The sequence below is a fragment of the Tasmannia lanceolata genome, unplaced genomic scaffold, assembly GCF_043159265.1.
Source record: "Tasmannia lanceolata isolate RefF3 unplaced genomic scaffold, GAP_Taslan_0.1 ptg000019l, whole genome shotgun sequence".
Classification (NCBI taxonomy): Eukaryota; Viridiplantae; Streptophyta; class Magnoliopsida; order Canellales; family Winteraceae; genus Tasmannia; species Tasmannia lanceolata.
The window spans coordinates 25,426,854-25,498,942 of record NW_027518696.1 but is presented as its reverse complement, the minus strand read 5'-3'; the positions used below and the strand labels follow the sequence as shown (position 1 = coordinate 25,498,942).

At 40.1% G+C, this 72,089-nt stretch overlaps 1 protein-coding gene across 1 annotated transcript; it reads right to left on the bottom strand.

Moving 5' to 3' along the window:
- Positions 1–13,512: 13,512 nt before the first annotated feature.
- Positions 13,513–71,701, bottom strand: LOC143852446 (uncharacterized). Its single transcript, XM_077361828.1, has 2 exons — positions 69,609–71,701; positions 13,513–14,149 (listed from the first exon to the last, which is right to left on the bottom strand). The coding sequence occupies exons 1-2, from the start codon at positions 71,699–71,701 to the stop codon at positions 13,513–13,515; spliced, it is 2,730 nt and encodes a 909-aa protein (XP_077217943.1).
- Between the last annotated feature and the right edge of the window lie 388 nt (positions 71,702–72,089).

Genomic DNA, 72,089 nt, shown 5'->3' with positions numbered 1-72,089 from the left:
GTAAAATGGCCCATTGGGCTAAAGCCCGCAAAGATGGAACTCATGTGGGTTCACCCATATAGGTCGACCACCATGGTGGGCGCCTCACATGGCTGACCCACATGAGTTGAGCACCCAACCTTGATGATGTCACAATGGTGACATCATATTTGTTAAAAGAAAAATAAAAAGAATAAAAAAAGAAAAGAAGAAAAAGATGGATGATTGCTTAAAAAATGTTTTCTTCCAAAGAAGCAATGTGGAATGAAGAATAGCATGTCTTGATTGGCAAGAAATTAAGATTGGAATCAAATCCAATTTGGAAACAAGAAAGAAAGAAAGCAAGAGGGGGAAATTGAAAACAAGCCAAAAAGGGAGCTCTCACATTGGAAACTACTATTTCTCTCTTAACCCTAGCTTTTTTGTATAAAAATCAAAGCAAATAATCCTATGAAAGATTAAAAAAAAATCCAAATTCGTCCTTTTTCTCTCTCCTCCAAAAAAAAGAAAAAAATCCTCTTCTCTCTTGAAGTGTGTTCATCTCTCTCAAGGGTTCTTCACAAAAGGGATTTTTGAATTCCCTCTTTTTCTTCAAAAAATCACACATCAAGGATCTTTGGGGTGTTCTTTGGGTCTTCTTCATCATATAAAAGGGTGCGACAAAGCGTATACCTCAGATCTACGCACCCTAAAGACAAGGAGCGCGATCAACGGTAGGATCTTTATCTTTGTAATATCAAAAGTAGAAAAGCATGCTAGGATTTTACTTTTGATAGATCAAATCAATGAATTTTTCCTTGAAATTCCAGTATGTTATAATATAGATTATAAGTTTTCAAAATCCAAAATTTCACCAAAAAATTAATTTTCCTCCATTTAATAATGATTTTCTTTCCTTTTTTATTCAATACGGATTTAAATCGGATTATCAAAGCAAGTGTTTGAAAACGTGGGTTTCTTTAAAAAATGATATTTTTTGGGATTTCTATAAAATAAAATACTACTAGAAACTTAATTTCCAATAGCGGTTTAGCCGTTTTAATTTTCATTATATTTTTCGAAAAATAACCCCGAAAGGGGTTATTTCTTGATGAACAAAGCCAAAAGTGTGTCGAACTATGTCCAAAATTTGTGAAATCTTATTTTCAAACCAATTTTTTTATTTCCAAACCACCCAAAAAGGTTCGGCTGTTTTTGAATTTTTTTAATCCGGTTTTAAAGTATTTTAAATTTCGGCCATTTTTAATAAATATCAAAAGGTTTTAAAAATTAATGAAACACTCCAGAATTAATGTTCAATAATAAATTGAATTTTGGATGAAAGTTTTTTTTCGAAAAAAGCTTTTTTTATTTTTTTTCTAATCGTTTATTCGTTTTACATGTCATAATTCTTTTTTATATTAAATTAAGAAAATTTCGAATCTTTTTCTTACAAACCAGTAGTTTAGGCCATTAGAAGGTTAGTAAAAAATTTTCAAAAGATTTTAAAAAGGTTTAATATGATTTCACAATTTTCTTTTAAAAAAACGGGTTTTAATTCCAAGGAAACGAAATCCCCTTTTTATTCAAAAATCAATTTTATGGAAGAGCATTAATTATTAGGTCTTGAAATTTTGACAGTAAATCATATAACCTATTTTATATCTACTGAAATTTGTACATGATTTTAGGATACCATTTAATCTACTTTTTAATTGCTTCATTGATTTTATCCGAATGTTTTATGAATTTTAATTGGCATCAAATCTTGATAAACACCTTTGAAATTTTTACAGTAGTCCAATACCACGATTCTATCTATACTGTAACAGTTTTACTTGATTTGAGATTCGTATGCTATGAGTTGATTTGCTAATTTGAAATCTGATCTAAATCTTCAAATTTTGGAAATTCAAAAATTGATAGCAAAACGTATTCCAAATTCATGACCCTCTTCCAGTAGTCTAAAAGCATTCATATCTTGTTACTGAAAACGTTGCAATGAATTTGGAGTTCGATTGCTTAGGGTTACTGTGTAATCCTAGCAATCTAGTCTTAATGTTAATAAATCACAACTTAATAGCAAATCAACACAAAAGTCAGTGAAAACTTTCAGAAAATCCTAATTTTTCATCATATATTTAACCTTAAAATTGTTTGAAACAGAAACCCTAGAGGTTATAGATTCCCTTTGTAAATTGACTATGCTGTGACGGTTTAACTGCCGAGGTCGCATTCATAATCGTATACTAATTGTGATCGTTCCTGCATAATTTGAGCATGTAAATTATAATATGTTATTGGCTCCGAGGTCCACTGTCCACAAAAATCCTGAGAATCATGCCAGGCAATAATATACTATAATTTATGTGTTAAATTATACAAGGATTAAGAGCACGATGCTCTTCCATGGATGCAACTCAAGGCTGAAATTTGCCAACCATAGAGCCTTTGGTATTCCTTAGATGTTAGGAATCGAAAATCTTTGAAAAATTGAAAATTATTTACTTAATAAATTAAGATCATTTGATCAATGCTTTTAAAACCGTTGAATAACGGTATCTCTTCATAAGGACCTTTAGAACCAATTAGAAACACTTACCTCGGGTTGTGTCCTAGGTTTTAGGGTGTCCTAGAGTTAGGGAGTTCAGCCTCATCACAACCGATTGCTATTATTAGCAATTGAGTCATAGATCTAGTTACACTAATTACCCAATTTTTCCATAAGACGGGCCTAGTTACCTAGTATATAGGTTAACCTACATTAGTCAAATGAACGTCTTTCACCTAGCTAGGAACATGTAGCATCTTAGATGAAGTCCTACGATAATAAAATCTTCAACTTCAACTAAATAATTTCTCTTAAAACTGTTGAAACAGTCAATTCAGCCTAGATCGGTGTCCTAGATGAGTTAGGCATAAGTAGCTTAGTTTAGGTGCACCGAACTACGTCGACTCTGATCCCAGTGAAGCTTGGGTACGTAGGCAGCTTGGATGCTTGATGGCATACCAATCACGAGTCGGCCCCACACACAAATTGTGGGGTTTTGTATATTAGTTTTTTTTTTAAATTCTTAATTAAAATATGTAGGATTTCCCTCAAATTAGCATTTTAGGAGAATATTCACTTAGATTGAATTCAAACAAATTAAGAAAACCAAGATACACATTAGAGAATACATTGAAATTAGATCCTAGGATGCATGTCACGTAGTTCGTACATTAATATAGAGTTAAATGAGCCATTTAAAAGAAATTCAAAAGAGTTAATTTTTAGAATTGAAGACTGATTATCGGGCAGGAATGATGCATGTGGTGGTAACTCCCCATACCTTCCATTCTCGTCACCAGGTAACGAGTCTAGATTTCTGGTCAATTATGGGTCCTAGATCCCTCATCTAGGTGGCGACTCTGTCACTCTCTTTTGCGTGGAATTCGGATTGCCTTAGTGATTCTAAGTTCACGGAAAAGATGAATTAAATCACACCTTGCTAGGCTCGGCGGCTTACCCCTGCCCTTATGGGTACTGGGTTGCGTGTTTGTTTGCACCCTATGGCTTGGTTGTTGCCTGCTTGGTTGGGTAATTAAAATCAGTAATAAAAAGCACACGCCATTCGCGTGGGTACGAGAGACTAAGAGAGAGCGTGGCGGCTCGCGCTCCACCCCTCTCGTGGGATCGGGTCCCACAGCTCCTGACATGGAAACAATAAGTACAAGGTAGAAGATTGAGATTCAGCATGTATTTCTTCTCAATAATTAGAGATGATTGTGGCCTTTGCAAGCAATGGGATGACAGAATGAATCCTGAAATGAGCAAGGTATGACAATTGCGACATGATAGTAAAGGGGAATGCACTAGTCTAAGGACTATGGAAATAAACACTCGGTTATTAAAAGAGAAGATTTGAATAATGCCCCTAGTGCAAAGTAACATAATCCTATACTAGGAATGCAATGAGCTCAAACTCGGGTGTCATGGAATAGACTTTCTTGACTTGAATGAGACCAATGAGTTCTTCTAATACAGCCTTAGGTATGAGAGACGAATTGACAGACAATTGAGAGGAAATGATAACCGTGACAATGATCCGAATAAAGACTGACGAGGTAATGAACCTATGAAATGGGCTTTTTAAACCTCAAGATGATGAATATTAACCAAGGGAAATTTAGAAGATGAAACTAATGAAAGCTATGAGATCAGAGGAATATGGTGGTAGAATCACCCTTCTTGATAGATGGATCATAGATGAACAAGGATACAATCAAGATGAGATCGTGCATGAGGTATAATCTAAGAAGATAACCTACAAGATCTTGGGAGAAGATGAGATTTATATTATAATCTCAAAGGAGAATTTTTTTAATCTTTTTAGATTTTATGCAATGTTACCTGAAGGCATCAGGTCCTAACCCTGATCTAGCGGAATGGAGAGTGGATCTCAACTCATGACTTGTTTGTGTATCTGAAACTGATCGCAATCATTGGAAGATGGACTACGGCCTAATCTAGACACAAATGAGTAGGATATCCTAAACTAGGCTCACACACGTGATGCACGTGTGTTCGTATACCATATGCATGTGTGGGGTAATCTAGGGGTAAGGCCAAGAGTTCCCTTACCGTGAATATGTGCTCAATATACTGTACAAGTGTCCAGCGCATCAGAACGTGAACAAGAGATCCGTTTACGCACTATAAAGGTACTAGGCTAAAAATGGAATGCTTCTCTAGCACATTGGCACCAGGTGATGAAATTCCAGTCAACCATGCTAGATAACACTCCGGGTTCCTAAAATACGACGTGTGTGCATGTGAGAACCAAGGGTTTAGATGCAAGTGATGTAAGTGTGTGAAATAAGTTTGTGCAATCTATGATGCCTTCAAGTTTTGTTAGATTAAATTTGAGCATGATGTGATGAGAAAATAAAAGATACAAACTAATCTATCAAGCATATAAGATATAAGATACAGTTTTCATGAGCCAATTAAAATTAATTCAAATGAGTTATCCTTTAGAATTTCAATGAAGTTAGGTAGTCCCCAGTGGAGTCGCCAGTCTGTGGGACCCGATCCCGCAAGAGGGGTGGCGCGACCCGCCTCCCTCTCTCTTGGTCTCTCATACCCATGCGGTTGGCGCGTGCCTTTTATTATTGATTTAATTCGTCATTTTCGTGAACTTGGGATCACTAAAGCAATCCGAACTTCACGCAAAAGATAATGACAGAGTCGCCACCTAGATGAGAGATCTAGGACCCATAAATGACAAGAAATCTAGATTCGTTACCTGATTACGAGAATGGAAGTATGAGGAGTTACCACCACAAGCACCATTCTTGCCAAATAATCCGGTCTTCAATTCCAAAAGTTAACTCTCTTGAATTTATTTTAAATAGCTCATCTGACTCTTTCTTAATGTGCAAACTATCTGACATGCATTCTAAAATCTAATTTCAATGTATTCCTTAATGTGTATCTTGATTTTCGTAATTTGTTTGGATTCAATTTAAGTTAATGTTCTCCTAAAATTCTAATTTGAGAGAAATCCTATATATTTAGTTAAGAATTTATAAAAAAAACTAATATACAAAACCCCACAAGTTGTGGTGGGCCGACTCGTGCTTGGTATGCCATTCGAAGCATCCAAAGCTGTCTACGTATCCAAGCCTCACTGGAATCAGAGTCGATCGTCGTTCGGTGCCTGAACTAAGTTACATGCCTAAGACATCTAGGACACCAATCTAGACTGGAAGGATTGTTTCAACTGTTTTCAAGAGATTATTTAATTCAAGTTGAGTAGATTTTATTATCCTAGGACTCCATCTAAGATGTTATATGGTCTTATCTAAGTGCAAGACATCCCTTAGACTAATTCAGGTGAACCTACATCCTACGTAACTAGGCTTGTCCTATGCAAAAAAGGGTAACTAGTGTAACTAGATCTATGACTCAATTGCTAATAATAGAAATCGGTCATGATGAGGCTGAACTCCCTAACTCTAAGACTCCTTAAGACCTAAAACGTGCCGTAAGTGTTCCTAAAGGGGGGGCTCTAAAGGTTCCTACGAAGGAGATATCGTTATCCAACGGTTCCAAACGCATTGATCAAATTATCGTAATTTATTAAGTTAATAATTTTTAATTTTTAAAAGATTTTTGATTCCTAACATCTAATGAATATCAATGGCTCTATTATTGGCAAGTTTCAGCCTTGAGTTGCATTCATAGAAGGGAATCATGCTTTCCACCCTTGCATAATTTAACACGTAAGTTATAGTATGTTATTGCCTGTCATATTTCTCAGAATTTTCGTAGACAGTGGACCTCGGAGCCAACAACATACTATAATTAAAATGCTCAAATTATTAAGGATTGATCGCAATTAAAATACGATTATGAACGCAATCTTGGTGATTAAACTATCATAGCATTGCAAATTAGCAAAGGAAATCAATAGCTCCTAAACTTTCTATTTCAATAGTTTAAAGATTGAATACATGATAGAGCATTAGATCTCTTTGAAAATTTTGATAACAATTCGAAATTTATTTTGATTTTCTTAAGTACTTTAAAGAAATTCAATTCAGATTAGAGATTTACACATCAACTTATAGCAAATCTATTTGGATTAAGCTGAAAGTTTTACAGTAGCTTTCTCTTGACCAGAGAATATTACTATAAAATTGTCATGGATTATAAATATGTTTTGCTATTAATTTTCTAATGTTGAAGACTTCTGTCCAGATTATAGATTTACACATCAACTCATAGCAAATCTAATTTAAATAAGTTTAAATTTTAAAAGTTGATTTCTCTTGACCAAAGAGGATTACTGTAAAAGTTTCATGAATTTTAAATATGATTCACTATCGATTTTCGATTTTAAACGTATCTGTCTAGATTATGAATTTACAAAGAAACACATAATAAATCTGATCCAGATCAATCTAAACTTCATGAAAAGATGTAATTCCAGTAGTAACTCCCAATAAAAGATTTTCAGAATTTTGTATTGCAAGTTACTATTGTTTTCCGATTTAATATGGCATCCTTGATTTGGCATAAAAAAATCATAAACAAGTATCTAACAACATCAAAATCTTTAAAAAATCACAGGAAATTAGATTAAGTCTTAATTACTTCTCATCGAAATTTCATCTCTGGAAACTCTATTTATGTTTCAAAATTTGGTTTTTTTCCAAAAATGCCGTTAGAATTAAATAAATTTGTAAACCCTTAAATAAAATCCAAAATTCTTCAAAACATTCTTACTGTTTCAAAACCTTAAAAGTGTGTTATATTTAAATTTTCATTGATTTTTTATCTGTTTTGACTTCTTTTTAAACTCGATCTTTGGAATTTTACCCTTTTAGGGTAAAGTTCAAAATGTCAAATCGTGGTCAAAATGAAGTCAAAATTTCTGAAAATTCCAGATTTCTATGCTCTTTAATACACAAAAGACTCAGAGAATGAAAAATTCAAGAAATTTCAAAGGCTTATTAAAGTTGCTTTGTAAAGTAGATTTAAACCCTCTTAATTTCAAATTTTGGATTTTAATATTAAAAAATAGATTTTCCAAGACAAATTTTAGATTATGAAATAACCTAAACCTAATCTCATCTCCTCAAAATTTCGCATGCAAACAATTTTATCTTCATAGCTTTTCAAAGAAAATCACAAATTCAATCCTAGCATGCTTCTAATTTAAACTACATGAAAGAGGGTTTTGGAAGACCAACCTTGCTAGCTCTCCTTGTCTCTAGGGTAAGTAATCCTTGGATATACGCTTTGACTTACCCTTTTAATCGCAAAAAAAATCTCAAAGAATCATAAACTAGCCTCCAATGTTGAATATATGAAAGCACTTTGTGTAGAACCAAGTGATAGAGATGAACACCAAAGCAACAAAAGAGATGAATGAATTCCAAGGAGAAAGAGATAAATGGATGACTTTTCTAGGGAAAGGCCAAAGGTTGTGCTTGCTTTCTTTTTATAGAAAAATTTAGGGTTAGATTGGATTTGGAAGTTTTCAATGTGAGGACTCCTACCTTTAGTTAGTTTTCAATTTGTGCTTTGAGTTTCTCATTATTTGATTTTCATATTGAACTTATTTCTAAACCTTGTTTCTTACAAGCTAAGCAATGCTAAATTACACAATGGAGATCCTTCAAAATCAATCTAGAAGCATTCTCACATAGGAAACTAGCTTTTATGAATGATTTTCGTCTAAAAAGGGTTGTTCGAAGTTTGAGCTCGTATTTTACCTATTTATAGGCTGATTCAGGAAAAGTCATAAACTAAAAAGTTATAGATCGTTTCGAGACGTTCGAAACAAGTATAATCATAAATTGTTTGGATGCGAAGATAAAACGTTATGGCTATTTTAGTAACCTAATCATACAAGCCATTTCTAATTATAACTCTTCATTTCTTTATTATTTTTTCAAAACAAAAATGATGTCACCAACCACCTCATCCCATGTTGGACGTTTTTCCATGTGGCCTCCTCTTGTGGGGCGCCCACTTATGTAGCTGACTCACATGGGTGGGTCCACATGGAGCCCCACCTTGTGGGCTTTAGCCCAATGGGCCTTATGACATGTATTTTGGATTTTTTTTAATGAAAATTCAATAAAATCCTTTAAATTTAAATTTTTTATTGATGAACCCAACCCATATGACATTTATGGTGCACCATCGACATATGATTGAACCATCTCTTTTAGAAAAAAAAATTCGGACCAAAATACCCCTATTCGACCATTACACATTCAAATGCGACAAAAATACCCTCAAATTGGTTCACCCCTTAAAGGAAAAAGTTAAAAATGGAAAGTCTTTGTGGTCAAACTTCAAAAATAGAAACTTTTAAAATTGAGTCCTTTTGGTGGGCAATATCAAACAGGATCATTTGGTACCCCCTGAAAATACCCAAAATGCCCTTGACACATAAAATTTCCAAGTCAAGCGAAATCCCTGAGAAAATCTAAATTTAGCAGGCTTTCCAAAATTCATGAAATGATCTAAGATTCCTTAAACACACCGTAGAGGTCAAATGAAGCACATTGGAAATGACCAAATTACCCCTGAGGTACAAAATTTGGTGAAACTAGGGAAAACCATAAGAAATTCCAAAAATAGCAGGTTTCCCAAAATTCAAGAAACTACCTGGGATTTCTCAGACATGGTCCAAGGATCAAATAAATCACACAGGAAAAGACCAAAATACCCTTGGAGTGCAAGAATAAGGGAAACCCTGAGAAATCTAAATTTAACTGGTCTTCCAAAACTTATGAAATTACTCATGATTTCTCAGCCATACCCTCAAGATGATTTTGGTTATATAAGAAATTGTCGAAATATCTATAAGATGATGAAAATATGGATGCCCTACGAATTTCTAAAAATAGCAGGTTCCTTAAAATACTTGAAATTTTTGAGGATTTTTCAGTCATACCTTAGAGATAATCTTTAGGCACACCAGAAATGACCAACACAACCTCAAAATATCCAAAAAACTAGGAGAAATTCTTAAAATAGCAGGTTTTTTCACTTTTTGGAAACTTGAACTTTCATCTTCTAAATACTATTGGAACACCCTAGAAACCTTTAAGAATGCGAAAACATCTAAAATGAGATGAAATCTACCCTAGAATGCATAAATGCCTAATCTATTGCAGAATATCGACTCGAAACTAAACAAACCTTTCGCTTTTTAAAGCGTAGCAAAATGGGGTTGTCTACACATTGTTCTAGGTCATGTGATTTCAAAAGAGGGAATTAAAGTTGATAAAGTAAAGGTGAATCTCATTGTCCATCTTCCACTGCCCAAATGTGTGAAGGACATCAGATCATTCTTGAGCCATGCGGGCTTTAACCGGAGATTTATAAAAAAAATTCTAAAATTGTTAGGCCTCTAACCAATCTATTGGCAAAAGATCAAAAATTTGTGTTCTCAAAAGAATGTTTGGACTCGTTTGAGTGTTTGAAAAATGAGTTAACTACGGCTCCTATCATTCAAGCACTCATTTAGACTGAACCATTTGAAATTATGTGTGATGCTTCTGACCTTGCAATAGGAGCAATTTTGGGTCAGAGAATTAATAAATTACCACATGTTATCTATTATGCAAGGTAAGAAACAAGGGTAATTTCATTGCAATGAAAGGAGGGCACATTCTGAGCGTCCCTGATTTATGAAGTTACATTCTTCTAAACATTCTTGTTATGTGCACGAAGTACCGGGTTGGACCTTGATCCTTTGGAATATGAGAGAAATCCGTTGTGTTTTCCTTCAATGTATGATTACCTTTACTGGGTAATAGCTTTGCTGGGAAATGAACCTTTTCTTTTCTGAATTTTCATGTAGGGAAAAAGGGAAGAAGACTCGATTTTACTGAAACAAATGCTTTTGATTTATTTTGGGTAAGTCAAACCTTAGTAGATGAGTTTGAATGTAATTTGTGAACCAGCAGTGTTCCCTGCCTTTGGATTTTCAATAATAGTCCAAAGACCCTTCAGATTGTTTAGAGTGTTAACTCATTTTGTTTTGAACCAAATAATGCTTCGTCTGTTCTTTGTTGAAGGGATGCGGTCCACAACCAAGTCGTTTTTTTGTAAGTTTTCAACTTAGAGGACCGTTTTGCCCTAAATTTTGCTAGAAACGAATCTTCAATTTTTTCGTTTCCATGGGCACGATGACCCTCAATTTTGCCTGAGTCGCCCTTTCAGGTTTTCGACTTAGCGGGTCTTCAGACTTTCTTTTTCTTTTCTTTCCTTTTATCCTACACATACCTCGACTCGGATATAGGCGGGACTTAAGAATAGAGTTTTAAAGATCTTGGGTTGTTTTGCAGAATGTGACCGAACCTGGATTCAACAGGTTGCCTACATTCCCCAAAGAAGACACGAGATAGATCTTCCAAAGAACAAGGCTTTTTTCGAATAAGCCAATTCATTTGGGACCCTGCAGATCCATTCTTTTTCCTATTCAAAGATCAGCCCTTTGTCTCTGTGTTTTCACGTCGAGAATTCTTTGCAGATGAAGAGATGTCAAAAGGGCTTTCGGATCAGGTAGTTCGAGGCTTTCTGTTGAGGAACCAATTGAAAGAAGGGTTTCGTTGGTTTCAGAGAAGGTGACCGAACCTGAATTTGCCAGGTTGCCTACTTACCCCAAAGAAGGGTGGGATCGGGTACGCATAGTTCGAGTCTTTTCTATAGGAAAAGGATCAAAGGGGGTAATACGAAGGGTTTTGTTGGCTTCGCCAAAGGGTGACCGAACCTGAGTTTATCAGGCTGCCTCCGTACCCCAAAGAAGTAGGGATCAGGTCCGCGTAGTTCGAGATTTTGAAGGTAGATTCAAAGGAATTTGAATTTGTAGGTGAGTCATTTTAGGATCTGATCGGCACAAGGAGGCCTTTGATATTTATGAGTAATAACTTTTGATTTTATCGAGGTTGGTAGGCTCTGACATTCTATCTCCGTTTTGGTCAAGAAGTCTAGCGGCTTTTCCGGACATGATTTCATAAACAATGTAGGGAGGGGCCAGACCACTTAGGTCTAAATTTTTCCCTAGGATTGAAGGCAGGAGCTCGGCATTCTCTAAGCACCATATCCCCCTCTTTGACTTCTCTGACTAATACCTTCTTGTTGAAAGCTCTTTCTACTCTGCGCTGATAGCCTTGTACATGGTACGCTGCTTTCAGTTTCTCATCCATCATACATAACTCTTGATGACGAATACGGGCCCATTCAGATTCTAGTAAATTGCTTTCCATCAGGATTCCGAGTGATGGGATTTTTAATTCAATTGGTAAGACAGCTTCCATACCATACATAAGCGAGTACAGAGTGGCTCCGTGGATGTGCGGATAGACGTTCTTTATGCCCATAGTGCGAACGGAAGTTTATTTGACCAATCCCCGAGGATCGGGTCATCTTTTGAAGAATAGTCTTGATATTCTTGTTAGCTGCTTTAACAGTGCCATTAGTATGAGGCCGGTATGGAGACGACTTATGATGCTTGATTATAAATTCTTCACACAATGTGGGACACCATATCTGCAGATAATGTTGGCCCTGATGAACTTAGCATTTGATGCCGATGATATCGAAGCGTATGACTAAGCTTCGATCCATTTGGTGAAGTAATCAATCGCGACAAGTATATACTCGTGTCCGCTGGAGGACTTTGGAGAAATTTTGCCAATAATGTCAATACCCCAAACCGAGAAAGGCCATGGAGGTGTGTGAGAGTGAAGCTCTGAAAGCGGCACGTGTATCAAATTAGCATGAATCTGACATAAGTGACACTTCTTAACAAATGTGAAGCAATCTGCTTCGAGAGTATTCCAGAAGTAACCAAGACGAAGGATCTTCCGAGCTAACATTTTGTCGTTCATATGAGGACCACAGACACCTGGTGAACATCTTCTAAGATTTCTGTAGCTATGTCTTCATCGACACAGGTGAGCTAGACTCCGTCAAATGATCTGTGGTAGAGATCTACTCCACAAATGACATACCTAGATACCAGCTTCTGCAATGCTCTTTTCTCCTTTAAAGAGGCCTTTGGGGGTGACCCCTGCCGGAGATAAGATTTTTGATATCGAAATACTAAGGTTTCTCATCTTGACTTCTGGCTACTATCTAAACCATGTGTACATGTGCTGTGATGACATATCACTTTATTGCCAAGGGACGGACCTTTACTCCTACCAGAATGTCGACCATGGATGCAAGCGTGGCCAAAGCATCAGCGAATCTATTTCTCAATCTAGAGATGTAAGTGAAGTTGATATTGTGGAAACTTTTCATTAGGCTCGTAAGATAAGTGTGATACGGAATCCACCTATCTTCTTTAGTGAGTCATTTCCCTTTTGTTTGACAAATGATCAACAAAGAGTCTCCGTACACATCGAGGTATTCTACCTCTAATGACAGGGCTGCTTCCAGACGGGCTATGCAAGCTTTGTACTCAGCCATGTTGTTGGTGCACTCAAATTCTAATTTGATGGAAATTGGTATGTAGTGTTACTGAGTGCATCTCTGATCGTCATGATCCCTTCATCTGGAAATTCACGGCTAAGCTCTGTATCTTCAGTAGGTGCATTAGCTAACTATTCTGTAATAATTCTACCTTTGACAGACTTCTGGGTGACATATGTGATGTCAAATTCTAATAATAACAGCAACCAACGAGCGGTCCTGCCGATCAGGGCTGGTTTTTCAAATAGATATTTCATTGGATCAATCCGAGATATGAGGAAGATTTTCTGTGATAACAAATAGTGCCTGAGTCTTTGAGTGGCCCATACTAATGCTAGACAGGTTTTCTCCAGTTGAGTGTAATTCAGTTCATAGTCCAACATCTTCTTGGTGAGATAATAAAGTGGCATTTCTCTTCTTATTTCTGGATCTTCTTACGCCATCATGCATCTGAGAGATGTGTACGTGGTTGAAAGATACAAAAGGAAAGGTCGTCTGGCGACTGCAGGTGTTAACACTGGTGTTGATGACAAACAATCTTTTATTTTCTCAAAGGCTTCTTGACATTAAGGGTTCCACTGTTTGGGAGAATTTTTCTTTAGAAGCTTAAAAATGGGTTCGCATGTACTGGTAAGCTGGGTTATGAAACGGCTTAAGTACTGCACTTTTCCGAAGAATCCTCTGATTTCTTTTTCTATTTTTGGAGGTTGCATCTCCTGGATTGCTTTGACTTTAGCAGGGTCTACCTCGATTCCTCTGCGGCTGACCAGAAAGCCTAGTAATTTTCCAGAGGTAACTCCGAAAACACACTTGTTCAGATTACGCAGGAGCATATATTTCGAGATTCTTTCGAAGAATCTCCTTAAAACTTGAACATTATCTACTTGAGTTTTGGCTTTAATAATCATGTCATCAACGTATACCTCTACATCCTTGTGGATCAAGTCATGTAAGAGGGTAGTTGCAGCCCTTTGATAAGTTGCAACAACATTCTTGAGACCGAAAGGCATCACTCTGTAGTAGTAGGTTCCCCACTGTGTAGTGAACGATGTTTTGGTCTTGTCTTCTGGGGCCATCTTTATCTGATTGTATGCAAAAAAATCATCCATGAAGGAGAGTAAGGCATGACCTTCTTTGTTATCGACTAAGATGTCGATGTGATGCAAAGGGAAATCATCCTTTGGACTGGCCTTGTTCAGATCTCTGAAATCAACACAACATTTACTCTTCCATCCCTCTTAGGCACCGGAACGATGTTCGTCAACCACTCGGGATATGTGACAACCTCTAGAAAGCTTGTTTTCAATTGATTAATCACTTCATCTTTGATTTTGAGGACCCATTCAGGTTTCATCCTTCTGAGCTTCTGCTTCTTCAGCTTAGCTTCTAGGAAGAGAGGGATATGGTGCTAAATAATTTCCTCACTTAATCCTGGCATATCTTCATATGACCAGGCGAAGACTTCTTTGAATTCTTTTAACAATTTGATTAAGTCCGGACGCTCTTCAGGGGATAAAGTTTTGCCAATCTTTATCTCCTGAAGCAGGGATTCAATGCCTATGTGTAGACACCCCATTTTGATCGAACCCCAAATAACTCGATTCGATTAGAAATCCTATTAAACTAGTGTTCTAGAGTCCCAAATTTGTTCCTATAGTAGGTTAGGGTCATATTTAGGTTCCCATAAAATTTCATCCGAATCCGTCACGGTTCGCCTAGTAAACGGGTGGGTTTTGCATTGTAGTGCAGTGTAATAGGGGGTGTTTTATCCAACAGGGGTGTGTCAATTTCAATCCATGTGCAGTGAAGAAAAGCTAGAATGCTACCACATCTGTTTTGCCCAAGCCGTCCTCTTGTTGAGTGAAAATAGCCATAAATATACATATAGGGGGCTGTCCAGGTGAGATGGGGGGGGTCAATAATATCATTTTCATATGTATACCATCAATCAAAGGTGAACAAGGGGGGTGAATTAGCCCGCCCGGGTCTTAGCCATTTTGTGCGCTCTTCATATTTGGTGCGCCCATCAAATGCGGGAGTATAAATATCAACAATCACTTTTTTGCGTATAAAAAGTCATGAGCAATGAAGAAAGAGGGGCGAGTCTCCATTTTCGTTAGAAATCTTCAGAGAATGAGAGAAAAAGAGGATTTTGCTGAAACCCTAGCTTGGTTCCCATCTTCTCATATCATTAGATCGGAGCTTCAGCTGACTTTGCCTCTTCATTTTCTTCCCTAATTTCTGTTCAGGATTATCTTTTGTTTTTTTCCATCATAAAAAACTCTAGCTACATCATCTTCTTCAACCTATCTCTTCCCATCGAAACCCGAACCCTCTTTTCATTTTTTTCCGATCAGATCTCCGGTCAATCTCTGGCCTAAAATTGCCATCGCCTCCTTTGATCTCTATACTACTATGATTCTTTGATATTTCTTCTCAAAGAATCTGTGCTCGTTAATCTCCATCTCGAGACTTTAAACCCTAGATCCCCAAATTGCTAACCCTAATCTTCGAGCTCTCATTCTCCGATCGAAATCCTCCTTCTACTGTGAGATTCCGGCCAAAATTTTGACTGAATCGAGTAAGATTTCTGCTAGAATTCGATCTTTTTTCTTTCAAGCTTTACATAATTAGCTTAAAAGAAAGAAAGAGGTGTAGATCTTCATAAGAGCACAATTCGAAGACCCAAAAGTTTCAGCAAGACATTTGAGATTTTTGTTTTTCCTCTCTCAAGGTACGATGATTACTTATCTCGATTAGATCTCTGAATCTCATCGTATGCTTGATTTAACTTGAAAGAAATCTCAGATTTATTTGTCTATAGGCTTGCTGTGTGTTCTTTGTGGATGAGTATCACATAATTTCTGAAAATTTCGTATTTCATCATCATTTTTCTCTAAAAAAAATTTAATCTGCTTGTTCATGAGTATAGTGGAAGAAAATTATAAATCTGGTCGTTTATAAGATTTTTGTTACTTTCTGAGGATGGTGATTGCATAATCCTTGGGTTTTCACATAGCTTTGCCAATTCTGTTTAGAAAATAAGAGCTATGTTCTTTCATAAGCCTAACTGTGGGACCCGATCCCGCGAGAGGGGTGGGGCGCGAGCCGCCATGCCTTCTCTTGGTCTCTCGTACCCACGCGATTGGCGTGTGCATTTTAATTATTGATTTTAATTCATCTTTTATGTGAACTTGGGATCACTAAAGCAATCTGAATTCCACACAAAAAAGACTGACAGAGTCGCCACCTAGAGCCATTTAATCACTTAAATGGCTCATTCAACTCTCTGTTAATGTGCAAACTAAGTGACATGTATCCTAAAATCTAATTTCAATATGAATCCTAAATGTGTATCTTGATTTCTTAATTTGTCGGGATTCAATCTAAGTGAAAGTTTTCCTAAAATTCTAATTTCATGGAAAGTCCTAAGTGATTAAATTTTACAAGAAAATTAATATACAAAACCCCACAATTTGTTGTGGACCCGACTCGCGGTTGGTATGCCATCAGACATCCAAGCTGCCTACGTACCCAAGCCTCACTGGGATCAGAGTCGACATAGTTCGGTGCACCTAAGCTAAGCTACTTATGCCTAACTCAACTAAGACACCGACCTAGACTGGATTGACTGTTTCAACAGTTTTAAGAGGAGTTATTTAATTCAAGTTGAGGATTTTATTATCCTAAGATTTCATCTAAGATGCTATATGATCCTGTCTAAGTGCAAATTGTCCCTTAGACTAATGCAGGTTAACCTACATCCGAGGTAACTAGGCTTGTCCTAAGGGAAAGTTTGGGTGACTAGTGTAACTAGACCTAAGGCACGGTTGCTATCCATAGCAAACGTCCCTGATGAGGCTGTACTCCTAACTCTAGGACTCCCTAAAACCTAGGACTCGACCTAACGTAAGTGTTCCTAAATTGGGCTCTAACGGTTCTTATGACGGAAACCGTGATCCAATGGTTCCGAAAGACACTCGATTTAAGTTCTTGAAGTTAATGAATTTCAGATTTCAAGGATTTTCGGTTTCTGAACATTTAAGGAATACCAAAGGTTCTACGGTTCACAAATTTCGGCCTAGAGTAGCATCCACGGAAGGGAATCGTGCGCTCTTTTCTTGTGCAATTTAATACTTAAGTTATAGCACCTTATTGCCTGGCATATCTCAGGATTTCCGTGGATAGTAAACCTCGGAGCCAATAACATGCTATAGCTTAAATATTCAAATTATCAAAGATCGATTGCAATTGAGATACGATTATGGATGCACTGACTATTTTATCCAGGAAATCTAAGGATCCTAAGATTTCGGTTTCATTGGATTGAAGAGTGAGTATGTGACATAAACCTAAGGTTCTTTTTAAATTTTCATAATGAGTTTTAATTAATTTCAATTTTTATTGGATTTTATCAATTTTAGACCATATGAGTAATTTTACAAGTGAACTTATTGCAAACAAATTCGAAATGAATTAAAATTTCTACAGAAACAAGATGGGAATGTATGTAGCTTAATGAAAGAGTTTTACATATTTTTGTATTAAGCTCCTATTTATTTTTGATTTAACAATAATGAGACCAGATTGTTAAAATAACACAGAAACTACTAGAAATAGAAATCTAAATTCATTGAAATTTCTACAGTAGTACTATATGAGTAAACATAGTATTCTGTGAGATTTTCATGAATTTTAGATACTATTGTAGACACCCCATTTTGGCCGTACCTTGAGCCTCCCATGTTTGAACAAAACCCCAACCAAATCAATCAACTATGGTCCCAAATTTCACCCCGAGCTAGCTTAGGGTTCCGCTAAGGCCCCTGCAAAATTTCATTGAATTCCGAGTGCGTTTGCCCTGCGAACAAGCCGAGAAAAGACCGTTGTGTAAATCAGAAAAGGGGGCGAATTTATCCGAGATGGGGGCGAATTTATTTTGGAAAATGCAGTTTAGGCCGAAAAAGACGCGCAATTTCGCGCGCCTATCAAAAGTCTGCGCGTTTCATCAATTAGTGTTGCCAATATCATTTCCCCAAATTTTCTATAAAAACGAAAAATCAAAGCTTAAAGAAAAAAAATATTTCGCAGAGAAAGATTTCCCCAAATTTTCCGAACCCTAATCCCTTTTCCGTTATCTTCTCCGACGGGATTCCGGTCGGAATCTGTACAAACTCCGACTATTTTTCTTCTTCTCTTTTCTTCTTCCCTTCACTCAAACATCGATTAGTTTCTTCGGTCTCATTATCATTCAAAGAGACTTACAAACCCTAACTTTGTTCATCTTCTCCGATCACCTTCTCCGGTGAGACTGCTGGAGTTTCGGCCGAGAGCTTCTCCTTTTCTTCCTCTTATTGTAAGTTGCATATTTTCTATTGTTGTTCTAAATTCTTCAGATCTGGAACCTTTACTCCCTTCTTCTTCTTCGATTTTCATTTTTTCGATTTTCTTCCTTGAGTCTTGAATAAACCTAGCTTAGGCTTCTAAATTTTTCGATCTAAAGCAAAATCTATGGATAACCTAAGATCTATGTGTTATTTCTTCATAGAAATTAGAGATTCAGCTTGTTAGTAGCTAGAAACTTTCAGATCTAAAAATAATGATATGCCGAGAGAAAGAGAAAGATCGAAAGCTACAGAGAGAAATTTGAGAGGACGAGAAGAATTTTGAGATCTGGAGAGGAGAATGAGTTTGAGAGCATGATTTGTAAAGGAAAGGAGTCAGTTCAAATTTTGAAAATCTCAGTCACAAATTCAATCAGATCATTCTACTCTTCTTGTTAAAATTGAAGCTGTGGAAAGCAAAGATTTGAAATGAAAGATCAGATCCGAACCTTATATACTTACTATTCAAGAAGCGAAAAAAGGAAGGAGTGAAGGTAAGATTCAGAAGCTGTTTTCCAGCCAGGTATATATATATTTTTGTGATCATTATAATTATTTACCTTGAATGTGCTTTGGATTTTTCATGATTTTGGTGTTTGTGTTCGGATAATTGAGTATTTAGTATTAGTGTTTATGTTTAGAACTGATCTTCTCTCTTTTGAATCTCAGTATTATGAATGATATTTTGGCTGAATAATGCAATAATAAGTTAAGGTGCTGATCTTGTTGATGTCGTTTGGATTGTTCAAAATTGTGTTTGCTCATAAAAATAGTGTTAGAATATGATCATTCCTTTTTAGTAGAAAGGTTTTAACTATGTTTAGTGTTAAGAGGTTACTGCCTTGGTAATTTGTGAGTAAGGTTGCTTATTTATAAAACAAATTTTCTGCAAATGAGATTTGTATATTAAATTCCTGTAAAAGATGTTTTATAGAATCCTTAAATATCTCATTCCTATACCTTTGACAAATTTGAAAAGATAGTTGTCTGGTTATGATTTGTTGTTCATATGATCCATTTGGTTTATTTATTTATTTATTTATCGGTAGACTTGCAGTGTTGATAACTTCTTTGAGATTAATAGATGAGATGCTTCAAAGTGATTGTCAAAACATCATATAAAGTTAGAGTCATTGCCTTGTCCAGCTCTATCAGGCCTTGTCGGTTTTATTCTCAGACTTTTCGTTAGTTTAGCTGGCCTATGATTTCTTTGAATAAGTGTAAGAGGTTTTGGGCTGTGTTATAGCTCTCTGTGTTTAATTTCCTATCATGGCAAGGTTCCAATGTGCCTATGAAAATTTAAGAAGAGGAGACCATGTCTCAAATCCAGGGTCATGAACTATCTAGATGATATAGAGATTCCCCATTCGTTCCTTTGGAAAAGTTTCATTGACATAACTGGAAAACCCCACCCATTTAATATTAATAGCCCTCTTCTCACATGGATTTGAGCAACCCTTACACTATGATATTGGCAGCCCTCATTTTATTGTTTGGAATAGAATAGTGACCATAGCAGCCTCATTTGTGGTGATGCAACTGTCCTAAAGTGGTACTATAGGTAGATACTTACACTACTCCCTTGTGAAAAGCATTGTTATATAATTTGGCACTCATCAGTTCTTGTGGACAGCTCATATGCATGCTTATCTCATTAACACAGTCGACATTCTTATGGGACATTCCTAGCTTACCCTTATCACTTCAATGACAGATCCCTTCACCATTGCTGAGAGTGGATGTTTGTGCTTGTATCTCTTTCTACTACTTAATTCATGTTGTTTGGAATCCATTATTTTATTTTATTTTTCGCATTGATTAGATTTTGTTTACAATCAAATGATTATGATGATTGTTGGATGGTGAGAATGAGAATGGGTTAGCTTCAACTTTAAAAGTGGGTCTCGGTTTTCACTACTAGTATATGTGAATGTGCCCAAAATGCCATCAGTATTATCGTTCTCATAATTTGTGTGAAGCTAATTTCTTCCATTCATCGCAAGGGCGATGAAGGCGCTAGCCCAAGCCCATCTTTTAGGGAGACCTGCTTGGTCCGTGTAGTATCTCTCTTCCTTTTGTCTTTTTTAAAGATAGCCTCAAGTCATTAGATCTTTACATTCATCGCCATGGCGATGAAGGCGATAGCCTAAGCCCACCTTTAGAGAGATTTATTAGATTATGATAATACCCTCTTCCCTCTTCTTTCCTCTTATTTAATTTTGAGTTGGATTCTGAAGATAAATGGATTGTTCAGGTGAGATTATATCAAAGTTCATTATACTCATTCCTTTTTATTTAAATAAATTGTTAATAGGAAGAAGGAGATCAGATGACTACTCTATTCGATATTATCGACATGGGTACTGTCTGATCTCAAGGCGGGATTAGAAATATTATCATGTGTATATGATATCAGATGATTACTTTGGCATCATCTGATTTCATTGGAGTCCCCGTATTGGGGTTTGTGGTTGGTTTTGAAGTGTTTTGATATTGTTTTTACTTTATTAGGCTATCCAGCGGCTGGTCTGGACTAATTAATGTTATTTATCATTTTATGATTGCTATTAGATTGTATATTCTTCTTTGCTTAGCACTTGATTTATTCTTAGAATAAAATTTGCGATTATCTGGTAGCCTTTTCTTCTCTTTTTGATAGACTAACACAGTCTTATAGATTTTGTTAAAATTCTTTGATATTAGAATTCCCTCTCGTTGAAAGGGCGATGAAGGCGCTAACCCAAGCCCATCTCTAGGGGACTTGCACAGTCCGAATAGCATTCTATTTTCTCAAAAGACTTGCCTAGTCTTTTAGATCCAAATCTTTGGAGACAGGCATTGTCTCATTAATGAATCAACCTGAGTTAACCTCTAGAAGACTACCTCTAGTCTCATAGGTCTTAAACCCTCCTTTTTGTGCGTCGTTTGGTTTTGGGAGAACACCCTACCCGGCTTGGCAACATACCCCTTACCCTTATGGGTATTGGGTTGCACATTTGTTGCACCCTAGGGCTAGGTAGCTGTCCGGCCCGGCTGGGTGTTTTACCTTTGCCAAATATGCACAAGGTCTCTTTTTCCTTGTTAGTATTTTTCTCTATCCTACCTCTGTGTCTAAGAGACTTACCTAGTCTCATTTTCTTGCTAAACCTCCTCTTTGTGCATCATTTGGTTTTGGGAGAACATCCTACTCAGCTTGGCAACATACCCCTTACCCTTATGGGTATTGGGTTGCACATTTGTTGCACCCTAGGGCTAGGTAGCTGTCCGGCCCGGCTGGATGTTTTACCTTTGCTAAATATGCGCAAGGTCTCTTTTTCCTTGTTACTTGTGAGTTTTATCTTAGCTTGATAGTCTCACTAGCACCCTTCTTTATCTCTTTTTCTTTTAGGAGACAGGCTTTGTCTCATTAGCACCTCCTTCTTAGAATCCTATTTTCAGAGTCAGTCCTTAGCCTAGGAGTCTGTCCTTAGCTAGAGAGTCTGTTTTTCTTTCAGGAGTCAGTCCTATCATCATAGGGGTTAGGATTTTATCCAACCTCTCATCAAATCTTGTGTTTTTCTATCCGCTCTTGTAAGGTATAGGATGCTGTCCAACCCTTGCAGAGTTGTTATTCTGTTCATTTCCCTCCGCAAAGCATAGGATGTTGTCCAACCTTTGCGGGATATTAGGAGTCTGTCTTCCCCTTATGATGATAGGATTTGTCCCCTTTGAGTCAAAAATACTTAAAAACAACAAAAACATCTAAAAACCAAAAATCTCAAAAATCTTGAGTCATTAGGAGTAGTTAGGAAATCTGTTCCGAACTACGTTGGCTTGATCCCTTTCAACAGGGTACGTAGTGCAGCTTGGGATCCACATCCCAAGTCCAGCCAAACCTTTAAAAATAAGCATTTTAAATCTTTCAAAATTACAAAAATCTTTCAAAATATTGTTTTTTCGAAAGGATCTTCCTCTAGAGTTAGGAGGTTGTCCTAGTTAGAGAGTTTTTGAGTCGGGAGTTGCTCCCTCGTTCGTTGTTTGTTTGTTGTGTGTTTTATTTGTTTGTGTTAGAGTTAGGAGTGAGTCCTAGCTAGGAGTTTTACGCCTCCGTCCGGTCAGTTGGCGATCCACATCGCCAATTGATGACTAGGTCTAAGATGCGATAGATCCTACTGTTTTTCTTAGGATATACAGCCTAGCTACACATAGATTATAGGAACCACCTGCATTAGCTTAGGGCTAACCTGCATTTAGTTAGGGCATATAGGGTGTCCTAAAATCTACAATCCATTGGAATTTAAATAATCACACAAGAAGCTTTAAGAACTAGTCCGGTCTTTTAGATCGAGTCTAGGATAGAGGTCTAGATGTCTTAGGCATCATAGCTTAGAATAGGTGCGAAGAACTACGTTGCCTTGATTCTCGTGGAGGCGGGGATACGTAGGCTTCTTTGGATGAACATCAGATCATCTAAAGACTCGAGCCTAGGTATAGATTAGAGTTTTAGGGTTGTATGGTATCGAGTCATTTTCTATGTTTTGCAGTGTTTTCTTACTTTATTGCGCAGACCTTATACTTTTTTGGTGTGTCATGCATGTGTTTGTTCACCAGAACTTAGACACCCATTAGGCATGTCACTTATAACCTAGTTTTGCTTAGGCGACACTTATTTCATTTCTTTTATGTGTGATTGTAATTCATCCCCGAGACATGCATGATTAGATAGACGTCTTCTCGAAGATATTGATTCTCATTTCATATGACTTTTGCTCAAAACTCTTCAAAGTCATTAAATAAATGGCATAAGAGACCAGGTGTTTACACTTGGGCGGATGAGGTGCTCTTTAGACCTTCTAAATTCGTAACCAGGCACGAACCCTCTTTTATAATCTCTGGTTATCCGTTGCAACAGAGCATAGTATGGGATCCAAGGCCCATTTGCCTTTTTCCTTGGATGGCGACTCTTCTTTGTTTAAGGTACGCCTCGAATCTGGGCTAGTCCCCGAATCGAGAGGTATCTCACCTTTGTATCGCCACTCATGCTGTGAGGGGCATTATTCTTTCGAGAGTTCTTTGGTAGAGCTCTCCATTCACGTGGATGATCCGTAGAGACCTGAGCGCGTAGGGCACGTCCCTCGCGGCCGCCCCTCTCTCGGATCGGGGTCCACAACTATTTACTATTAGTTTCGGATTTTTCAATTGTTAGACCGGATTATGAATTTACACTACATCCCTTAGCAACAAAATTCCAAATTAATTAAATATTTTACAGAAACAAGAAATATGGAATATAAGACTACTGTAAAAATTTTGAGAATTTAATTGTGATTTGATGTCAGTAAAAAATCTCACAAAATCTGATTATTTTCAAAGAAAGCATAAAATAATATACCAAATAAAATCCAAAAATCCTTAAAAATTCATGGTAGAATGTATCAGCATCATATTATTTTCTCAGGAAATTTTATTAATTTTGGAATCCATTTAGTATATATTTTATTTTTCTTCGTCAAAAAGATATTTTTAAAGAGTTTTCTATTTTTAAAACATGATTTTTGAGAAAATTACGACTTCGGAAAATGTCTTTTAACCTTGTTTTGATATGATGAACACAAAAAAAATTTAAAATTCCAGAAAATAAATCATCCTGAGATAGCTATTTTTTCAAATTTCGTAATTTCTCAGTCATTATTTTAAATAAAATTCCATTCTTCACTCAAATTTTTGAAATCCTTTGATCCAACGTCCGATCCGATCCGATGGTTATTTTAGTCTATTTAAATAGATCAGTGCATTAAATTTCGAGACAAATCGGATTTGAAACACTCAGGTAGATCATGATTTTGAACACACACATATAATATTGAATTAAATTCAATTAAATGTTAAAATCATGCAAAAATATATTTAAAAAAATACCAAATAATCCTGGAAAAATCTGAGAATAGTGCACCTACCTGTGATAGAGATCCTTGCCGAATCCAAGAGCCGAAAAATCTGAAAAATCCCGCCGACATCCGCTCTGATACCTTTTCTTCTCTTTCTTTCTTTTGTTTTTTTTTTTTGTTTTTCTCACTGTGGACGGAGAGATAGGGAGGGAGAGTGTGAGAGTGAGAGTTATTGAAGGAGAGAGATAGAGAGAGATTAAAACCAAGAGATGGAGATAATGAGAGTGAGATAAAAGGAGAGATAAAGAGACAGAGAACGATAGAGAGGTAGTGAGAGAGAGAAAACGATAACTCTGTTGTTTTTTTTTTCCTGCAGACAGAGAGGGAATGATAGATGAGAATGAGTGAAACAGGGAGTGGAGTGAGGGAGAGTGGATAAAGCGTGAGAGGCTGAGTGAGAAAACGAAGAGAGAAGGATCGAGAGGTGGCTTTATGAAAAAGCCGATACTCTGTTTTAAATCCTTTTTGTCTTTTTTTTGTTTTGTAACAGAACTCTTGTTTGGGAAGGTGTAGAGGGGATGTGAGGTGAGATGGTTGAGAGGGTAGGGAGGAATTAACAGAGGGGTTGAGAGATGGTGAGTGAGAAAACAGAGGAGTTGAGAGACGAGGACTAGAGACAATACGGTACTTTGTTTTCCCTTTATATTTTATTTTTTTTGGTTTTTTTGCTGCAGCTTCGATGGGCTGTAGATGGTGAGAGAGTGGAGAGACCGTGGGATGACAGAGGGAGAGGTGGAGATGGTTGTTATGGAATAGAGAAACAGAGGGAGAGGGAAACACAGAAGGCTGCTGTTGGGAGGAAAAATAGAGGGTGATAAGTTAGGGTGCGTGATAGATAGAAAACCAAGGGTGGTATCAGGGAGTGAGAGGAAAACAGAGTGAGAAAGGGAGAGGGAGATTGGGGATCGAGGAGGCAAAGAGAGATCGAGAGTAAAGCAGAGTCGGGTTCTTCCTCTCTTTCTTTTTTTTCTATCACAGGGTTGTCGGCTTAAAACAAGAATACATTCTTTCTTTCTTTTTCTTTTCGAAGAATCCGAGAAATTCTTGTTAAATGACGTTTTTAAGAGAGAAAATTGCTGAATTTTTTAGAAGCTTCTCTGTTGGGATAAAAAAAATCGATTCAAGATCTGAGACCCGAAAATAGCAGGCCACGGCTTGCTTTTATTCCAAGCTTCTCTTTTGCCTCTTTTTGAAGGGTGGAAAATTGGCATGCCTAAAAAAATCAAATTCTTCTTTTGGGCTCCACCTAGTTTCCATAAGAGTCAAGTTTCTAAAAAGAAAACACCCTTGCTGCCACCTTTCAAAGCATGCACATACACGTTTTTATCATCTTTTTGAATGGGAAACATTTTTATACGAGGTCTTATAAGTTGCATGGGGTTTGCCAATGTAACCATCTTTTGCATGCACGTATGCATGCATATGCCTCAACAGGTGGTGTCATCATGCATGGGTACTGTTTTTCACAATATAGAATATGACATGGTCCAACCGTCCACTTGATGAGTTTGCAAGATAAATGGGCCATGCTCCCCTTAGTTCAATTTCGTGAGTTGATGTAAACTGTTTATTTAGCGGGCCGCGGCACAAGTTGGGCCTGCCCTCATCTGCATCATTTCCAAAGTATGATCTTAACCATCCAATTAGATGCTTCCTATAAAGTGGTGGTTACCTCCTAATGATGATCTTAACTATTAGATTGGTGGGTCACAGCATGAGAATCCATGAGCTCACCACTCTCATTTAATAAAACAATGCAGGGTACACTGACTTGATCCCATTCCAGTTAAAGTGTTCAATGCGGGCCCAGCCAATGGGTCCAAATTCCCCATACCTTCCATTCTTGTAACCAGGTAACGAGTCTAGATTTCTGGTTAATTATGGGTCCTAGATCCCACATCTAGGTGGCGACTCTGTCAGTCTCTTTTGAGTAGAATTCGGATTGCCTTAGTGATCCCAAGTTCACATAAAAGATGAATTAAAATCAATAATTAAAATGCACACGCCAATCGCGTGGGTACGAGAGACCAAGAGAAGGCATGGCGGCTCGCGCCCCACCCCTCTCGCGGATCGGGTCCCACACTAACTTTTTGTGATCTTGTTCTGAGAACATGTCTTTTAGAATACAATAATGATTTGAGGTTTGAAATTTTGATGTTGACAAAGATTTTGTAGCGTCATGGCGAGAATTTGTCATGAATTATGTGGTCATTATCTCATTATGTTCATGAGCGCAAACTGCTTGATGAATGTTTTTAAAGAGTTATGCATAGGCTAAATAATTGACGAAGCACATTGATCTAATGACAAGAAAGGCAAAGTTGTGCTTCAGGATTTTATCTGAAATCTACAACAATCTTCCTTGGATGTGCATTTGTTTGTATGTGGCTATTATTTTGTTGAGAATCAATAGTAGTTCTTCATGTTTTATGGAAATTTCTTTTGAAAATTCATTTAATAGCGTATGATTGTGTTTTCTGTGTGGAACTCGTAGCTATCATTTCAAGATCTGCAGTAATTTTCCTATTTGGGACTCGCTCACGAAGTTATGATTTGCTTGGAATTGGTTATACTTCTCCCTTGATCCGTAAGCAAATGTAGCTTTATTTGGAATTTTTTGTAAAATTGTCATGACATCACAGTGGATTTCCTTCACACACTAATTGATAGCCCATGGTTATGATTTTATTTGAAAAGGGTAGTATTGGTTTGTGTGATCTGTAAGCATATGCATTTGATGAGCAACTGGTCATGTGTAGATACTACAATTCCCTTGTACATTGGTTTTGCATGTTAAGCTTGACATGACGCTCTATGGTTATACAATGTAGTTGTTTGATCACAACGTTTACTAAATTACTGTTGACCATAAATTCTGGAATAGAGTCATGCCAATTGATTTTCCTACATACAATAGAGTGGGCCTACATACAATAAGTGGGCATATATTGAAGATATGAGTTGATTTGTAAAGGTTTACTTCATGAAAATGTTTTTCAGTAGTTCTTTCACACCTCGGGATTCAAGGAAATTTAACAACTCCCTGATGCCCCATTTAGTTGTTTAAAATCAGTATTCAAAAGTGGGTGTAAATACTGTAATAGAGTTGTGTACATTCTTTGTCAAAGGAATTGTTAGCAACGAGAACCCGACCATTTCGTTTGATTCTGAAGATTAAATACTTTTTCTCATTATTTGGATTTCTTATGGGCATTTTAAGGGGATCATGATGGTCTCAGTAAAGGTATGACAATAGAGACAGGGTTTACGGTTATCACAAAAATTATTTCAAAATTCATCTGTTTTGTTGTAGGTTTATACAGTAGCCTTTCAACTTAAGAGTTAATTTTCTAAGGAAAGTTGTTGGGAATGTCTTCTGCATCCTGATTGGAATCCTTGTTTGGAAATCAATTGATTTGGTTGACAGTATTGATTCACACATGTTGAATGATCATTTGATGATGCTCAGTTCATTCATGTATGTTGTACTTGCTATTCTTTACATGTCATTTTTTTAGTAGCTTTCGTGGTTTCAATTGATAATCACATTCAAGTATTCTTTCAATTTATTTTTTAGGAATGATGTCAGTCATATCATGCTTGATAATGATATTGAATAATGCTACCTTTTCTAATCTCACTACAGTTTTATGAAAGATGAAAGATAAGATGCTTTAGGAAAAATGCCAAAATGTCATAATGTTTTAGTTACTTTCTCAACTCGGTTTGTGAACATTCTCTCTTGAAAATTATAAGGAACATTTGATGCCACTTTACATACTAAAAGTAAGGTTGAGTTGGTGCTATTTTGGGGTAAGGCCATGGTGATATCATTCCAATCTTTTGATGTCAATGCTTTAACATGGTTCTTGTGTGGGCACAATTGTTTTTTTTACTTGCAAGAATCTTTCAGTTTAACAATGTGTTCATGTGGTCACCAGATCAGAGTGAATGTTGTGAATGAGGTTATGTCGTACAGTCAAAATGCCCTTAGCACATCTCACCAGGCAAATTATTGACATTCATCTCTAGCACTATGTCTGGTAACTGTATTTTGTTGAATCTCTTCTACTCCCATTAGCTGCTGTTTGGTATTTGATCCAATTTTCTTTTACCTTTTATGGTAACCTCCTATAGGTCCTGGATTGCCCAAATCCTTTCTTACACATCTCATTCTCTGAACTTGAGTCCATTTAGAACACTTGTTCTTCACGGGACAGAATTTGTGAATGTACAATGATCAATTAAGTGATTGTTAAATATGTTTTTGCACACTTGTTGTTCGTATTAAGCCATGTGAAAGATCTCCACGATCACTAGTAGAGTGCATATATGTGTTTGTGTGTATAACATGTGAGTGTTGTATACGTGTGTGTATATGTGAGTTTATGTCTCGGTGTGTGTGTTGTGCACGCATGTGTATGTGTGTGTATACGTGTCTATGCGTAGATGCGTATATGTGTCTGAATATGTTAGTGGTATATTGTTTGTATATAGATGTAAGCATGTGTCTGTCTATTTGTGTGTGTATGACCATGAGTGTGTGCGTCTATATGTGAATGTAGTAAAGAAAATGTTATCAACTATTTATGACATGTAGCACTTATGGAGGACCTTATCCAATTCATTTTATTGACCTTGTGTCTAGGCAAAAACTTGGTTTATGAATACCAAATTGCTCATGATGGTTTAAGCATGCAGGGATTAAGTGTTTCATAGCTACACCCAAGGAGTTTTAGATAATATATCGAGATCATGAGTACTAGTGAAGTTTTTTTAGTAGAATGCACTTCATTTCCCTGTACTAATTCAAATTTGTTGTGACTCTAGTTTGCCTTTGGTCTTGAAATTTGAACCTAGTTATTTGGGATACTAATTCATGTTCAAGTACAGGGTATAGCTATCATTCCTGAAAATTAAACTGAATGTATGTGGGACATAGTCTCAGGAAAAGACAGAATTTGTATGCTGGAAATAGTGGTGTTGAGTTTATTATTGTGAGGGTTTTGAATGTTACATGTACTGAAATTACAAGTAGAAGGCTCTAGTCAAGTGCTGTATGTTTGGCAATGCATGTATGAGTAAAATAATAGGAAAATTTGTTTCCTGTTTAGTTCAGTGTTTTCAAGGCTGAATGGGAAACAAGAGTATGGTCATGATGTAGGGCTGACATGTTTAATTGCTAATTGAAATGCCTCATGATAGGTTCTTTTATTGCCTTTATTTGGAGAGTTTGCCCTGTTTCAGTGATAATTGTTGCCACCTCATTGAATTCTTATACTTTCTTATGTTTATTTATATTTTTGCTTAGGGAGCACTAGTTAATATGCTTGTTTGCTATTTAAATTTCTGAATTTTGGAGCAATTTGTTTTCTTGCCTTAGTCCAGTAGTTGTATGTTTCATAGAGAGGATAAGTTAACTTGGAAATGTCAAACTCTTGACAGTTAGCCTCGGTACTCTCTGAAAATTACAAGTGGATTCTGGAAACATATGTGGTTTGCAAAATTGAATGGTATATGATAGCATTAGTAAATGCCATTGAATTTAGTCATCTCATTGAATTGGTGTGTGTATATATATATATATATATATTATTTTTGTTGAGAGTTTTTGGTCACTATTGATCAATTAGTTTGAGGTTTTAACAGAGCTTGATCATGTTCTTTAGTAAAAAAGGTTCTCAAATTCAAGAGGGGAACCCCAGGTAAGTGGCTATATTTTTTAGTGTAATTATGATAAACCTTTGGATGATCAGTTTGGGTGATTATACTTATCATTAAGTGTATATGTTTGATTTCTTCTTTAATCTTCCACATGTATTATTATAATTGGTAAGATGTGTATTCCTTGTACTAGACATTTTGGGAAGCTTGGTTAGATATATAGATATATATATATATTATATGAGGAAAATGATTGTGAGCTTGAAGCTCATATAGCTTATATGAGCTTGACGGCCCAAACACATGGGTCCCACATTTTTTTTGATGATCCAAACCATTCATTTGCAAGGCCCCATCATAGATAGGGTGTGTGCCAAAAATCAGATCCATTGGATAATCCTAACCCTTCCAAAAGCGGAGGGAAAAAATGGGCAGATTTGTGGCAAACGGTGTCTGTCCATTTTGCCTTCCACATTTGGATGGGTTAGGATGATCCTATGAAGATGATTTTTTGTACACATCCTATCTATGTAAGGGCCTTTCAAATGAATGCTTTGGATCATCCTAACAATGTGGGCCCACATGTGTTTGGGCCCTCAAGCTCATATAAGCTATATGAGCTTCAAGCTCACAATCATTTTCCTCATATTATATATATATATATATATATATATATATATATATATATATATTGTTTACATGCCATAGTTTATGTAGTTTATTGGGTGTAGGTCTTACCAATGAAAGTAGTCATTCTTAGACAAGAATTCATATGATAAAAGAATATATATACGTAGACTTCTGTTCTTGCTTAGCATAATGCAAGCGATGAAGACGTTAGCCCAAGCCCATTCTTAGAAGGACCTACCGGATTATGGTAGCACCCTCTGTTATTATTTTCTCTTCTTTAAGTAGGGATTTTATAGCCTTTTAGGTACCTTTGGATATTAGAAACTTCTTTCATTGCAAGGGCGATGAAAGAGTCATCTAGACCCCCCATTAGGAGACATACATTGTCTCATGAGGCAGTTCTCTTTTGAAAACAAGCTTCGTTGTTTAGAGCCTATCTCTTAGGGAGTTGTGGGACCCGATCCCGCGAGAGGGGGGTGGTGGCGCGAGAGCCGCCACGCACTATCTCTTGGTCTCTCGTACCCACGCGATTGGCGTGTGCCTTTTATTATTAATTTTAATTCATCTTTTATGTGAACTTGGGATCACTAAGGCAATCCGAATTCCACACAAAAGAGACTGACAGAGTCGCCACCTAGATGTGGGATCTAGGACCCATAATTAACCAGAAATCTAGACTCGCTACCTGGTTACAAGAATGGAAGGTATGGGGATTTATCCACCACATGCACCATTCCTGCCCGATAATCGGTCTTCAATTCCAAAAGTTAACTCTTTTAAATTCATTTTTAATGGCTCATTCAACTCTCTGTTAATGTGCTATCTATGTGACATGCATCCTATGATCTAATTTCAATGTGAATCCTAAATGTGTATCTTGATTTCTTAATTGGTTTGGATTCAATCTAAGTGAAAGTTCTCCTAAAATTCTAATTTCATGGAAAATCCTAAGTGATTTGATTGTTTCAACAGTTTTAAAAGTGATTAGCCCGAGTCCTCAGATGATCTGGTATTCATCCAAAGAAGCCTACATATCCCCGCCTCCACGAGAATCAAGGCAACGTAGTTCTTCGCGCCTATTCTAAGCTAGGATGCCTAAGACACCTAGACTTCTATCCTAGACTCGATCTAAAAGACCGAACCGGTTATTAAAGTTTCTTGTACGATTATTTAAATTTCAGTGAATTGTGGATTTTATGACACCCTATATGCCCTAACTAAATGCAGATTAGCCCTAAGCTAATGCAGGTGGTTCTTACAACCTATGTGTGACTAGGCTGTATTTCCTACGGAAAACCAAGGGTGGACTAGCGTATCCTACTCTAGTCATCACTCGGCGATATGGATCGCCGACTGACCGGACGGAGGCGCTCCTATAACTCTAGGACAGACCCCTAACTCTAAAAACAAACACACAACAAACAAACAATCAAACAACCTATCAAAAGAAAAACCCTAACTCTAAAACTCTCTATCTAGGAGAAACTCCTAACTCTAGAGGAAGATCTTTTGAAAATAAGATTTTAAAGGTTTTTGAAGAAAGTTTTAGATATTATTTACAAAAAAGGTTTGGCTGGACTTGGGATATAAATCCCAAGCTGCACTACGTACCTCGGAAGAGGATCAAGCCAACGTAGTTCGAAACGAACTCTCAAACTACGCTTCTAAAAGAAACACTCAACACTTTAGATTTTTTTAAGGTTTTTGATGTTTTCAAATGTTTTTTGAGTTTTAAATTTCTAATGTTTTTGGATTTTAAAGCTTTTCCAATGCTCAGGACCTTAAAATATTTTTAATCTTAAAGGGAACATGCAAGTAATACCACAAACTAGGGCAAAGCCCTAAAGCAAAAGGGGAAACCCCGAATAAGCAATTAGCGTCTCAAAGAGACAAACCACAACAAGAAAGATAGCGTCCCAAGAAGAGAGAAAACGATCCAAGATCCCAAGCAAGCAAAGCTCTAATAAGACTGAGTTAGCCTCTAATCAAAAGCGAAGTAATCAACAACTCTAAAGGAGAAACTCCGAACTAACAACACTAAAGAGGGGAACAAATGAGTCAGAGACTCTCTAATACTACAACTTAGAGGAGGAATGAGTCAAAGACTCCCAAATAACGCCAACAGAAGAACCAATGAGTCAAAGACTTCCTAGTAATACAACAAAAGAACGAATGAGTCAAAGACTCTCTAAAAGAAATGGAAACATGAGTCAAAACTCCAATAACACCAACTAAAGGATAGATGAGTCAAAGACTCTCTAAAAGAAAAGGAAACACGAATTTGCACATTTGGCAGAGGTAAAACACCAAGCCGGGCCGGACAGCTACCTAGCCCTAGGGTGCAACAAATGTGCAACCCAATACCCATAAGGGTAGGGGTATGAAGCCAAGCCGAGTAGGGTATTCTCCCAAAACCAAACGGCGCACAAAGAGGACTAACGAGAGAATGAGACCTGGCGGGTCTCCCAAACACACACAAAGATGGGCTCCAAGTAACCTTATCATTGCCCTTGCAAGGGGGAAGCAAGGCTAAGACAACTAATCGACCAAATTGGTCTCTAATTAACAGAGGCACAAATTGAGGTGCAACCTCAGAGAGGATTCTACAAATGAGGCAAAGCAGACCTTCTTAAGGAATTAAGATGTGACAGAATTTAAGGTCCTTTAAAGATTTTAAGATGATTTTCAATTAATTTCGGATTTTCAATGAATTTTATCAATTTTAATCATATGAGTGATTTTACAAGTGAAGTTGTTGCAAACGAACTCGAAATGAGTTGAAACTTCTCCAGAAACAAGATATGATGAGATGTAACTTACTGGAATATTTTTACAGATTATTACATTAAACTCATATTTAATTTGGATTTAAAAATTAATTGACCAGATTGCAAAAATAACACAGAAACTACTAGATATAGAAATCTAAATTCCATGAAATTTCTACAGTAGTAAGATATAAGTGAAAATAGCATTCTGTGAGATTTCCATGAATTTAGAAAACTATTTACTATCATTTTTGGATTTTTCAAATTTCAAACCAGATTATGAATTAACACCACAGCTCATATGAAATAAGATCAAAATCACTTGAAAATTTTACAGAAGCAAGAAGTATAGAATTTAAGACTACTGTAAAAATTTGGAGAATTGTATCTGTGATTTGACATCAGTAACAATTCTCCCAAAATCTGATAATTTTCAAAGAATGCATAAAATAATATACCAAACAAAATCCAAAAATTCTCACAAATTCATGGTAGAATGTATCATTATCATATTATTTTCCCACGAAATTTCATTATTTTTGGAATCTGTTTAGTATATCTTTTAGTTTTCTTCGTTAAAAATCATGCAAAAATCCGAAAATATACCAAATAATTCTAAAAAATTCTGAAAACAGTGTACCTACCTGTGATGAGTTCCTCGCCGAATCCAAAAGCCGAAAAAAGACTCAAAAATCCCGCTATGTGCGATCGCTTCCGCTTTCTTCCTTGTTTTTTTCTTTTTTCCTCTCTCTCTCTCTTATTTTCACTCCCTCTCTTATTTTCTTTCTCCCCTTCTCTTTTTTTTTTCTCCTTCTCTCCTCCTTATTTTCTTTCTCCCCTTCTCTCCTTTTTTTTCTCCTCCTCTTTTTTTCTTCTCGTCACCTCTCTTTATATAGTGAAAAACTTAGTGGAGAGGTGGAAATAAATAATGAGAATGGTGGGTGTGGTGGAGAATAATGGAATATATAATGGTAATGGTGGGAATGGTGGTGGGAATAATGGAATATATAATGGTAATGGTGGGAATGGTAGTGGGGATAATGGAATATATAATGGTAATGGTGGGAATGGTGGTGGGGATAATGGAATATATAATGGTAATGGTGGGAATGGTGGTGGGGATAATGGAATATATAATGGTAATGGTGGGAATGGTGGTGGGAATAATGGAATATATAATGGTAATGGAGATAATGGTGTTATTTTAAAGGGAAAAATGAAGTTAGTGGAAATGGTAGAGAAAGTTAAGTCATGCTAGTGGTGAGTCCCACTTTGTGGGTTCCGCACAAGCGGGTCCCACATCAGCGGGTCCCACACAAGCGGGTCCCACATCAGCGGGTCCCACACAAACGGGTCCCACACCAGCGGGTCCCATATCAACGGGTCCCACACAAACGGGTCCCACACTAGCGGGTCCCACACAAACGGGTCCCACACCAGCGGGTCCCACATTCTCTTTTGCTCGGATTCTCATGAATAACCCTTCTCAATACTCAACGGAAAAATACGAAACATGACGGAAACGACCAAAAATATTTAGAAATGTAACAAACGGACGCGGGAAGGAAGGACATTGGAAAACCGATGGAAAAACCCTAATTTCTTAAGGCAGAGCAAAATGGGGTGTCTACACGCCCAAGCATAGCGAACTTGGGTCCGGTCAAAATGGGGTGTCTACAGATGCCCCTCTTTGGCAAAGCGTGTGTAACACGCGAATGGCAAAGCTGAACAGACGACACATTTTGACTGACCCGAAAGCAAAGCAAATTTTTGGGTTTTCAGTTTTAAAACGATATTCACAGAGATAAAACTCTACCAACAATAGGGAGATAGCCTCTCACCGACTCTTAACTCGGCAACGACAACTCAAAGAGATAGTCTCTCCCTAATACTCATGACTCAACTGTTTAAATCAATACGCAAAGACTCTATTAAAGCAAACACAAACATACTCTGTTAAAACAAAGCTTTTAAGAAAACGAACCCAATAAAATTACCTCAAAGAAAGCAGACCACTATCGATGCAGACGTAAATCAACCCTTCAAAGAATATCAAATCAAATTACTCAAAGAGTATGTAACACTCATAGAGTCTCAAATCAAACACTCAGAGAGCTTCAAACACATAGAAATCTTTATACTCAAAGAGCCTCAACCACCTGAAGAGTCTGTAACACTCAAAGGGTCTCAACTACTCAAAGAGTCTCAAACACATGCAAAAACCTTTATACTCGAAAGAGTCTCAACTACATAGAGAAACCTTTATACTCAAAGAGCCTCAACTACCCGAAGAGTCTGTAACACTCAAAGGGTCTCAACTACTCAAAGAGTCTCAAACACATCAAAGAAACTTTTATACTCAAAGAGCCTCAACTACCCGAAGAGTCTGTAACACTCAAAGGGTCTCAACTACTCAAAGAGTCTCAAATACATCAAAAACTATTTATACTCAAAGAGTCTCAACTACCCGAAGAGTCTGTAACACTCAAAGGGTCTCAACTACTCAAGGAGTCTCAAATACATCAAAAACTATTTATACTCAAAGAGTCTCAACTACCCGAAGAGTCTGTAACACTCAAAGGGTCCCAACTACTCAAAGAGTCTCAAACCAACACAAAACATTTATACTCAAGGAGTCTCAACTACCCGAAGAGTCTGTAACACTCAAAGGGTCTCAACTACTCAAAGAGTCTCAAATCAACACAAAAACATTTATACTCAAAGAGTCTCAACTACCCGAAGAGTCTGTAACACTCGAAGGGTCTCAACTACTCAAAGAGTCTCAAATCAACACAAAATATTTATACTCAAAGAGTCTCAACTACCCAAAGAGTCTGTAACACTCGAAGGGTCTCAACTACTCAAAGAGTCTCAAATCAACACAAAACATTTATACTCAAAGAGTCTCAACTACCCGAAGAGTCTGTAACACTCGAAGGGTCTCAACTACTCAAAGAGTCTCAAATCAACACAAAACATTTATACTCAAAGAGTCTCAACTACCCGAAGAGTCTGTAACACTCAAAGGGTCTCAACTACTCAAAGAGTCTCAAATCAACACAAAACATTTATACTCAAAGAGTCTCAACTACCCGAAGAGTCTGTAACACTCAAAGGGTCTCAACTACTCAACGAGTCTCAAATCAACACAAAACATTTATACTCAAAGAGTCTCAACTACCCGAAGAGTCTGTAACACTCAAAGGGTCTCAACTACTCAAAGAGTCTCAAATCAACACAAAACATTTATACTCAAAGAGTCTCAACTACCCGAAGAGTCTGTAACACTCAAAGGGTCTCAACTACTCAAAGAGTCTCAAAACAAATCAAAACATTTATACTCAGAGAGTCTCAACTACCCGAAGAGTCTGTAACACTCAAAGGGCCTTAACTACTCAAAGAGTCTCAAATCAACACAAAAATATTTATCGATCTTATATCGAGTATAGCGATCTCCTGCCGAGAATAAATGGGAGTGCATGATCTTTGCTGAAAGCAAAACTCAAGTAGATTGATGAGATTTTTAGGTGCTGACTCTCTTTAACAGATGAAAAGCATTCTAATGAGGTTTGAAGGATGCAGGAGTAGATTATATACCCCGCTGGGAGTTGAAGTTTATGAAACTTTGACTCCAAAAGAAACAACTTGATCAAGGAATTCAACTCAAAGAGTATGTTCAAGCTTCTCTGGTTTCTATTTGCTAAGAATAGATATCCCAGTTATCATTGTGTAATATCTTTTATGACGCAAGTCATAAAAGATGCCCCTAGTATGATGTGCTTCCATGACAAGGTTTTAAGAAAGCAGAATTCTTTGGTATAATGGTAAGACCACCTTCACAAAGGCTGAACGTAAGAGTTCTTCATTTTGCTCAGTGCTTGAGGCTTTGATGTTTCAGGCAGGTCTGAATAACAAATCTCTTGCCCTTCTTTGATTCTTAAACCAGGATCTACTCTAGATTTTTCTTTACATTTCGGAAGGTATACACCCATTCTCTCCAGTGCCAAACACTTTTGATTCTAAAAGAAAACAATGAGAAACAAGGAACAGACTCCTGAGGACTCTTTCAAAGAAGACTTACAATATTCATGGGACTTGACTAAATTTTGATTCACTCTTAAATCAAATGTGTTATTTTTAAATGGTAAGGTCAGCCACTCTTAGAGTAGTCTCAAAAACCATGCCAAAAGGCTCTAGTTTCCTCCATCAGGACATCCGTCATGGTTATACCCCTTCGGATTGCTCTGTTTTAATGCCCCTAGTTTAAAAAGGTGTCAAAGTAAGCCTTGCTGACACTATTCGGATTCCAGGATCCTGCCCTATAGAGGTTGCTTCTCGGTCTCCTTGATTTGTCTTTTCGGAAGAAGTCAAAATTAATGTCTTCCAAGTTTTCAGTCTAAAAGACCACTTATCTCAACTTTTGCTTTCCAAGCTTTCAGTCTAAAAGACTACTTATCTCAATTTTTGCTTGTACTCAAACTTGGGAATTCTACGTAACTGAGGACCTCCTTCTGCTTCTATTCAACTGAACTTTTCATGGGAAGTATTTGCCTCTGACTAGATTGTCTCTTCAAGTTTTCAATCCAGCATACCACTACCCTTACCTTCTGATAAGTCAATCATTTTGCTTGTTGACTTAGCAAGAAAAATGACTTTCACCTTTCTCTAGGCCGCCCTTTCGGGTTTTCAACCTAGCGGGTCTTCAGACTCTCATTCTTTTCTTTCTGTTTTTCTTTTCATTCGCCTCGAACCTTTACTTGTTTCACCAGAAGGACTTTCTAGGTGGGCTTGGGTTCAAAAGGGTTGAATACCTAAGTTTCTAAGGATTTAGACCGAATCTGGTCTAGCCAGACTACCTACGTACCCCAAAAATGGAGGATCAGGTCCGCGTAGTTCGCTTAAGGATTTTTCAAAGAATGGTTTAGCATTTAGCTTCAAAATTTTGAAAAGGGATTTTATCCCAAGGTTTGACCGAACCTGAATTAATCAAGTTGCCTACGTACCCCTGAAGAAATGGGGATCAGGTCCGACGTAGTTCGGGTGCATAAATGCCCCGGGTTTATAATGTGTTTGAAAAGAAACATTGGCTTTAAATTGCTGACCCAAAGGGTTTTCAAAAGGATTTTAAAACGTTGGATTTTGGCTATTAAGGCTCAAACGTCCAATGATGGCCTCCTGATGTATTTGATGTACAAGCTCTTTTGTTTAAGGTTCAAAGCCTTTGAAAATTTTTATTCGAGGAGTCTGGCGGTTTTCTGGCAAAACTTCAACCATTGTGCTTCACTCTCATCTCAAAGATCTTGGATTTATGCTCAAGATTCCACCACTCCTTGTCCGAAAATCTTCTCTCAGTATTTCATCAGCTCCACAGGATGTCTGATGCTTATCTCTTTAAAATTTTACTCTTCAACTGGATGTCTAAAGCAGATGAAGTCTTGCTTTGCTCAACGACAGGGCATTCCCCTGGTTTATCCTTATAGGATCAAGCAAGACTACCTCAAACCCCTCTAAACAGGTTTATCAATTCTTTGCGCTCCTTAGGAGATAAAGTTTTTCCAATCCATTTCTCCCGAGTTTCGAATTTCGATACCACTATCAATGGCTTCGATTTCTTCTTCAAGTAGCTATGCTCGACGCTCTTCCTCTTGTTTGACCATCTTTCAAATCTCGAGGGGAATTTCGTCTGCATTCTCATCCGAGAAGGGGGTCTTGTAGTTGTTTTAAACATTTAATCCAAGAGTGAATCATAAAAAATTGAAGATACAGACTCAAATGCTTTATTGAATTGAAATACTTTGAAGTACATAGATGACTTTGAACGCGCCTCAGTAGGCTCTACATTGAATTTAATCAAAAAGCTAAACACCGACTCTGAACGAGAAAGACTGATTGACATGACACATTTTCTTTTCTTTTTTTAACATCAACATAACTGAACTTTTCCAAGTTCGAGAGAAGAAAGTTGATGTACACTTAATGAAAGACAAATCTAAAGACACAGGACACTTCTTCAAAGGTAGTGAACCGGCACTGAAAGTTTATAGGTGATACACCTTTCTTCATGATAATGATAATTATAAAGTTCGATCCCGAAGTAGGAATCCCAGAAAAGGCAACTCCACAAGGTCTAGGTTAAATGGGGCAACAAAAGGCTTATGCTGACAATGTGGGTAAAGCAATAGACTGATGTATCGAATGAATTCAGAAATGGTCAGTCTTTTGGAAGAAGGGCTTTTTGTTGAACACAGACTTTTGACTTAGAAGCAATCACACTATCTCAATAGTCATGGGATAAAAATTCTAAACAAATAGAGAAAAGAGTAATCTTGAAATACATCAACGGGTATGTTAATTTGGAAAGAATCCTCAATCTATTCCTTAAGATGTTCTTTGGGTATAACCGTTCTTCTTTTGGGAATGAAAGAGTCAGGAACGATAAACATCCCTAATCAGAATAAGTTTCGATCTCAGCAACGATCATGCACTCAAAGAATACAGGTAAGATCAAACTTTTCCATCAATGATTTCGATATGATCCAAAGGTAAAAGATATATGATAGGTAAACATTGATCAATGAAAAATCAATGGCTCAGATAATAGACCATGGCCATAAGAATGACAAAAGTAGAGTCCAGGGCCAGATCTAAAATCTGAATGATGGATATCAACAACTGTAGATCAATATGATTAGATCAAGATGAGATGAGATAGCATAAGATTGCTTTCAACGGATGGATCATGAATGACTAATCCTATGAGATCTTTGGAAATGAATGGGATTTACATCCTAACCCCAAAGGAAAAGTTTTTTTAATCTTCGCACATTTTATCAGTGTTACCTGAAGGCATCAACCCTAACCCTAATCTAGCGGAGTGGAGAGAGGATCTCGACTCATGACTTTGTTTGTGTACCTAGGACCGATCGTAGCCATTGGAAGATGGACTACAGCCTAATCTAGACACAAATGGGTAGGATATCCTAAACTAGGCTCACACATACAATTGGGTAAGATATCCTAAACTAGGCTCACACACGTGATGCACATGTGTTCGTATACTACATGCATGTGTGGGTTAATCTAGGGGTAAGGCCAAGAGTTCCCTTAGCGCGAATCCATGTTCGATATACTGTACCAGTGTCCGGTGTATCAGTACGTGAACAAGAGATCCGTTTACGTACCATAAAGGTACTAGGCTAAGGGTGGAATGCTTCTCTAGCACAGAGGCACCAGGTGATGAAATCCCAGTCAACCATGCTAGATAACACTCCGGGTTCCTAAAATAGGACGTGTGTGCATGTGAGATGCAGGGGTTTAGATGAAAGTGATGTAAGTGTGTGCAATAAGTTCGCGCAATCTATGATGCCTTCAGGTTTTGTTAGATTAAGTTTGAGTAAATGTGATGCGAAAATAAAGCATACAAACTAATCTAACAAGCATAAAAGAGATAGAGTTTTCATGAGCCAGTTGAAATAGATTCAAATGAGTAATCCTTTGGAATTGTAATGAAGTTAGGTGGTCCCCAGCAGAGTCGCCAGTCTGTGGGACCCGATCCCGCGAGAGGGGGGTGGTGGCGCGAGAGCCGCCACGCACTATCTCTTGGTCTCTCGTACCCACGCGATTGGCGTGTGCCTTTTATTATTAATTTTAATTCATCTTTTATGTGAACTTGGGATCACTAAGGCAATCCGAATTCCACACAAAAGAGACTGACAGAGTCGCCACCTAGATGTGGGATCTAGGACCCATAATTAACCAGAAATCTAGACTCGCTACCTGGTTACAAGAATGGAAGGTATGGGGATTTATCCACCACATGCACCATTCCTGCCCGATAATCGGTCTTCAATTCCAAAAGTTAACTCTTTTAAATTCATTTTTAATGGCTCATTCAACTCTCTGTTAATGTGCTATCTATGTGACATGCATCCTATGATCTAATTTCAATGTGAATCCTAAATGTGTATCTTGATTTCTTAATTGGTTTGGATTCAATCTAAGTGAAAGTTCTCCTAAAATTCTAATTTCATGGAAAATCCTAAGTGATTTGATTGTTTCAACAGTTTTAAAAGTGATTAGCCCGAGTCCTCAGATGATCTGGTATTCATCCAAAGAAGCCTACGTATCCCCGCCTCCACGAGAATCAAGGCAACGTAGTTCTTCGCGCCTATTCTAAGCTAGGATGCCTAAGACACCTAGACTTCTATCCTAGACTCGATCTAAAAGACCGAACCGGTTATTAAAGTTTCTTGTACGATTATTTAAATTTCAGTGAATTGTGGATTTTATGACACCCTATATGCCCTAACTAAATGCAGATTAGCCCTAAGCTAATGCAGGTGGTTCTTACAACCTATGTGTGACTAGGCTGTATTTCCTACGGAAAACCAAGGGTGGACTAGCGTATCCTACTCTAGTCATCACTCGGCGATATGGATCGCCGACTGACCGGACGGAGGCGCTCCTATAACTCTAGGACAGACCCCTAACTCTAAAAACAAACACACAACAAACAAACAATCAAACAACCTATCAAAAGAAAAACCCTAACTCTAAAACTCTCTATCTAGGAGAAACTCCTAACTCTAGAGGAAGATCTTTTGAAAATAAGATTTTAAAGGTTTTTGAAGAAAGTTTTAGATATTATTTACAAAAAAGGTTTGGCTGGACTTGGGATATAAATCCCAAGCTGCACTACGTACCTCGGAAGAGGATCAAGCCAACGTAGTTCGAAACGAACTCTCAAACTACGCTTCTAAAAGAAACACTCAACACTTTAGATTTTTTTAAGGTTTTTGATGTTTTCAAATGTTTTTTGAGTTTTAAATTTCTAATGTTTTTGGATTTTAAAGCTTTTCCAATGCTCAGGACCTTAAAATATTTTTAATCTTAAAGGGAACATGCAAGTAATACCACAAACTAGGGCAAAGCCCTAAAGCAAAAGGGGAAACCCCGAATAAGCAATTAGCGTCTCAAAGAGACAAACCACAACAAGAAAGATAGCGTCCCAAGAAGAGAGAAAACGATCCAAGATCCCAAGCAAGCAAAGCTCTAATAAGACTGAGTTAGCCTCTAATCAAAAGCGAAGTAATCAACAACTCTAAAGGAGAAACTCCGAACTAACAACACTAAAGAGGGGAACAAATGAGTCAGAGACTCTCTAATACTACAACTTAGAGGAGGAATGAGTCAAAGACTCCCAAATAACGCCAACAGAAGAACCAATGAGTCAAAGACTTCCTAGTAATACAACAAAAGAACGAATGAGTCAAAGACTCTCTAAAAGAAATGGAAACATGAGTCAAAACTCCAATAACACCAACTAAAGGATAGATGAGTCAAAGACTCTCTAAAAGAAAAGGAAACACGAATTTGCACATTTGGCAGAGGTAAAACACCAAGCCGGGCCGGACAGCTACCTAGCCCTAGGGTGCAACAAATGTGCAACCCAATACCCATAAGGGTAGGGGTATGAAGCCAAGCCGAGTAGGGTATTCTCCCAAAACCAAACGGCGCACAAAGAGGACTAACGAGAGAATGAGACCTGGCGGGTCTCCCAAACACACACAAAGATGGGCTCCAAGTAACCTTATCATTGCCCTTGCAAGGGGGAAGCAAGGCTAAGACAACTAATCGACCAAATTGGTCTCTAATTAACAGAGGCACAAATTGAGGTGCAACCTCAGAGAGGATTCTACAAATGAGGCAAAGCAGACCTTCTTAAGGAATTAAGATGTGACAGAATTTAAGGTCCTTTAAAGATTTTAAGATGATTTTCAATTAATTTCGGATTTTCAATGAATTTTATCAATTTTAATCATATGAGTGATTTTACAAGTGAAGTTGTTGCAAACGAACTCGAAATGAGTTGAAACTTCTCCAGAAACAAGATATGATGAGATGTAACTTACTGGAATATTTTTACAGATTATTACATTAAACTCATATTTAATTTGGATTTAAAAATTAATTGACCAGATTGCAAAAATAACACAGAAACTACTAGATATAGAAATCTAAATTCCATGAAATTTCTACAGTAGTAAGATATAAGTGAAAATAGCATTCTGTGAGATTTCCATGAATTTAGAAAACTATTTACTATCATTTTTGGATTTTTCAAATTTCAAACCAGATTATGAATTAACACCACAGCTCATATGAAATAAGATCAAAATCACTTGAAAATTTTACAGAAGCAAGAAGTATAGAATTTAAGACTACTGTAAAAATTTGGAGAATTGTATCTGTGATTTGACATCAGTAACAATTCTCCCAAAATCTGATAATTTTCAAAGAATGCATAAAATAATATACCAAACAAAATCCAAAAATTCTCACAAATTCATGGTAGAATGTATCATTATCATATTATTTTCCCACGAAATTTCATTATTTTTGGAATCTGTTTAGTATATCTTTTAGTTTTCTTCGTTAAAAATCATGCAAAAATCCGAAAATATACCAAATAATTCTAAAAAATTCTGAAAACAGTGTACCTACCTGTGATGAGTTCCTCGCCGAATCCAAAAGCCGAAAAAAGACTCAAAAATCCCGCTATGTGCGATCGCTTCCGCTTTCTTCCTTGTTTTTTTCTTTTTTCCTCTCTCTCTCTCTTATTTTCACTCCCTCTCTTATTTTCTTTCTCCCCTTCTCTTTTTTTTTTCTCCTTCTCTCCTCCTTATTTTCTTTCTCCCCTTCTCTCCTTTTTTTTCTCCTCCTCTTTTTTTCTTCTCGTCACCTCTCTTTATATAGTGAAAAACTTAGTGGAGAGGTGGAAATAAATAATGAGAATGGTGGGTGTGGTGGAGAATAATGGAATATATAATGGTAATGGTGGGAATGGTGGTGGGAATAATGGAATATATAATGGTAATGGTGGGAATGGTAGTGGGGATAATGGAATATATAATGGTAATGGTGGGAATGGTGGTGGGGATAATGGAATATATAATGGTAATGGTGGGAATGGTGGTGGGGATAATGGAATATATAATGGTAATGGTGGGAATGGTGGTGGGAATAATGGAATATATAATGGTAATGGAGATAATGGTGTTATTTTAAAGGGAAAAATGAAGTTAGTGGAAATGGTAGAGAAAGTTAAGTCATGCTAGTGGTGAGTCCCACTTTGTGGGTTCCGCACAAGCGGGTCCCACATCAGCGGGTCCCACACAAGCGGGTCCCACATCAGCGGGTCCCACACAAACGGGTCCCACACCAGCGGGTCCCATATCAACGGGTCCCACACAAACGGGTCCCACACTAGCGGGTCCCACACAAACGGGTCCCACACCAGCGGGTCCCACATTCTCTTTTGCTCGGATTCTCATGAATAACCCTTCTCAATACTCAACGGAAAAATACGAAACATGACGGAAACGACCAAAAATATTTAGAAATGTAACAAACGGACGCGGGAAGGAAGGACATTGGAAAACCGATGGAAAAACCCTAATTTCTTAAGGCAGAGCAAAATGGGGTGTCTACACGCCCAAGCATAGCGAACTTGGGTCCGGTCAAAATGGGGTGTCTACAGGAGTATACCTTGAATTTAGTATAGAGTTAACCCTTAGGAGGCATGATTTGCCTCCTATATAGAACCCTTTCTAAGTTGTACCTCAATTTGTCCCCTTACTAGTTGAAGACCAATTTAGTCTGTTAGAGAGGTACTCATTGGAGGCATACAGTGCCTCATTTAAAGAACCTCCCCTACTTGTACCCCTACTAGTTGAAGACCAACTTGGTCTGTTAGTAGTCTAACACTCTTGTTTATGTCATCTATGTCTAGAAGACTTGCTCAGTCTCATTAGTGCCCTTATAAGGTTATTAGTCATACCTTGACTTATTTGCACCCCATCTTAGAATGATAGAGAATCTTTTACTCATTTATCGCTTTGGTAGCATTATTAAAGAGTCTTTGACTCATTATTGCTTTGGTAGCATTATTAGAGAGTCTTTGACTCATTTATCGTTTTGGTAGTATTATTAGAGTCTTTGACTTATATGCATCATTTCTTAGTGTTGTTAGTTAGGAGTTTATCTTTTAGAGTTGTTATCACTCTTCTTTATTAGAGACTAGCACAGTCTTATTAGAATCTTATCTACTTGGGATCTTAGATCAGTTTCACTTTCCTTGGGATACTAGTTTACTCGTTTTGAGGTCATTTCACTTTTAGTGAGTTTGTTTGTTTGGGGTTTCCCCTTTGCCTTAAGGTTTGGCCTTAGGGTGTTACTTTATGTGTTCCCTTAGGTCTTTGACCAAGAGGGTGAAAACATCTTGAAATCCAAAAATATTGAAAACATTTTAAAATTCAAAAATACTTGAAAATTTAAAAATCCAAAAACATTGGAAACATTTAAAATTAAAAAAAACACTGAAATATCTGAAAAAGTCAAAAGATTTTATAGTTTTAGGAGTGTAGTTAGGAAGTTTGTTTCCGAACTACGTTGGCTTTATCCTCTTCCACGAGGTACGTAGGCAGCTTGAGATTTTCATCCTAAGTCCAGTCATACCTTTCAAAATAAACATTTCAAATTTTATAAATAAATCATTTAAACTCTTTAAAAAACATAAAAATCTTTCAAAATATTGTTCTAAAAAAGATCTTCTTCTAGAGTTAAGAGTTTGTCCTAGATAGAGAGTTTTAGGGTTAGGAGTTTATCCTTGATTTGTTCTTTGATATGTTGTGTTTGGTTTGTGTTTGTTTTAGAGTTAGGAGTTTGTCCTAGCTAGGAACGCCTTCGTCCGGTCTGTTGGCGATCCACATCGCCGACTGATGACTAGAATAGGATGCGTTAGTCTGCCCACTGTTTTTCTTATGACACACAGCCTAGTTAAACATAGGATATAGGAACCACCTGCATTAGCTTAGGGCTAAAACTTGGATTTAGTTAAGGCATATAGGGTGTCCTACAATCCACAATTCACTTGAATTTAAATAAGCGTTAAAGAAGCTTTAAAAATCAGTCTGGTCTTTTAGGTTGAGTCTAGTTTAGTGGTCTAGATGTCTTAGGCATCATAGTTTAGAATAGGCGCGAAGAACTGCGTTGCTTTGATTCTCGTGGAGGCGGAGATACGTAGGTGGCTTTGGATGAATACCAGACCATCCAAAGAATCGGGCAAAATCGTTTAGAGTCTAGGGTTTGTTGTCTTTTGTCGTGTGTGGTTTCGCGTCGTATTATATGTTTTGTTGTGTTTTCTTACTTTTTGTACAGACCTTATACCTTTAGCTGTAGCATGCATGTGTTTGCCCACCAGAACTTAGACACCCATTAGGCATGACACTCATAATTTAGCTATGATTAGGTGACACTTCTTTTATTTATTTTGTATGTGCTTATTATCCCCGGGTCATGCATGTTTAAGTAGACATTTTTCTCGGGGATATTTGTTCCTATTTCACCTGCTTTTTGCCTAAAACTCTTCAAAGTTAATAATAAATGGCATAAGAGACCAAGTGCTTGCACTCAGACGGATTGATATGCTCTTCGGACCTTCCTCATCCGTAATCAAGCATGGACCCATATATATTTCTGGTTATCCATTACACAGAGAATTTTATTTTTGGGTTCCATGGCCTATCCATGGATGGCGACTCTGGGTTATTTTAGATACGTCTTGGTTTCAAGCCCTAGCTCCGGATCAAGAGGTATCTCATTCATTTTATATTGCCACTCGTGCTATGCTATGAGGGTGGCACCTGTTTCGAGAGTTTCTTAGTAGAGCTCTCCTTCATGTGGTGATCCAAAAGGACCGACGGGAGACCCGTCTCTTGCCGCCTCCTCAGGATTGGGGTCCACAGGTTGGCGACTCTGTTGGGGAGTCTTGAAACATTGCCTAACTCTGTAAATATGCCATTTTTACTAATTTTGAAGAAATTTGGGCCAAAATCAAGTTAAATGGGAACTTAATCGTTTAGAAATTCAGGGGCACCAAATAAGTGTGTAAAATAAGGGATTCACACACTGTACAGCATACATTATCTTATTCTTTAATTCTTTCATTATTTTTTATTATTAGCTCTACGGGATAAATACAGTACGTGCCCGACTGGGAGGTCATTACCCTGATGGCCTACGGGATCTATTTCCAAGCTATGCGTCAGTGCTGCAGTCATAAACACTCGGTGTACCTGTGTTTACAGCAGCTGATGAGCAATGAAGCATACTATGTATAATACTCGGTGTACTTGTGTTATACATATTAAGTATGGATCATATGCATCGTGCCCGATAGATTGAGTCCGGAGCCTTACTTTTATTTCATGTATTATGTATATAAATATATTTGCTGACTTAGTGAAACCCAACTAGGAGGTACACGTATTTATATATATTACATTCATATAGGGACGAACATGTGTTGCTTACACATGCGGAGCTTAGAGTAGGGAGCCTTGTCCCATTTATAGACTAGGGTAGGTCACCTTATGTGGCTACAACACGTCCTAGTACACTCATCAGTCTGTCATGAGTCAAGACTTTCTTGATTCCGCTAGATTAGATTTAGGGCTGGTGCCCCTGGTTAGGATATATGTACATATATATATATATATATATATATATATATATATATATATATATATATATATATATTGATTATTAGATTAGAACCTATTTGTTAGTTAGGATTCTTTATCTAATTCAATCAATCATTTCTGTCATCCAGATTCTTGATCAGATCAATAGTTTTTTAATTATTTTTCTCATAGCCATGATCAATCTCTCGGTCTTTTGGTCATTGGATCCGACCCATTGTCACATGTTATCATATTTTATGGTCAGTTCTTCATTTTATCATTTCCCTCTTCAGTGACCATATTCTGTTTACTGACTATCTGGCTATCTTACCACCATTATTTGAGTGAGAGTATCCTTGATGACCATATTACAGAGTTTTATTCATGTACCCTTATATCGAGCTTTGAGATTCCTTTTGTAGCGCCATCATGCTGCCGGATTTTACCTAGAACATTTTGAGCATGTGGGACCCGATCCCGCGAAAGGGGAATGGCGCGGGAGCCACCTCCCTCTCTCTTGATCTCTCATACCCACGTGATTGGCGCGTGCCCCCTTTTTTTTAATATTATTGGTTACCCAACCAAGCCGGCAACAACTAAGCCATAGGGCGCAAACAAATGTGCAACCCAATACCCATAAGGGCAGGGGTAAGCCGCCGAGGCTAGCAAGGTGTGATTTAATTCATCATTTTCGTGAACTTGAGATCACTAAAAGAATCCGAATTTCACACAAAGGAGAATGACAGAGTCGCCACCTAGATGAGGGATCTAGGACCCGTAGATGACCAGAAATTTGGATTCGCTACCTGATTACGAGAATGGAAGGCATGGGGAGTTACCACCACAAGCACCATTCTTGCCTGATAATCCGGTCTTCAATTCCAAAAGTTAACTCTCTTGACTTTCTTTTAAATGGCTCGTTTAACTCTATATTAATGTGCGAACTATATGACATGCATCCTAAGGTCTAATTTCAATGTATTCCCTAATGTGTATCTTGATTTTCTTAATTTGTTTGAATTCAATCTAGGTGAAAGTTTTCCTAAAATTCTAATTTCATAGAAAGTCTTAAGTGATTTAATTACTTTTAATTTAAGGATTAATATACAAAACCCCACCACTTATGTGTGGAGCCGACTCGCGGTTGGTATGCCATCAAGCATCCAAGCTGGCTATGTACCTAAGCCTCACTGGGATCAGAGTCGACGTAGTTCGGTGCACCTGAACTAAGCTACCTATGCCTAACTCATCTAAGACACCGATCTAGACTTGATTGACTATTTTAACAGTTTAAGAGAAATTATTTAATTCAAGTTAAAGATTTTATTATCGTAGGACTTCATCTAAGATGCTATATGGTCATATCTAAGTGCAAGTCGTCCCTTAGACTAATGCAGGTTAACCTACATCCTAGGTAACTAGGTTTGTCTTAGGAAAAAATTGGGTGAGTAGTGTAACTAGATCTATGGCACGGTTGCTATCCATAGCAAACGGCCGTGATGAGGCTGGACTCCTAACTCTAGGACTCCCTAAAACCTAGGACACAACGTGACGTAAGTGTTCCTAAGGGGCCCTAAAAGTTCCTACGATAGGAGACCGCAATCCAACGGCTCCTAAGACTTTGATTAAGTTAATTCAATTTGTTTATATTGGTGATTTTTAGATTGACTGATTTTTTATTTTCAATGATTTTCGATTCCTAAATATCTAAGGGATACCAAAGGATCTATGGTTTGCCAGTTTCGGCCTCGAATCGCAACCATGGATGGGAATCGTGCTCTCAACCCTTGTATAATTTAGCACGTAAGTTATAATATCTTATTGCCTGGCATGTTTCTTAGGATTTCCGTAGACAGTCGACCTCGGAGCCAATATCATACTATAATTTACGCACTCCAATTATGCAGGATTAATCACAATTAGTATACGATTGTGATTGCAATCTCGGCAGGTAGACTATCGCGGTATAGCAAATTTACATGGGAGATCTATGAACCCTAAGGTTTCTGTTTCAAACAAGTTGGGGATTAAATTCATGATGTAAAGTTAAGATTTGTTGGAGGTTTTTACTGACTTTTGGGTTGATTTGCTATTAAATTATGATTTATTAACATTAAGACCAGATTGCTAGGATTACACAGAAATCCTACGCAATCGAACTCCAAATCAGTTGAAACTATTCCAGTAACAAGATATAGATGATTATGGCTTACTGAAAAAAATTCATGAATTTTCAATAAGATTTGATATCAATCTCCGATTTTTTAAAATTCAAATGAGTTCATAGGTTAACACAGTAACTTATAATATATCAATTTCAAATTAATCTAAACTTTCACAGAATAGAGATATAGATGATTATAGCTTACTGGAAAAATTTCATGAATTGTCATTAAGATTTGATATCAATTTTTGATTTATCAAAATTCAAATCAGTTCATAGATTAACACCGTAACTTTGGAATCAACCAGGAGAGCGAGTGAAGTGAGCCAGGGCCAATGGAATCTACCAGGCGAGAGAGTGAACCTGGGTCGATAACGATTGGTCTGGCGAGTGAGTGAGCCTGTATCGATCAGGGATTAGCTTGGCGAGCGAATGAGCCAGGGCCAATGGAATCGACCAGGTGAGCGAGTGAGCCTGGGTCGATCAGGGATTGGCCTAGCGAGTGAGTGAGCTAAGGCCAATGGAATCTACTAGGCGAGTGAGTGAGCCTGGGTCGATCAGGGATTGGCCTGGCAAGCGAGTGAGCCAGGGCGAATGAAATCGACCAGGTGAGCGAGTGAGCCTAGGTCTGTCAGGGCTTGGCCTGGCGAGCAACTGAACCATGGCCAATGGAATCAACTAGGCGAGTGAGTGAGCCTATGTCGATCAGGGATTGGCTTGGCAAGCAAGTGAGCCAGAGCGAACGGAATTGACCAGGTGAGCAAGTGTCGATCAAGGATTGGCCGGCGAGCAAATGAGCCAGGGCCAATGGAATCGACCAGGCTGGCAAGTGAGCCTGGGTCGATTCAGGATTGGTCTGGCAAGCAAGTGAACCAGAGCCAATCTAGGCTGACAAGATTGAATCTGGACAAGATGCAATAGTCATGCAATCAAGCCAGCAAACGGTTTTTCTTACTTAGATGAAATAGTCATCCATCTAAGGATAAAAATATTGAATCTGATAAGGATCTTGGGTGCTGAGAATTTATTGATTTTAATAGATTCCTCCGAGAATTGAGTGTCTCTTGCTTGGGAAACCATGAGCGCGTATTCTTTGCCGAGAATAAAACGAGGATGACATGCTGAGGATATGGGTAAGAATCCTTGACAAGGGATCCGATTGATTTAGGATGGCTCCGGAGTTGATTGACGAGGTATCTTGGCTGAAGACCCAATTTCAAGAATCAGGCTGCAAACAAAGAGTTCCGAAAGCGGGGGACGGGATCCTGATTTTCTACGTAGGAACGGGAGATATTTAGTTGTCCAACAACTTTTGCAAAGATAGTATGTTGCCTCAACTCCAATAAGAAAGACCGTAGAAGCTGACATAGCTAGAAGGGTCTTTCGGTTGCCCTGATTCTGCTGAGAATCAACCGGAGTCGATTTTGATGGAAAGGGTTGACCCTACTGGGGAGTTGATGTTCTATCGACTGCGCGGGTAGGTAGTTGTCTCTGATAAGGATGATGGACAGCCACGCACTGCATTGATTTTGCTAGGGATAAACCAAGATGATGGGCTTGTCATCCGTGTAATTGCGGAGGCAGGGATCCTTTTGGGGGCGGCTCGGATTGCCTTTACTGAGAATGATTTGGGGGGGCATTTTTATGCCTTGACTCTTCTCGAGAAGGTTTGGCAATCACAAATTGTGTTGGCCTTGTTAAGGACAAACTCGAGTTCGTCACACGATTTAAGGGTGAGAACCCTTTCGAGGGCCTCAGAAAGACTCTATTGGGGTTGAGAACCTTGCACGAGACCCTTGAGGCAACCAAGTAGTCGATTGACTTGGTTCGAGTGATCCGTGGAGGATGGGCGCATGAGAGGTCAAAAATCGACTGACGGGGGCAAACTGGGCCGAAAACGAAATGGGGGGCATGCCCGAAGCGTGGGGCACGACCCCTGAGACTAGTCAGGAGCCTCAGATGTAGGATCTTTCAAATCCTCCAACACTGAGTCCGACAGAGCCATGACTTGTATTTTTTATTTTTCATGTATTTGATCCGACATGTATTCATGAGATATATGGATCGTTATCTTTTATTTGCACTTGTTTGTGTTATTGTTGTCTATTTTGAAATAAAGTGCATTTTGTGTATCCAGATGAGTATTTACACAAAATTCCCCTAGTTTTATTCTTTTGACAACTTTATTTTAGCATTTTGTATTATTATTGACAACCAACAATGCAAAATGCCCCTAGTATGGTTTCCTTAATGATTTGATTGAACATTTTGCATTGTTAGTCATATCTCATTATGACTAACAATGCAAAATGCTATATGACTAACAATGCAAAATGCCTCTAGTGTACATATTCTCATAGATAAGAGAAACTTAACACAATGTAAGGAACAAAAAAGTAATTTCATTGCAACGGCAAGAGGGTTCATTATGAGTGCTCTTGATCATGAGGTTACATTTTTTTTAACCTTCTTCTTCTGTACACAGGGTACTGAGTTGTATTTGGTTCCTTCTAGTGAGGGAGAGATCTAATGTGTTTTTCCTTCAATGCATGATTACCTTTGCTAGGTAACAGCTTACTGGGAGAAAGTGGATATTTTCTCTGACTTTCCCTGAGGGAGAGATCCGATGTGTTTTTCCTTCACCGCATGATTACCTTTGCCGGGTAACAGCTTGCTGGGGGAAAGTTCATCTTTTCTCTGACTTTCTCTGTGAAGTTTAGAAGAAGACTCAACTCTTACTGAAACAAATGCTTTCGATTTATTTTAGGTAGGTCGAACCCTAGAAGATGAGTTTAGATGTATGTGTACATGTGTAGTGTTCCCTGCCCCTGGTTTTTCAATCATGGTCTAAAGACCATTTTGATTGTTTAGAGTTTTAACGCATTTTTTTTTAGACCAAAGAGTGCTTCGCCCGGTCTTTATTGAAGGCATGCCTTGCCAACAACCAAGTCGCCTTTTGCAGGTTTTCGACTTGGCGGACCGTTTTGCCCTGACTTTTGCCAGAAACGCCCTTTCGAGTTTTCATTTCTACAGGCGCAATGACCCTAAATATTGCCTAAGTTGCCTTTTCGGGTTTTCAACCTAGCGAGTCTTTAAATCTTGTTTTGGATATTGGGAAGACTTGCTTGTAAAGTCTTGAGGACTTAAGGTTGTTTTGCAGAACTTGGCCAAACTTAGGCTAACCAGGCTGCCTACGTACCCTAAGGAAGGTTGGGATCAGCTCCGTGTAGTTCGAGGCTTTTCTGTGGAGAAAATGGTCGAATGGGATAATGCGAAGAATTCTGTTGGCTACGCCAAAGGATGACCGAACCTGAGTTTGTCAGGCTGCCTACGTACCATAAAGAGGCTGGGATCAAGTCCACGTAGTTCGAGGGTTTGAAGGCATCTTCAAAAGGGTTTTGAATTTGTAGGTGAGTTATTTTAGGCTCTGATCGGTGCATGGAGGCCTTCAATATTTATGAGTAATATGTTTTGATTTGATCGAGGTTGGTAGGTTCTGACATTTTATCTCCATTCTGGTTAAGAAGTCTGATGGCTTTTCCAGACAGGATTTCATCATTGATGTAGGGGCCAAATCAGTTAGGTCTAAACTTTCCCCTAGGATCGAAGACAGGAGCTCGGGATTCCCTAACCACCATATCCCTCTCTCTGGAAATTCGCGGCTCAGCTCTGTATCTTCAGTAGGTGCATCAGCTAACTGTTCTGCGACAACTTTGCCTTTGACAGACTTTAGAATAATGTTCATGATGTCAAATTCTGACAACAACAGGATCCAAAGGATGGTTCTGCTGACCATGGTTGGTTTCTCGAACAGATATTTCAGTGGGTCTGTTATATGAGAAGGATTTTCTGTGATATCAAAGTGTGGATAAGCCTTTCAGTGGCCCATACTAATGCTAAAAAGGTTTTCTCCATTGGAGTGTAATTCAACTTGTATTCCAATATCTTCTTGCTAAGATAGTATAATGGCATTTCTGTTTTTGTTTTAGGATCTTCCTGTGCCAACATACATCAAAGAGTTGTGTTTGTTGTTGAAAGATATAGGAGGAATGATCGTCCGGCAACTGCAGGTGCTAACATCGGCGGAGATGACAAACAATCCTTGATCTTTTTGAAGGCTTCTTGACATTCAGGGTTCCATTGTTTGGATAGTCATCCTTTGGACTGGTTTTGTTCAGATCCCTAAAATCAACGCAACACCGTATTCTTCCATCCTCCTTAGGAACTGGAATGATGTTTGCTAATCATTTGTGATATGTGACAACCTCTAGAAATCCTACTTCTAGCTGCTTGGTCACTTCATCTTTGATTTTGAGAACCCATTCTGATTTCATTCTTCTGAGCTTCTGCTTCTTCGGCTTAGCTTCTAGAAAGACAGGGATATGATGCTGGACAATTTCCTCACTTAATCCTTGCATATCTTCGTATGATCAAGCGAAGACCTCTTTGAGTTCTTTTAACAATTTTACTAGTTCCTCACACTCTTCAGAGGATAAGGTTTTTCCAATCTTTATCTCCTGAAGTAGGGATTTACTGCCAATGTTAATAGTTTCAATTTCATCTTCTAAAGGTTCTGCTCGACGCTCCTCCTATCATTTGATTAATTCATTAACCTCGAGGGGAGTTTCGTCTGCATCCTCATCCGATGAAGGGTTGTTCATTATATTTTAAAGCATTTACTTCAGAAGAATCGAGAGATAAAGGGGAGTACAGAGAAAGTTCTTTCATTGATTTGCAACATTAGAGGAAGAACTAACTGACGGGTCCTTGTCGGGCTCACTTACATTTGACGTTTGTCAAAGAAGAACCAGAATCGGAGATGTATTCTGATTCAAAAGACGAGAAGTCTGCTTCTGAGGGGATACTTGAAGTGAGCAATGGGACGAAGGTATCGGACTAGTTGGAGAGTTTGGCGTTGCCAGCATTGGTAATCATACTTTCTGGGGAAAATGCAAATGCCTATGCTTTCCCGCTTGCAGCTATGACCTTTAGAGGGTAGTATCTGCCCCTGATGGGATGACGAAGTCGCCCTTATTGATGAGTTTCTGGATGACGTGCTTCAAAGAGACACACTTTTCGGTCGAGTGGCCGTTCTCTTGATGATTCACAGAATTCCCACTCACTGTAGTTTATCAGTAGTGGATTTGGGGAAGGGTGATGTGCACGAGCAATGATCTTGTTATTCTAAATCAGAAACCTCATAACCGTGACCGGGTCAGATGGTAATGTGGAGAATTCCTTGTGGCGCCGCGACGATGGTTTTTCCTCCAGTTTTCCTACTTTGGCTGAAGCGTTTATTTCTATCCGTGATTCAGGATTCTTGGAGTATGCACGCTTTAACTCTGGTACTAATCTTGGTATCCACCGTCTTGCCATGGAATCTTCTATCTTGTTGCCCGTGTCAATGAAATGTTTGAGACTTGAGAAACTCTGGACGGCCATGGGGCACTGAGAGGAAAGGGTTAGGTTCTGTTGCATCATATCGATCTACTCTTCCTCAGACGGTTGTTTGAGCATCTGAGCTGTCTTCTGACGCCAACATTTTACGAAGTTTGAGAAAGACTCCATAGGTTCTTGCCTAGTGGACTGGAGATCCCACTGAGAGGTTTCTGTTCCGTCCTCATGAGAGAATTGCTTGATAAATTCATTCATTATGCGGTTCCAACCCATAGTCGGTAACTCAGGCAAATTCAAAAGTCATTTCCTCATGAGAGAATTTAATCAGATAACTTATCATTTTATCCTTTATTTGGATTATGCTTAATTCCAGAACGTAAATAAAATGAATTTACAAAAGAACGAAAATAAGCTGTAGTTATTCTGATTGAGATCGTATGCTGTGTATGAGTCCCGAAAGATCTCACAACTGACCACAATCAGGTTAACTAAATCAAAGACGATACAGAAAGTAAAGGAAATAATAGTTATCCTTATTCTGATCGTATGCTATAAAATAAGTCTCGAAGGATCTCACAGCTTACCACAATCAGGTTAACTAAATCAAATGGAAAAAAAAATGATACAGAAAGTAAAGGAAATAATAGTTATCCTGATTCTAATTGTATGCTGTAAAATAAGTCTCCAAAGATCTCGCAGCTGGCTGACCACAATCAGGTTAACTACGTTTTAAAGAAAAGGCAAGGGATTTACGTTACATGATCTGAAGGTGAAATAAGCCAGAGACCCTGTAACTACCATGTACCGGGTTTTATAACGAAAGTGCAGAAAGCTGGGAAATAAATGTAATTTTACCAGAATCTGTAGAGAAATTGGCAGCGTAACGGCGCTATTCTGAAAAAGGGGCTTCGATGTTGTCGAGAAATCGGCTGCGTAACAACGCTATTCTGACGAAGGGGCTCCGAAGTTGTCGAGAAATCGGCGGCATAACGGTGCTATTTGAACGAAGATGCTCCACAGTTACCGAGATTTGGGCAGAACAACGACGCTATTATTGAAAAATAGCCCATAGTTCTGCGAAATTCGGCAGAACAACAACACTATTTGAAGGATGTCGCTCCGAGTCTTCAAAAATTTGGCAGAATGCCAACGCCCTATGTGAGCTACCTAGAATTTCTCTACTTTCTCTCTCCTAAAAGCAAAGAAACCATGATTTTTTGGAAATCATAAGGGTTTTTGAACTAAAAACCCAGAGAAGAAAAACCAGAGAAGGTAAATCTGATTTAAACTTACCCACTCCACTCCTTATATAGAATCAGGGCAAAATTTTGCAGTCTACGAAAATATTTCGCAGACTGAGAAATATTTTCGCTGATTGGGAATTTGGCGGGTTTTTTCGGAACTTTGACGGGCCATAACTTCTTCGTTTGGACTTAGAATAGCGCTCTGTTGGATCCATTGGATTCCTTGTTCTGAGTAGCATCCAATGAGTCTAATATTAATGAGTCTAATATTGCAAGCTTTTGGGTGAAGTATTTTTGGATAAAAATGTATATTTTTTACTCAAAGTTAACTTCTGGTTGAAATGCCGTGTGTAAACAGGCTTTTTGACTGTGCCGAAAAAGACAGGTGCCGTGTAATAACGGGCTTTAGTGGTTCCTCTAGGGCAAATTCATTTTTGAGAAATCCTCCTAGTTTCATAACCTAAAGAGATTGAGAGAAAGACAACAGGTGCTCTGGGACTCGTCATGAGACTCTTCATCGCGACAACCTATCTTTAGTTCCTCCTTGATAAAATTAGGTGTCTATATCTTGGTGCAATTTCTCTATCTTGAATTTGGCCGATTAAATAGGGATTGTATGCTTGATATTTGCAATTACTTTAAGATAATCAATCTACCAAGTTTAAGTAACCATGGGTAAAAGTAGTGCTGAATGAATATAGGTGATTATCAATTTATCTTGTTTAGTTAACTAAAAGCAACACTAGGAAACAATTGCATTAGTTTTTAAAAGGTAAATATTTTATAAACCAACCAATTCACCCCCCCCCGCTTGATTTCCAAACCGGGAAGTCAGTGGCCGAATGCGTACTTTCAATACCTTTTACGCCAAAACTGATCATTCCTTATCCTTATCTTGAATTAGAGCCAAACCATTCATCATCTACATATAGGAGCAGAAACCTATTCCTTAACCCCAACCTCAACCGATTAACCACCCTTCGTTCCATCTTGCCAACCAAACATGCCCTGTTTAGTAGGGCTGTAACTCGGGTCGGGTTTTGGAGAACCCAACCCTACCCGAGAAATATCTCGGGTCGGGTCGGGTCGGGTTTTTTTTCGGAAAACCCACGATTCCCAAACCCGGCCCTACCCAGGATAAATCTCGGGTCGGGTTTTTTCACGTTGATGCAATTTTTTAAGGAAAATTCTTGTTTGGCAAGGCAACTCAACTCATAGAAGTAGAAATTACACTCACATTACACTTGAATCAAACAATGATGTAATTACACTCACATCACACTTGAATCAAACAATGTTGTAATTAAACAATGTTGTAATTACAATCAAACAATGCTGAATCAAACACTTGAATCAACTCAACTCATAGAAGCAGAAATTACACTCACATACAGTAACAGTGGGTGCGTGGGTTTTCACTTTTAACTTTTAACTAACAATAGAAAAAAATGTACATACTATAACTTATGTAACTCGGGTCGGGTCGGGTCGGGTCGGGCCCCTTCAAACCCGGCTCGACCCGAGATTCATGCGGGCTTTTGAATGCTCAACCTGGCTCGACCCAAAACCCATGAAACCTGAACCCAACCCAGGCTATTTTCGGGTCAGGTCGATGCGGGTCGGGTAAAACGCGGCTCGAGTTGTAGCCCTACTGTTTAGTTCTTTTGATCGATGTTATTCATTAACAAGGATCTTGATTAGTCAACCCAGTTTTGTTACAGAGACAGAGCGCTAAATTAAATATTTGTCTTAAAATAAAACATTAAGACAAAAAATACTTGCGTGCCATAGTTGACAACATCGACTCAAAATCCCAATATTACAATAAAAATAATCAAGCATTCTATTATTTTAACGGGAGATGATTAATTCGCACCCTTGTAGGATTATTCTCACCCCTTTAATGTGATTTGACGTCAAAAAAACGTTATGTCTATTCACGTTACCCTCTTTTTTACACTTTTTGACGTCAAATCACGTTAAAAGGGTGCCAGTAATCCTACACGGGGTGCGAATTTATCATCTCCTATTTTAAAAAGAATAACGAGTACTGGTTACCAATTATCAAACTACTTGGTTCCTCATAGTTTTATTTAATGCAAAACATTATCATATACACATTTGAATATTGAAGGGCCTACATTATTGCAAATGAACGGAAGAAAACCCTAAATATCTAAATAATTTCTTTCTTCAAACATAGGAATCCCACCTACCATTGTAAGAGAAAGAAATAAAAAAGGCAGCATGGACTTAGAGGATGAGGTTAAGATTACCAGCCACACAAATCGAAGATAAAGAGTAGCGAAATAAAAAAAAGGCAGCACGGTGCTGGCTATTGGATGAAGCTTAAGTGGCGGTGAGAATGCCAACGTCAGAGGCCGGGTCACATACAAAAGAAAAAGAACAAAAAAGTCGCTCTACTTTTAGACGTCCTTACCACATTAGAAAAGTCATTTCTTTCTTTCTTTTTCTTTCTTGTCTTTCGCTATGTTTGATGTTGACATTTTGTCATGTTTGGATAGTAAGAAAAGCATTTCTAATGGCAATTTTTGAGAAGTTTTTCTTTTCGTAATTTAGAGATTATTGCAAGTTTAAAGGGATACATAATCATAAATTGGGGGCCTAAAAATTGAATAGATTTGGTTGTACTTATCCTTTTTTATGGTAAAAAAGGTATGAAAATTTTAAAATGCTATTCCTTCCCGAACTTTTCCTAAAAAACTCCTGCCATCCAAACTGGCTCCCATCCTCTCTGTTTAATGTTCTTCGAAAAAAAAGATCTTAGGACGAAGTTCATAACAGCCACTTCTTGGGCCCACATGTGCCACTTGGATTGATAGGATATCCATTGATTGATGGAAACAAGCACAGCAATGTGACCCCATCTTGGTCAGATGATTATTATCTATTGGTCTATCAATTCTTTGTTTTTTTAGTAGATAAGATGGGATTGAACCTCCAACCTCAAGGTTGAAGAACAAAGAGCTAAAGGTTCAATCCATATATCAACTCTTATGTATACCTTCGCCACAAAATTGTTGACTTTTGTAGGCCTTAATCTTACAAATTGGATAGGGAAATGATAAATGCGCCCCTGGTCATCACTTGGGACACCCAGCTCCGGTGCCCCGAGTGATGATTGCCACGTACAATGCAGCTGGGTGTCCCAAGTGATGAAAAGGGGCGTATTTATCATTTCCCATTGAATATCCGATCGTTTCCTGTTAATTTAGAAGCTTCAAATTGAAGAGGAATTCTATGATTTCTTGTGACGTCCACCTATTTTTCTTCAAAAATGTCTGATGTTTCTAACAACCTTTGTTTTGTTCACATGTGCCATGTGCATAAAGGATCCGCTCATTTGACCGACAGAAACAATTTCCAATATGACCCCATCTTGATCAGATGAATATAGTCAATTGATCTATTAACTTTCAATTAAGCCTCCAGCCAAAATTGTTGATTAAAGAAACACCATGTGGGTCGCCTGCTCTACAAGAAAATGGTCTCCATTGCATACTCATGTCACTGTGCAAGGCCTAAAAGTTGATGGTTAAGATTGTTCGTGACTATTATAGAACATCTAGATCTGACGGTTGGATTGTGGGTGGTAGATCAAATATTTTGGATAGGCTAGCTAAGGATGATTAGGATTAGGATGATCTTCTCCAGATCTTATCTATCTTCCAATGTTTATCTTTATCTCTAAGACGTGCTTATTTTAAGCACAAGTTACTGATTAATGAAATCATCCAAGAGTAATCAAATTCCAAAACTTATGAAGGTACCAACCGTGTAGCCATATTCTCTTTTTACTTCGTACCTTTTCCAATAGAGATAGTCTCTCGTACCCAAAAAATCTATCTGAATTACTCCACCATGTGGTCAGGGGCACAACAATTGGGTTGGGTCGGGTCGGGTAAAGTTTTTTTCTAAAAAAATGAATTAGAATCAACACGAACCCTACCTGATTTTATGGTAAAAGCCCAAACCGAGTTTCCAAAATTCGACCTGGAGTTGCACCGGGACTTGTGGTTTGTAAACAGGACAGCTTAAAAAGTAGTAAGACACAACAGTGCAAAAATCTACTCATATTGGATGGTTAGTAATTTCCCATGGGGAGGATTTTCTTTAATTTGGATACACTTTTAAAATACCGTACCTTTAGTGGCCGTTTGGATGTATGGAAATTTTTCAAATTTTTTCCGTTGGAAATGAATTTTCCGTGTTTGATAAACTAATTTTCCAGGGATAATTTTCCAAAATTGATAAATTTTCCTTATTCAAGGAAAACCTTGAAGCTCCTATACCTTAGAATTTTAACTCCACAAAATATTTTCATAAAAAATATTCTCTATTTCTTTTCTTTTTTTGAAATGGCAAAATATTCTCTAGTTTATATACGGAAAACTACTAAAAACCCCATAGATAAAAACTTATCTACAAGAATCCCCCCAAAATTTTCTTAATTACCAATAGCACAACAACGCCTTTTAATTTTTTTTCTTTTATCTATTTTACCCCTAGTTCTAGATACTTAGAAATCCCTAAAATCTCTCACTTCACAGCCTAAAAATCTCTCTTACGAATGCAACATCTCTTGTATGATTTGATATGGTGTAAGCCCGTATAGTCCATTATTTTTCAAAAAGTATTGTAAGTGTGACGGGATGATGCGAACCGTCCATTTGATGAGCCCACCGTAGTATGATCCAACCATTCATTTGATGGGCACACCGTTCTATGATCCAACCAGCCATTTGATGGGCCACGATGTAAATAGGATGTGGCCCAAAAATCATTTCCATAAGAAAATCCGAACCCTCTGATCTACTGAGGAACTGCATATTATGGAAACTGCTATAGATCTGACGGTTGGGATCATCCTATGGAAGTGATTTTTGGGCCACAGTCTATTTACGTTGTGGCTCATCAAATGGATGATTTGGATCATACAGCGGTGTGCCCATCAAATGGACAGTTAGATCATACTATGGTGTGCCCATCAAATGGACGGTTTGGATCATCCAACTGTAGTAGTACGTACTATACTTTTTGAATAATAATGGTCTGTTCGAGCTTACACCATCTTGCCTTTATGAGAGAGAGAGAGAGAGAGAGAGAGAGAGAGAGAAAGAGAAAGAGAGAGAGAGAAATTTTCAAAGGATTTAATTTTGCTTTAGTGATGGAGAGATTTTTGGGATTTCTAAGCGTAATATAATGAAGGGTATAATGAGTAAAATAAAAAATAAAAAGCTATTTTAGGCTCAAAATTGTATCACTGGTAATTATGAAAAATTTGAGGGGATTCTGGTAGATATGTTTTAATCTAGGGGGCTTTTAGTAGTTTTATATATAGATCCAAGCACTCCCACTAAAATATGACAATCCATTGGGCCATCAAATCTAGCAATATGTTGCCAGATATATCCTGATATTTTAAAGACTTCACGTGATCCATATATTGTTAGTAATAAGGGGGCGACCCTACCCCCATATAGATCCTTGGAATTGAATCTGGGATATTGGCGTTTACTTTTGGAGGAATACAAAGATAGGGCCCAATCTCAGTGTAATACAAGAGGATGTAAGCCCATACATGGGCCTCTCCTTTTTCTTGTTTAATATGAACACCCTTTGGCCCTGTTCGTTTAAGATTATGATAACCGATTGTGAATGCCAAACCTATTAATAATGCACTCAAATTTAACCATAATTTTCTCTCCATTAATAGGTTTGTCACTCACAATCGTTTGTCATTGTCTTAAACGAACAGGGCCTTTATAGTAGTTCAATTCTTGGATTTCCATTAGCTAAAAGATCATTCCAATTACACCATATAAGTGTTCTCATAATTAGGTTCTTGATCAGATAATTAGGATCATTCACCGAGCATGCATGTTTTAGCCATTGGAATCTAAGGTGGGTCCTGTTAGGCCTAAAATCGGTAACAGGTTATGGTAGGACTGGGTGGTCCGGGCTAACGAGCCACGGCTGAATAGCTGGCTGAGTCCTGCGCTGCACAGAGTACAGACAAGAAAGAAAAGGGTCAGAGGACCAACCCGGAGTGATACTCCGGACGGGTGCTTCGACACTCAAGTCAGTATGAGCAGGAGTGTAGAGCAATGTCAGAGCAAAAAGCTTAGAGTTTTGGTTCTCAGATTTTCAGGACCCTCACCTTAGAACAAGTGAAGGCTATTTATAGTGATTCTGAGCCACCTGTCTAAGACAGGTGGTAGTTGTGAGCCAGGTGGTGGCCTCTGTATGGACCAGGTTTCATACCTAAGGAGGGCAGGTGGAGGTCCCTGATTGGTCCAGGTGTCACACCTAGGGGAGACAGGTGTTGGCCTTCCAACGGTCCTTGTGAGGGCCACGCGCCAGAAGCTAATTGGATGCTGAGTTCGGACCCCTCAGTGCTGAGTCCGGATTGCTGAGTCCGGATTCCCTCAGTGCTGAGTCCGGACCCTATCAGTTGCCCCCTGGTTCTTCAAGCCATGAAAGTGGCTAGAAGAAGCAAAGAGAAGGTAAAGACAGCGTCGGGCCGGCCTTAAGACCTCCAGGCAGCTGAGGCCGGGCTCAGACTCAGCTAGGAGAAATAGTGGCTGGACGGGAGACTCCTGGCGCCCTGGCCTGGCCTTGGCGTTTAGCCTGAAGGAGTACGGCCGGGCAGAAGGCATTCGACTATCCAGCATGGCTGAATTTTTGACCAGGGGCCTGGGCGGCCAGGGGTCCTGGACGTCCTTGGTTCAGGAAGTCATGGGGTCCTGCTCGGCTAAGGCTGTGAACGGCCAGCCGGGCAGGTCTTTGCTGGTGAAACTTTTTGTCGCCTAGCGCTTTTGTCGTCTAGCGAACGCGCCATATCCTGTCCGGACAGCCGGACAGGTCTCTTGTCTTTTGAATTATCCTGTCCGGACAGCCGGACAGGTCTTTTATCCTCTTGAATCATCCTGTCCGGACAGCCGGACAGGTCTTTTGTCGCCTAGCGCTTTTGTCGCCTAGCGAACGCGTCATATCCTGTCCGGACAGACGGACAGGTCTTTTGTCGTCTAGCGCTTTTGTCGTCTAGCGAACGCGCCGTATCCAGTCCGGACAGCCGGACAGGTCTTTTGTCGCCTAGCGCTTTTGTCGCCTAGCGAACGCGTCATATCCTGTCCGGACAGCCGGACAGGTCTTTTGTCGTCCAGCGCTTTTGTCGTCTAGCGAACGCGCCGTATCCAGTCCGGACAGCCGGACAGGTCTTTTATCTTTTGAATTATCCTGTCCGGACAGCCGGACAGGTCTTTGTCCTCTTGAATCATCCTGTCCGGACAGCCGGACAGGTCTTTTGTCGCCTAGCGCTTTTGTCGTCTAGCGAACGCGCCATATCCTGTCCGGACAGCCGGACAGGTCTTTTGTCGTCTAGCGCTTTTGTCGTCTAGCGAACGCGCCATATCCAGTCCGGACAGCCGGACAGGTCTTTTGTCGTCTAGCGCTTTTGTCGTCTAGCGAACGCGCCATATCCAGTCCGGACAGCCGGACAGGTCTTTTGTCGTCTAGCGCTTTTGTCGTCTAGCGAACGCGCCATATCCAGTCCGGACAGCCGGACAGGTCTTTTGTCTTCTGGCGCTTTGGGACCTGTGCCTTGTATTTAATGCAGGCGGCGCATTTAATGCGAGCGGCGCATTTAATGCGGAAGGCGACGTGGCGCACTCCGGCTGGCGGAAATGGGCGGGATTTTTCCCGCTCTTCCCAGCTTCTCTATAAATACAGGAGTTTACTCTTCATTTCTTACTTTTCATCTTTTACTCTCCTCCTCTTCTGTTCGGCTGCTCAAGTTTTCTGCCCGCTTCGGATCAGTGAGCCCGGAGGTCCTCGTCCAACACTCCAGTTCGGTAATCTTTTTTAGCTTTTAGCCTTTCTTTCTCTCTTTTTTTTTTTTTATGTCTAGCACTAGTTCGGAGACGGACTCCAGTTCAAGGGAGTCCGGTTCGACCAGTACCGCATCGGGGTCCGAGGCATCAGAGAGGGCGGTTCCGGCCTCACCTATAGTGGAGGCCGGTGTTGAGGGCGAAGAGCTAGTGATCATAATAGACGAGGAGAGCGGTGAGGAAATGAGTGTGGACTTAGACACAATCCCGGCCTGTGGGGACGGACCGGACCGGGTAGAAACCAGCGACGATGATGAGGACGTCGAAGCGGCAGTCCCTCAATCGTCGCGCATGCCAGTCGAGGTGATAGCGGAGGCACAGATGGAAGCCAACCCGCAGTATAACATCGGGGCCCTATACGAGGTGAACCATCTGTGGCCGAACAGGCTTCAGATCGTCAGGGACAAATACTGTATTCCTAGCCGGTACATTCTGAGGGCGGCTGTCGAAGGGGATCGGGCCAGCAACGATAGCGCAGACCTCTGCGTGTATGAGGAGGCCTTCCGGGCCGGGCTTAGGCTCCCCTTCCACCCCTTCTTTGCGGATGCACTGAATTACTACGGGCTGGCAGTTACACAGGTCGTCCCGAACTCTTGGAGGACACTGATCGGCTTCTTGTACCTTCTTGAAGTCCGGCTCCGTAGGAACCCCACCGTGCCCGTCTTCAGGATGTGTGCGCACCTGAAGAGGCATAAGGACGGCGGCTGGATCTACATTAGCCAGAGGCCTGAAATGAAAATGATCACTGGGATACCTTCTTCCATTCACACATGGAAGAACAGGTTCTTCTATGTAAAGGACACCGCGCCGGGCTCGCAGTGGCCGTTCTCATTACAATGGAGAACGCCAGACACTCGCCGCCTTAGTAAAAAACCAGCTCTCGAAGACTATGACCATATGACCTTCGCTCTGATCAAAGAAGAGCTCAAGCGAGGTCCAGTTCACTGCTCAGAGTTCGAAGAGGAGGCCGAGCTGGTCGCACTCGGGGTCAGCCGTGCGACGCCGGCACGTACGTAGACACTATAGGATAGCATTTATTTTTCTGAAGTATTTTTCAACTTTCATATTGCTGACTGCGCTCCGTTCTCTTTTGCAGAAATGGTGAAGCAGATGTCCCTCTTGGACAGAATCAAGCAGTCTTCGGGCGCGTCCCCAGCGCAGGAGCAGCCCCAACCAAAGGGCAAGAAGAGGAAGGTGCCGGAGTCGACCCCGCCGATGGTCGCGCTGGCTAAGCCTCTTAAAAGCAGCCGGGCGACGCATAAGCTTGCCCTATCTAGCCGGGCGGACACCACGGGTCAGAGCTCCAAGTCCGGAGCGGCGACGGGGTCAAAGCACGGCGGGGCAGTACTGGGTATGCCGGCTACGGCAACGGTTGGAGGCGACAACGTCTTCCGCCCGAACTGGGCCGTGCAGAAAACGGACACCGGCCTGGGGGATACCCGGGTGGCCGCAGAGTTGATGTACAAGGGTGTCCTCGCCCGCGACCGGCTAGCAGTCGAAAAAGAGGTGCCGGAGACCTGCGAAGCGGCAATCAGCTCCGCCCTCTATCAACTCCAGGTGTACTCAAGGGATATGGCCAAGAAGCGATATCTCTTCTCTGAGACGATCACAAGGATCGAGTCCGAAAAGGCCCAGCTCCAGAAGGAGAACGGCGAGCTCAATGAAGCCGTCCAGATCAAAGAGGCCGAGCTCAACAGCTTACAGGACGAGCTGCAGAGGGTCAAAAACCAGGCCGTGCAGGATCTCCTGAGTGCGGCTGAGAGGGCCGGAAGGAAGGAAAAGGCGGCCGTGGAGGCGGCCGTGAAGGAAACTGAGGAGAGGAAGGAGGCCCAGCACTTCGACTTAGGCCTCCAGGCCTACAGGGCGGGTTTCCTTCTCTGCTCCGAGCAGGTGAAGAGGATTCACCCCGGCATCTCCTTGGACGCGCTAACCGTCCCGTATGCACCTCCAGAGGACGAGGAAGATGAGGAGGAAGACGAACCGGACTCCTCCCGGCCTATTGAGGTGGATGCGGAGGTGACTGTGGCCGCCGTCTCCTCGGCGGAGGGTGGCGAGCTCGCAGCCCTCACTCCCGAAGGGGTCGTCACCGAGGTGGTGGCCGACGAGGAGGCCTGAGCAGCAGCCTTCTTTCTTTTTTGTTTGCACAGTCGGTAACGCCTATTCTTTGTAAGCCAGCTCGGCGAAGAGAGCAATTTTGTAATGCGAATATGAATACTGAATACAAATACATTTTTTGTTAAACTGTCTGTACAGCATTCTTATTTTTTTGTACGTATTATTTCTGTGCTTCATCGAGAACCGAGCTGGGAATATTTGAAGTTGGTTTCCACCACGGGCATCCTGGCTGGAACTGATCTCCAAGCCACTAGGACGAGCCGGAGTGCACCACTGCTGCTCGCCCTAAGTCTGAGAGAACCGAGCTGGAAGCTTGGTACTCAAACACTTAGGAAATATTTGGAGGTGGTTTCCACTGCGGGCGTCCTGGCTGGAACTGATCTCCAAGCCACTAGGATGAGCCGGAGTGCACCACTGCTGCTCGTCCTAAGTCTGCGAGAGCCGAGCTGGAAGCTTGGTACTCAAACACTTAGGAAATATTTGGAGGTGGTTTCCACTGCGGGCGTCCTGGCTGGAACTGATCTCCAAGCCACTAGGATGAGCCGGAGTGCACCACTGCTGCTCGTCCTAAGTCTGCGAGAACCGAGCTGGAAGCTTGGTACTCAAACACTTAGGAAATATTTGAAGGTGGTTTCCACTGCGGGCGTCCTGGCTGGAACTGATCTCCAAGCCACTAGGATGAACCGGAGTGCACCACTGCTGCTCGTCCTAAGTCTGCGAGAGCCGAGCTGGAAGCTTGGTACTCAAACACTTAGGAAATATTTGAAGGTGGTTTCCACTGCGGGCGTCCTGGCTGGAACTGATCTCCAAGCCACTAGGATGAGCCGGAGTGCACCACTGCTGCTCGTCCTAAGTCTGCGAGAGCCGAGCTGGAAGCTTGGTACTCAAACACTTAGGAAATATTTGGAGGTGGTTTCCACTGCGGGCGTCCTGGCTGGAACTGATCTCCAAGCCACTAGGATGAGCCGGAGTGCACCACTGCTGCTCGTCCTAAGTCTGCGAGAGCCGAGCTGGAAGCTTGGTACTCAAACACTTAGGAAATATTTGAAGGTGGTTTCCACTGCGGGCGTCCTGGCTGGAACTGATCTCCAAGCCACTAGGATGAGCCGGAGTGCACCACTGCTGCTATATACTGATGGCTAAATGAGTTACTCAAAGAGGGACAATTATTTGGGAAACTTATTTTATTCATTACAGAATTTGGATGATTACAGCAGTTCTTTACAAGCCTATGAAGGCAAACAAAATTACTGATAGTAGATCCGAAGATTTCTAGAATTCCAAGCATGTGGCAGCATCTGTTCGTCGAGGGACTCTAACCGATAGCTTCCTGGGCGGATGACTTCCTTGACTCGGTATGGTCCTTCCCAGGTCGGAGAGAGCTTGCCCACGCTTCTTGGCTGGGAAACGGAGGCTTTCCTCAGGACTAGGTGGCCAGCGCGGAATTCTCTTGGTCGGATCTTGACGTCATGATATCTGGATACTTTCTGCTTATAGGCCGCCGACCTGATCTGAGATTCCTCACGGACTTCTTCAAGCAAGTCAAGGTTGGCACGGAGTCCGTCCCCGTTGAGCTGCTCACTGAAATGGACGATCCTTGGGGAGGGGACGCCGATGTCAACCGGGATCACTGCTTCTGTTCCGAAGGAGAGATTAAAAGGCGACTCGCCTGTGGCCGTACGCGGAGTAGTCCGATACGCCCAGAGCACATGATACAGTTCGTCTGCCCAACGCCCGGCCTTGCCATCCAGTCTCTTCTTTATCCCCTGCAAGAGGGTCCTGTTCGTCACCTCTGTTTGCCCATTCGTCTGAGGATGTGCCACAGATGTGAATCTTTGCTCTATGTGCAGGTCAGAACAAAACTTTCGGAAGTTCCTCGAGTCGAACTGCTTGCCATTGTCCGTTATGAGGACCCGGGGGATTCCGAACCTGCACACCACCGATTTCCAGAAGAAGTTCTGTACATTCTGCTCTGTGATCTTGGCCAGAGGCTCTGCTTCCACCCACTTGGTGAAGTAATCGATAGCGACAACAACGAACTCACGGCCTCCCGAGGCCGGCGGAAAGGGGCCCAGAATATCCATTCCCCATACTGCGAAGGGAAGAGGACTGATGATCGGGGCCATCGGAACGGGTGGCTGGTGGACGGTCGGAGAGAACTTCTGGCACTTCTCACACTTTTTTACAAGGCTCAGCGCGTCCTTCCTCAATGTAGGCCAGTACAGACCTCTCAGGAGGATTTTAATGGCGAGGGCCTTGCCCCCGAGGTGCTCTCCGCAGATTCCTTCATGGGTTTCCTGCAGGGCTAACAAGGCATCACTGGGGCGAAGACACTTCAGATACGGGAGGGTATATGACCTCTTGTATAGAGTCTCGCCATCCAGTGAAAACCTCGCTGCCCTCTGCGTGACCTTACGGGCCTCCTTTCTCTCTCCCGGGAGCTTTCCGCTGCGCAGATACCTGATTATCTCATCCATCCAGCACGGCTCATCGTCAATCTGCATTACCACGACGGACTGGGCATCGATACTGGACCTCTTCAGAAACTCCATGCGAATTTCTCTGAGGGCGGTGTAACCTGAGGCTGCAAGCTTTGATAGCACATCTGCCTTTACATTCTCTGCTCGGGGGATTCTGACGACCTCAAAGCTCTTGAAATGAACGGCCAGACCGCGAACCCTCCCCAGGTACTTGATCATTCGCTCTTCACGGGCTTCATATACTCCCTGGATCTGACAGACGACCAGCTGTGAATCGCAGTACGCCTTTAGCCTCTGAGCACGGGTCTGCGCAGCAAGATTCATCCCGGCTATGAGTGCTTCATATTCTGCTTCATTGTTGGACGCACGGAAACCAAACCTCAGGGCGTAGTTCAGGACGAAGTCCTCTGGTCCGGTGAGAACTAGTCCTGCACCACACCCTGTCTTGTTCGATGACCCGTCCACATAAACTTCCCAGAGCGGCTCTTCATCAAAAACTGGGTGCGCGATGACGTACTCAGTCCCGGGGGGCGGTGATGCTCTGGAAACGACTCGAGGCTCTGGTACGGCCAGCTCTGCTTCTGGAGATGGAACTGCTACCAGCCCGGGGTCTGGGTCCGGAACTGTGCACTCGGCTATGAAGTCAGCGAGAATCTGAGCTTTGATCGCCGGCCTGGGTAAATATTTGATATCAAACTCACTGAGCTCCACGGCCCACTTGACAAGTCGGCCCGAAGTGTCTGGCCGGTGGAGGATCTGTCTGAGAGGCTGTCCTGTCAAGACCTTGATTGTGTGCGCCTGGAAGTACGGCCTTAGCTTCCGGGCCGCCGTAATGAGGGCGCACACGAGCTTCTCTACTCTCTGATATCTGGTCTCTGCATCATGGAGGACCTTACTAACATAGTAGATCGGCTTTTGCTGATTAGATTCTTCTTTGACCAGTACTGCTGCAACCGCCAAGGGTCCCGCTGAGAGGTACAGAATCAGCTCTTCTCCTGGCTCCGGCGTGGACAACAAGGGAGGGGAGGACAAATACTGCTTCAGCTCCTCGAACGCTGCTTGACATTCCGGAGTCCAGGGCGCGGTTTTTATACCTCTGATCGCATTGAAGAAAGGGAGGCATCTCTCGGCGGATTTTGAGATAAACCGCCCCAGAGCTGCCACCAGCCCGGTCAGCCGCTGTACTTCTCTGATAGTGCTGGGAGGAGTCAGCTCCATTACCGCTTTGATCTTCTCCGGGTTCGCCTCTATTCCTCTCTGGCTTACCATGAAGCCCAGGAACTTGCCCGCTCCGACGCCAAACGTACATTTGGTCGGATTAAGCTTCATGTTGTGTTCCCTCAAGACTTGGAAGGCCTCTTCGAGGTCGGAGACGTGGTTGGAAGCACTTCTGCTCTTCACTAGCATATCATCAACGTAGACCTCCATGTTCCGGCCAATCTGATTTCTGAACAGCTTGTTGACGAGACGCTGGTAAGTGGCTCCCGCATTCTTCAGTCCGAAAGGCATCACCCGATAGCAATACGTCCCCTGGTCGGTAACGAATGATGTCTTCGGGATGTCAGACTCGTACATTCTGATTTGATTGTATCCCGAGAAAGCATCCATGAAACTGAGCAGCTCGTGACCTGCTGTAGCGTCAATGAGCTGGTCTATTTTTGGAAGTGGGTAGCTGTCTTTTGGGCAGGCCTTGTTCAGGTCTGTGAAGTCTATACAGGTCCTCCACTTCCCGTTGGACTTTTTTACCATTACCACATTTGCGAGCCAGTCCGGATACTGGATCTCACGAATGAAATCGGCCTTCAAAAGCCTCTCCACCTCTTCTCTGATGGCTCTCCGTCTCTCCGGTGCAAAGTGTCTACGCTTCTGCTTCACGGGCTTGCAGGTCTGATCGACACCGAGCTCGTGGGTGCTAATCGACGGGTCAATGCCGGGCATGTCTGAAGGAGTCCAGGCAAAGACATCTGCATTGGCCCTGAGGAACTGAACGAGATCCTGCTGCGCGGCTTCTGGCAGGGCAGAGCCGATCTGGACAACCCTCTGTTCGTCATCGATGTTCAATTGAATAGAGATGAGGTCCTCTGCGGGCTGGTTGACTGTGATCTGCGCTTCGTCTCTCAGATCGTACAGCTCGATTGGAAGAGACTCAGACGCATTCTTCCCTCTCAGTGCTGCCGCATAGCATTGTCTTGATTGGGGCTGATCCCCTCTGACTTCACCTACGCCTCCTGGCGTAATGAACTTCATCTTCTGGTGATAAGCGGAGGGAATCGCTCGGAGGAGGTTCTGGCCAGGGCGTCCTAGAATGGCGTTATAGGCCGACTTGGCCTTAACCACCAGGAAGGTCACCATTGCGAAGGACTGGCAGGGCGGCTCCCCGATCAGAACTGGAAGCTCAATCTGCCCTTCGACCTTGACAACTTCTCCCGAGAATCCGAACAGATCTGAGTTGGCCGGCTTCAGACGGTCAGCTCCGATCATCATCTGTTCGAATGCGTGGTAGTAGAGGATGTCGGCGGAGCTCCCGTTGTCGACCAGGATCTTCTTCATTTCCCAGTTCGCCACTAGCATTGTGACGACCAGGGCATCATCGTGCGGGAGGATCAGACCGTCAAGATCTGCCTCCGAAAAGGATATCTCATTTTCTGGCTCGGCCCTCTTGCTGCAGGCATGGACGGCGTTGACCTGCCGGGCATAGGTTCTGCGGGCCGATGAAGAGGTCCCTCCCGCGGTCGGCCCTCCTGAAATGGTACCAATAACACCATGAGGTTGGAGTTGAGGTTGGGGTACCTGAGGAGGGAGAACGGCCGGGGCTGGAGCCTGGATGCGGTCGCCCAGGGGTTGGGCGTCTCGAGGACTTCTGTCTCTGGGTCTCGGGTTGTCCTGGCGCTCCCTTCTATTGTCGTTATTTTTTAAGTACCTCCCGAGGTACCCTCTG

Bases quoted from the DNA above. Each gene is read 5' to 3' on its own strand.
- LOC143852446 (XM_077361828.1), bottom strand. From the start codon at position 71,701: ATGAAGAAGATCCTGGTCGACAACGGGAGCTCCGCCGACATCCTCTAC. The intron at 14,150-69,608 runs GTCATCGAACAA...TGTTGATTTCAG, and splicing joins TGGGAAGTTTATGTGGACGG to AGATCTGAACAAGGCCAGTC.